Here is a 72,089-nt window from a genome sequence, read left to right on the forward strand (position 1 = left end):
GGGTTTGGGTGATCTAGCGCATCCACTTTAGATCCTAAGAACTGTCATTGAGTTAAGTGGCGTAGGTTCGAGCCCACACTTGTATTTGACAAGGAGAAGGGTGGCATGCTGAAACTCGTGGGTTTTCTCCAGGACCTCTGGTTTCCTCCCACAGCTAAAGACCTGTATGTGCAAGCAAATTATTGAAATAAAATTGACCCTATGTTAGTCCCGAAATGACCTAGTTTGTGTCGACTTTACCAGAAAAGGTTGAAAATTACCTTGATAGAAAGACTATTAGAAGTTTATTCAAGTCACTGGCTCACTAACCTGGAGGTCCGGTGTGGGTCAAAATATTCAGTGGTTGCAAGATGGAGGGCCTGGCAAGGACAGTTTCTAGTCATTCGGACTGTACAAAAAACTGCAGTGCCATGTACACATTGACGTGCACGTAAAAGAACCTTTGACAGTTGGAATTCGAAATAAGAGTAGGCCGTAGTGCCGCTGTCCAGGCAAAATCTCTCATAGCTCACTGTATGACGTATGCCTTTCTTCATTATCCCAGTTGGTGCAGAAAAGTAGGACGTTAAACCCCATCTGATTTTATTTCTGCTACAAACACGATCAGTTTAGTCAGAAAAAAAAAAAAATTAAAATTATTTCTAGACCTGTGTATTTATTTATAGTTGTTGACACCCTGTTGTATATTTTATCATCAATTAATCCATACAAAAATATAAATAAAAACAAAATATATACAATGTATAAATAATATACAAAAACAACAACAAAAACATCATCTTTATAACAACCACTCATCAACATTTCACATCAAATAAACACATCAACATAATATGCAACTCAATTATATAACTAAAGCAACGTTGCGTTGAGATTCGGATGGGATGAAAAACCGAGGTCCTGTGTACACATTGGCATGCACGTAAAAGATCCCTTGACAGTTGGAATTCGATATAAGAGTAGGCAAAATTTCCATCAGAGCACACTGTATGGCGTATGCCCGTCTTCATAGCAAAACAGTAGGATGTTAAACCCCCATTTCATTTCATTTCGTTGAGGGTCCTTTCATTATCAAATAGGAGAGACAGTTTATTGTCCACTGGACACAAAATAGGTAATTTCCGGAACAACCTGGTTCAATTTTCTTTTCAATAATTTGCTTGTACGTAGGGGTCTTTAATTAACAGTGGGAGAAAACCCACAAGGTGAAAAGGCAACCCTATTCGAAACACTCATCAAAATGTTGCCTTAATTAAATTAGTAATTGTGTTACATATTAAGTTGTGGTGTTAATCACGTATATTAATTTATAAATGTCGCTGAAAGAAGTAATTCAGAATAACATTATTAAGTAGTATCGATTCACTTTTGATATAAACAAATTTACTTTAAACAAAATATTCAAACTCGAGTTTTTATAAACAAAATCTGATTTAGAAAAATATTCAAACTCCTAGTTTTTATAAACAAAATCTGATTTAGAACTCTAATTATTTTAAACTTTCCCTGAGACAGTTCATAACATAGCTGCATTTTTCTCTTAAGTTCCAATTAAACAGAATTCTTCATTTCTTAGCAAAGGCAGTGCTGCCCTTTCCAATTGTGTCCAAAAGCCCTTTTACTTGCAAAATAAGTCATTTTTAAAGTAGGGTGTTTGACAGTAACCAGAGATATTTCAGACCAAAGATCTCTATGAATTTGGGCGAATGTTTTAAAGGCCTCCAAAGCATAAATAGTTGATTATGTTTAAGCTTTTTAATGCACTTGATCTGGATCACATTTTCTTGTCAAAACTACTTGTATTCTTTGTTCCAATCAAGCCCAACAGTTTATAATATTCTGGATTTCATTTACATCAATAACACATTTCAACAAACCTTTTATCAATGATTTATATAGTTTGAACAAAATATAAGTTTATAAAAATATTAAATCATGATTTCAGTAGCAATAAGGTTTATGTCAGCTTTTAAACATATTAAATATTGAATATGCAAATAAATTTAAGTTTGAATAATGTTTCAGAATTAAGAGTTCTTAAACATTGTATTTCATAAATTTAAGCCATAATGGATGACCTTAAAATACAGATGTGACGCCATCCTTTGATGTTAGCGTACCATGGTACGAGCAATAAGCCAAGTGTACTTTATTTATACCAGTTGAAATATTGGACCCATGTGACAATGCGTAATACATGTATATGGATATAGCACTTGTGCTAAAGCAATCCTGCAATTTCAATATATTAGGCCTACTTAATGTCTCGCACTCGACCATTAAACTACACTTAGTTTACTTTTCGACTAAACAGGGTTGTTCTTTTATAAATTGATAACAATATTTTTACTTTCACAGTGTCACATATGGTCTGTAGTTATCAACGCTGATTCTGAATTACTGTATAATAAAAAATAACACGCAAACATTCCATTCATCCTCCATAACAAAAATATAAAATCACACGTTACACAATCAGACGTAAATATCTTTAACCACATTAAAGTCGGGTAACTCTGATCGAATATCATCCATCATAATACTATAACTACCAGAAGTAGTGGTATCGTCATTATCTTCCGTAGCGTCACTTCGTATCGATGGATGAGAATGAGAATAATGACTATATATGGGCGAAACACAGTCTTCGCTGGGTATCACAAATTTCACCTGACGCGGTGTGGTACTTAAATTATTCGCTGTTTTGTGTTTTTCTAACGGAGCTGGATTGTAATGATTTCGTACGACGGCTCCAATGCCGAGTCTTATTTTAGTAGGTGTAACGTTACGATCGTGAAGATAATGTGAATCCTCATCACTCCCGTTTCCGCTGTCCCCTGTTGTTACTTCCCCTGAACTTGTACTGTGAAAATCTTCTGCTCTTCGTGAATGATCTTGCCATTCTCTCACCTGAAAGATCGAAATAATGAAAAACTTTAAAGACTTTATTATACAGATGTTTAATATCATAGTGATTTTTTTGTTACATAAAATGAAGTCCTAATTAATTCCCCTCGTCTTTTCCTCAGGGGCCACAATGGATCGGAGAGTGTAGCCTGGCAAACTAACCAGGAAGTTCCAAGATCGATCCGGGTATTGACAGCATCAGTGAGAGGGGGGCCACAATGGATCGGAGAGTATGACCTGGCTAACTATCAAGGAGGTTCCAAGTTCGATTCCGTTATTGGCAAATAAAGTTCTTTAGGATTTTCCAGCATAGTTTCCCCTTGTCAGTAGTACAGGATGGAGGGCCTTGTTGGTAGTGCAGTACCTAGGGCCGGGTACAAGGCAGTGTTTTCGTTGTTTGGATGCTAACAATAGTGAGAGGGAGCCACGGTGGCTCAGTGAGTATGGCTCTGGTGCACTAACCAGAAGTTGAAAAAATTTCTTAGGATTTTCCAGCATGGTTTCCACTTGTCAGTGGTGCAGAAAGAAAATCATCTAGTCCTTCAGATGGAATGAAAAACAAACAAAGTCTTGTGTATTCGCAGTAAGTTAAAGATCCATGAATAGTTGTAAATTGAAATAAGAGAAGAACATAAAACTACTGTCGAGGCAAATATTTTCTCAAAGTAGGCTGGTTGGGGCAGGAATGAAAAGGGGTTTAACGTCCTACTGTTCTGGGGGGGTGGATGGCCGAATGGTTAGCACGTGCGTGCTTTATCATAAGACCTGTGATTGAGTCAACTGGCGTGGTTTCGAATCCCCGGTTGTACGTGACAAGAAGTAGGGTCGCCTGTCCAACCTCGTGAGTTTTCTCCGGGTCCTCCGGGTTTCCTCCCACTGCTAAAGACCCCTACACGCAAGCGAATTATTGAAATAAAATTAAAACCATCTGTTAGTCCCGAAATGACCTAGTTTGTGTTGTGGATGTTAAACCCCATTTCTCTCTCTCTCTCTCTTTCTCTCTCATAGTAGGCTGGTTGGTGCAGTAATGAAAAGGGTTTTAACGTCCTACTGTTCTGCTCTGACTGGGCTAATGAAAACTGGTTGGTGCAGAAAAGTAGGACGTTAAACCAGATTTTTCAAGAAGAACACTTGATAACAATTTTGTTACTCTAGCTTACTTTTTGTATTACACCTCACAATAACAAATATTGCCTCTTATATTTCTGGCATTTGTCAATAGAAATAGGTTTTGCACCATTGGTTATGTGGTCTACATCTAGCACTGTGAACGAAAATCTACCTCTTAACCTCCGTTAATTACAATTTACCTAATCCCAAGCGTTTTCCGTTTTATTTGCAATCCCAACTAATTTTACAGGCCAAAATCTTCAACAAAACTTCTTTTGAAATCAAATCTATTGAAATAGCTTGCGTATCAAATAACAAAGTTCTACTGGTTTCAAAAGGGGATGATTTTCAAATTTAAACGCTGAGGTCGGAAGGCGAAAACTATTGACAACAAAATTCAAATAAAGTCAATACGTCCACAGTAATACTGGTCAAACACAATTAACACAAGCCTCGATTTTCATCATTTTCCTTAATAAGAGAAAAATTGTCCATCAAAGATCCACGTGTTTGAAGAGGGCCTGTTGGGGTAAATTAATGCCCCAGGGTAATATTGACTCTAAAACCAGCTTCCTATTGTTGTAACAGTATCCTATTGTACCCCCCATCTGGACATAGCGTAACACCTGAAATTACCTTTGAACAGTAGCCTTAGTTTCGCGGCAATATTTAACCGGAGGGGATTTAGACTAGAGTTTCTACTTCTATAGAGTTAATACAATTGTTTAGCGTTCATCAAGAACGTGTTGACAAACACAATGTTTTATTACTGGATAATGTGTTATTTTAGTAGTCTCTATCACCGTGAACTCTCAATATCTGACTTAATTGGAATTTTTTATCTCTAGAATATGCAGACCAACTTACTTGATTTGATGTGCGTATATTGTTAGAAATGTCTGTGTATATATTGTGTGTGATGTCCATGGGTTTGTCTTGTGTAATTGTTGATGTGTGGTGCAGTACTCCTGTACTTACTACGACTAATATACGAACAACACACAACAAATTTACATCCCTGATATACACAGGACATACTTCTACGGAATATAATTACTGTATATTACTGTTTGTTATTGTGGAATATAATTACCGTTTATGACTGAGCGCCATTTCTCTTGTCTTCAACATGAAATGAAATGGGTGTTTATCGTCCTACTGTTCTACACCAACTGGGCTAATCAAGATGGGCCAAGCAAATAACAAACAGTAATTATATTCCATGATAACAAACAATACAATAATTACATTCCACAGAATTGTGTTCTGTGCATTTCCAATTCAATTACTAAATGTTGCTGTAAAAATATGAACTGGTTAGACCAACCTTTTACTTATTCCAAAATTTAGCTACTTGTATGCCATACGGTATGTAAAGTTTATATACTTTACCACTATGCCAAGTTTATATACTTTAGCAATTTTTTTGTTAAAAATGGAAACTATTTCTAAATATTCAAAATTCCCTTTTTTTAAAATAAAACTTAGAGATTGGGAATACTGTCAATTATTTTGTCAAAAAATAGAAAAGATATTTAAAATTTTCCTATTGTCAAAAATAAAACCAAGAGATTGGGAATATTAGACTTTTGTATAGAAATGATTTCAAGGGTTTTTTTTTAATTAGAATTTTAACAATAGAGGTACAAGTAATAGTATTTTAACCACCCAGTGTTCCAAAAGCAAACAAGAATGTTACAAGTTACCACAGTAGGAGGTTTTCTCATCAAATTTTCTGCTCAAGTAACTCTTACAAACAGATAACAATAATCAGAGGCCACCACAGGGGCCACTCAATCGTAAAAAGGTGTAGGGGACTGGAATAACGAGCCTCTGAACCTCAGAGACAGACCAAGTAACATTACCCAATGAGTTGCATTAATTAGCTTATCAATTATTTGCCCTCAAAACTTTTCATGGAACCAGATGAAAAGCCTCTTGTGTTCACACTATTCTTGGCCTAATGACTTTAATAAGATTCAATCGCCGTCTGCCTCTATTATCGAAGGGCGGTATTGTCTCCTCAATTCTTTTGTCCGCTACTCAATTTTAAAAAAAAGGGATTTGTTTGTCCCACCCTCGAGTGTTGAGTATGTTACGTACGGTATGTTGTTAAGAATTAAATTAAAACTGACACCCTTTCTCCCCAACCCCAGGGATGGTTAATTTCATGGATTTGTAAGTTTTCCCGATGTCTTGTTACGAGCTCATTATTTTTATCCACCAGTTTCCACCCTGGTAAAATTGTTTTTTTATAGTTAATTTGCCCATTTGAAAGCAAGAAAACACCAGAATTTTTGCCACAGATGTTAAAGCCAGAGAGTTTAAGAGAGATATAAATGTGTATTACCAGTACTTTGACCAAGAATCCTGATGATCATTTTTTTGTTGTTTTTTTTTTAAAATAAACTTTAATGTAAATCTTAATTTCTAAATTTATTTTTTATTCATTTATTTTGGTTTTGTTAAAAGGATAAAAATGTGAAATATTTATTTATAATTAAAAGAAGTAAAAGGTGAAATGTTATTTTATTTATTGTTTAAAATATGAAATGTTTATTTATTTAGGTGAAATAATTATTTATTATTAAAAGTTGAAATATTTTTTTATTATTAAAAGAAGTAATAGGTAAAATATTTATTTAATGTTGAAAAGGTGCAATAATTAGCATATTCTCATTATTTTATTGTCAGGTGAAATAATTATCATATTTTTTATTCATATTGTGAAAAGGTGAAATAATTATCATATTTTTATTCATATTTTTATAAGGTTTTATTCATATCGGTAAAAGGTGAAATAATTATCATATTTTTATTCATAATTTTATAAGGTTTTATTCATATCGGTAAAAGGTGAAATAATTATCATATTTTTATTCATAATTTTATAAGGTTTTATTCATATCGGTAAAAGGTGAAATAATTATCATATTTTTATAAGGTTTTATTCATATCGGTAAAAGGTGAAATAATTATCAAATTTTTATTCATATTTTCATAAGGTGAAATAATTATCATATTCTATTTATATTGTTAAAAGTTGAAATAATTATTATACTTGGATTTATTTATTGTTAAAGGAGTAAAAGTTGAAATATTTGTAATTAAAAGGTGAAATATAGTTGACCACTAAACAGATGAAGATAAGAGTAGGTGTTAATCACATCAGTTTTTATATACAACATATAGGTGTGTGGGGGGTGATTAAACTTAACAGACCATAACCAGTATATATAGACAAGAGTGGGGAGGAGGTGATTAAAACTAACCAACCATGACCAGTAACAAATACCTGTTAATTACTATATCTGATAAAACTAAAACTGACCACTCCATTAAATTATATACTTATAGAATGACCACAACTTTATTAAACTAAGAACATTCAACATGACCACACTATAACATGGAATGCCACGTGGTTTATTATGAGTAGTAAAGGTAATAAAAAAGTCATGGGTCATTCCAGGTGTGAAAATGAAGAGAATGTTGGATCTAACAAGGTAATCTTGGTTTATAGGATCATAATCTTGATATTGTTTTTAGAACAGATATAAATGGCTACCCAATAACTAGCAATGTGCATTAAGACCATAGATTTATTGATATACCGTAACAGTATAATCACACCACAATACCCTCACTCTGAGAGAGAAAAAAGGTATAATGTCAACCCCGACACAAACTAGGTCATTCTGGTGATAACACATGGTTCAATTTTATTTCAATAATTCACTTGTGCGTCTGGGTCTTAATTTAGCAGTGGCAGGAAACCAGAGGACCCAGAGAAAACCCACGAGGCTGGACAGGCGACCCTACTCCTCGTCACGTACAACTGGGGAATCGAAACCACGCCAGTTGACTCAATGACAAGACCTTGTAGTACAGCGCACATGTGCTAAGTATTCGGCCATCTACCCCCTCACCCCCCCCCCCCCTTTCTCTTTAAAACATGTATCTGCATGATTCAACCCAGCCGTGATAGACTGGTAATTATTAAACTAGATGAAGTGTGAAAGTTTATGTAAAAAAGTTTATCAGTCGTGTCAGTATGTCAGAAAGTTGTAATCTGATGCCTGGGAAACCCTGTCTACCTTATCTACTGCTGTCCTCGTTAATTAATCCAGGTAGACATTGATGACCAGGTAATATAAAATAATTAACAAAACATTTATCAGTGCCTTAATGACAGGTGTTTTAATTGATTTCCTAATTAAGGTTCTCTTCTCATGAGCAGAATTTATGAGAAAATGTTGCAAGGTTCCTCAAATGTAACTCAATTCCACACTTAAATACTTTTCCTTAAAATTTGGGGACCACTTTGGACGAGCTGTGGGGCACGGGTCTCTCAAAACAAAATCTTAACATGTGTCCAAGAAGAATTTTCAGGATTTTTTTTAAGCCTGTGGTGTGGGGAGGTGTTTACAGGTCATTTGGATGTATATCCATGTATAGGCCTATATGTAAAAGAATCCTTGGAATTCAGAGCTGCTTAAATCATCTGGCTTTGGACAGGTATCCATTGGAATGAAAACTACATGTACCATATGTTAATTTTCATTCCAATGGATACCTGTCCTTAAATAAATTGTGGAAGTATTTCCAAGACAAAACAATTTTTAAAAGTAATTCAATACCCTGGAGACTTTCTAGGTGAGAACCGTAATACACTTTACAACTTCCGCTTCCACTTACATAGGGTGATATCGCAGACAAGTTAATTCACTTCTGACCCACATCCTCATACTTAGCACTTCCTTACTCTTAAAATTTAATAACAGCAAGGTTTAAACTTTGTACAGATGTCCTTCTATTGACTCAGATCTTAGAAACCAATATATCAATGTCTAGTCTGACATGTTGTTGTAAATTGATTTTGTTGAGTGGTATAATAATTAAAGCTCTTCTTCCTATCATAGTCATACATAATTAATCATAATATAAGTACACATAATGTCACCTAGTTATAACACAACTTGTAATCTTGTCAAATAGCAATTTGTTTTGGAGATTATTAATAATATAATTGATGGACTTGGATTAAGTGTGATGTACCTGGATGAGAAATGAAATGAAATGGGGTTTAACTTTCTACTCTTCTGCTCCAAACGGGGGGTTGGATGGCTGAATGGTTAGCGTGCGCGCGCTGTATCATAAAGTCTATCATTGAGTCGACTGGCGTGGTTTCGAATCCCCGGTTGTACGTGACAAGGAGTAGGGTCGCCTGTCCAACCTCGTGGGTTTTCTCCGGGTCCTCCAGTTTCCTCCCACTGCTAAAGACCCCTACGCGCAAGCGAATTATGTAAATAAAATTAAACCATATGATAGTCCCGAAATGACCTAGTTTGTGTCGAGTGGATGTTAAACCCCATTTCTCTCTCTCTCTCTGCTCCAAACGTAGCTAATGCATACAGGCATACGTCACACAGTGTGCTGTTAAGGAAGTTTTGCCCAGACAGTGGCACTACGGCCTACTCTTATATCGAATTCCAACTGTAAAGGGATGTATGTCAATGTGTTTTTCATATTCTGCTCTGACTGGGCTAATGAGGATGGGCATACACCATACAGTGTGCTATGAGGTAAATTTTGCCCAGGCAGCGGCATTATGGCCTACTCTTATATCGAATGTGTTTTTCATACCCTCCAATGATTAGACACTGACAAGAAAAACCCTGCTGTAAAAAAATATGGGGCAATTTTCTCGATCAACACTAGGATCAAACCCAGGCCTTCCTAGTTTGTGAGTCAGCACCTTAATCACTGAGCCACTGCAGCTCCTGTCTCAGATAAACAACATATTAGCGAACAATGGGACGACCAAGTAAGTGAACCGGATGTCCGAGCTGGTTTTAAGACCTAGTCCGCTACTGTTAACCAGTTCTAGAAAATATCTAAGCATCATGGTTTTCTGGCATCACTGATTGATGCAGCGAGTCATACAACATGGTTGGTTTTATGTGTGTGAAATAGCTTTATTAAACGTCCGCTTCCACCGAAGTGATATCGCAGTCAAGCTGGTTTTAAGACCTAGTCCGCTATATATAGTTCTAAAAATCATCTAAAAATCTTGGTTCTAAATAGTAATCACCATCACCACTCAATCATACATCATGACTACTGAATTCCATGACATTTTAGCACCGACGTCTGGATAGTGAACTCTGTTCATGAACACCAGGTGAAGAATGCTGCTGCACAATGCCTACCAAAATAAACAATCGTAAAATCTCACCTTAGCTTCGTAAGTTAAAGGTTTATGATGTATTGGAGCATGATTTGCATGGAGCTTTAAATCATGCTGGAGACGAATGGAAGCCATCTTGATTAGACGTTGATGAGCGTGGTCGCCAACGGCAACACCACCTGGTATATCAGTAGCTGTTGACGTATCTAAACTTTCGTTCAATTTACTCGTTCCCTGTTAAAAATATAAGTTGAAGAAATATACAAAATGTAAATGACGTAAAAACTATATTCTTAATGAGCTTTAAAGAATACCTGAATGAAATTGAGTTTTATGGCGCATCAGCTCCAACCGTGCTATATTGCGCCAAACGAATAACAGAAACATTTACGCAATTCTATGGAATATACAACTATTGAGTGAAGTTTCGACTTTATTTCCAGTCCAATTAAAGTACTAAATGCCCTTGAAACAATTTAAAAGAAAGATTCGTTTAAAGTCTTGTCAAATTTTATATATTTCCTGAGAATATTTAACAGTAGTTAAAATAGTTATAACTGCTTGGAAAATATGAAATAATATTGGTGACAATGAATATAATTAGAAACAATATTTTAGGCACCAAGTACAAAAAAGGTAGTGATCCTAAAAATGTGACGAATCCTGACTTCATGTTTTATGTTGAATCTGTTTGGTTTTTTAATTTTTTAAGTTTAATTTTCATGTCATGTCTATTTGAAACTTGGGGGGTGGGGATGGCCAAATGGTTAGCATGTGCAAGTCTGTCATTGAGTCAACTGGCATGTTTTCGATTCCCTGGCTGTACGTGACAAGGAATAGGGTCGCCTGTCCAACCTCATGGGTTTTCTGCGGGTCCTCCGGTTTGCTCCCACTACTAAAGGCCCTTTATTGAAATAAAATAGAATCATGTGTTAGTCCCAGAATGACCTGGTGTGTGTTACGTGGACATTAAACCCATTTCTCCCTTTCTCTCTATTAGAAAGTAACATCTGATATGGTAGCGTTGACCAAATATTGTTTTGTTTTTTTCTTGAATTTTTTAAAAAATGAAACCATAATCAACAATTTTTGGGGTTTGAACCCTGGGACTCTCCCTCCACCCCACAAGGTGTTTATATATCTGTAGCAGATTTCTCTTAGTGTCTAGGTAATAATTACCACTATGTCGCAGGGTATATCAGACAGGGTATATCTGGCAGAGTTTATCAGGGTATATCAGGCCTAAGGTGTGAATAACACATTGTATACTAATGACTTAATGGTTGGAGGTAAGTATATAAAAGTTTTATGACAGTTTGTAGAGTTCGTATCTTAACATCATCTAACGCCTTCCAGCACCTTGTCACTGTTTCAACTACCTTCCAGCATCTTGTGACTGTTTCAACAGACACTCACTGGCCATCTTGATTGTTAATCACAGATCAGATTCAATCAGCCGTGACTAGAGAGATATAGATTTTCTTTCATCTTACCAGGTCCTATCTATGATATCAGTTACAGTTTCCCCTCTAGCATGTCTATATGTTGATTATTCTCGACATTTTATCATAATTTGAACCTTAGGTAGGCCTTTTGTTATTGTAGAAAACCCCTAAAGCAAAACCCCGAAATAAAAAAATTACAACTTCTAAAAATTATTGTTATTGTAGACCACCCCAAAGCAAAACCCTGAAATCAAAAAATTACACCTGCTAAAAATTATAGGAAAAGTTTTAAATTTCAGTTCAATAAAATCAATACTCAGGTATTATTGTTGAACACCCCTAACCAAAACCCGAAATCAAAAAATTACATTTCTAAAAATTATAGTAAAAGTTTTAAATTTCAATTCAATAAAATCAATACTTAGCAAAAACCCAAAATCAAAGAATTACATTTCTAAAAATTAGGAAAAGTTATAAATTTCAATTCAATTCTTCACAAAAATCACCAATTTCAATTGTGTACACTTCTTTCAGTAATAGAGAGAGAAATGGTAAAAAGAAAATATTAGAAAACAAGAATTATGGTAGGCTATTTGGTTTTTGCTTTTTCTTCTCAGAAGCTTTTAGTTGAGATTTTGAAGTTTGAATGTCAAGAAGGTATTTTTTTTGTTAAGGCCCTGAAGAAGTAAAACCTTAAAGTGGTTTGTCCGATGGTAAGATGGTGAAATACTTTTAAATGAATCAATAATAAGAAACGAGTCTACCTCATCTCTAACCTTTAACTAACCATCACTATAAAAACTTTCTTTTCATTACAAAACTGTTAAACAAACATTTACAACTTAACTAGATAAGCTGTCTTTTGTTTTCATAATAATTTGTTCAGTTTAAGTCTTTTAAGAGTTTATTTTCTATTGACGACATAGGTGGGTTCCCCCAAGGCTCACTATTAGGGGTGGAGTGTTGTTTTTATTGTTCTAGAGTAAATACATCAGATGGGTGAGAGTCCACAACCCTTTTTAAGATATAATTAGGGTTTGGCTTAAACAGTTTCTATTCCTTTCTATTATAAACCGTGTCAACTCTTTTAAAAGCTATTGTTCAAGGTGATAAGAGGAAATGGCCGCCTCTATTGTTCAGCATCATTGGTTATTTCAATAGTCATCCCTCCCCATTTAACAGTTTCCCCAAACCTTGTTATTTCATCTAATCAAACTTTTACTCCCTGGTTTCAAATTTTGTCAATTTTATTATTTAAGTTGCCCGGTCATTTAATTATTTTCCAGACAGTTGAAAGACATTTCAGCCTGGTTTATGGCACTGTTCAGGTAAATTTTGGCAAGTTAAGAAACTCTTAAAACTGCTTATGAATAGGCCATTAGTTTATAGCCCATGTTTAAGTTGTAATAAAAGTTTTCAAGATCAACTGACGATGGCTAACCTACCATCTTAAATTTCACTTGACTTTATCAAAAGTGTTTTCAGAAATTATCGTAGGATATTGACTTTGACAAAGGATAATTATTTTCTAACTAATAAATTTTTAATGCTTGTAACACCTGCTGGACTTAAAGAAAATCTTGTTAAAAAGACATCAGAACATTTCCTTTGTTAAAATAACAAAATGGACGACAGATCTATCATATCGCTGGGGTACATGTATCTGACGTTGATTAATCTAGGGGTTACATGTATATACCGGTAAATAAAAAGGCTTTACACTTTTCCACATACCTTTTTGATGTTGATAGCTCGACAGAATTTTACCTGATTTTAATACCCTTCATGTTTTCATTGCTAGGTTCATATCATTTGCCTTTTATTAATTTCATAAATTTTCACATTCAGCAAAGTAATTCGATCCCTTTTGAAGTTATTAAAATTTACAGAATAAATTGTGGTATTTTTTATTGGCGAGTCACGATGCCGTGCTATAATTGGTTTATATCTTTGTTGTCCTTTTTGAATTTGTCTTGTTCCAAATCAAATTATATTGCATGCATCTGCAAATCCTTTGGTTTCCACCCTGCGCATTTTGTACCATGTTAGTCCCAAAATGACCCAGTTTATGGACATTAAACCCCATTTCTCTCTATACAAAATTATCATGGACAGGGCCGACCATTAGATTTGAATATCATCTTTTTTTTAATAGGCACAAGACATTCTAATTTGCGTGAAAAACTAATAAATTTAAATGAGATAATTTCAAATGTTTTTCCAGTAGTAATATCAATTTCATGGAACAGGGGTTATTATATAGATATGGAACTTTAATATAGATAAAATAACACTTATCTCCTGACCTTTAACCTTAAATCAAAAAGTAAATAGTGAATAGATTCTTGATACACCAATAAATATGACCCACACGACCATATAAGCTCAAGTGTGTTTGCTTAGAGAAAGTTAGCAAACATTTGGTCTATGGATTTTCCTTTAAGATCGATAGCAAACGTACAAAAATTTTGTGCCGATTATATTTGATATAATATAAACGTTCACAGTTGGCGCGGTTAATACTTACACATGTTCTAGATGTACATACAGACGGGTTAGTTCCGATACCGGTACGCTTTTAATACTAGAACACAGAGGGAAGATTGGGTTTAACTTCCACTAGGTCATTTCGGGACAAACATATATTTCAAATTTATTTCACTAATTCGCTTGTATCTAGGGTTATTTATAGCAGTGGGGGAAAACTGAATACGGTACTAGAATCGACATTAAAATGCGCACACTCTTAGACAAATAATTGAATTCTAAACGACATTTGAATAAAATGAAAAAAAGTTAAACATTAATTAGAATAAAATAATTATTGATGTATTTTTGACATGTTTAATTAGTAAAAAGAGGTCCTGAAAATTTGTAAAAGTGATGACGGAACTACAAAAAATCAGGCCAAGAAATTTTTGGATACAAATCAATTCCGACTATTTGGTGTGTCTGTGAGAAATATGTCAAATGTTTTTCTTGGATGAGATTCTTTCCTGATGTGATGACAAACCCGTCTGGCAAGGAACCACATACGTCAATTCTTGGGAAATGGCCTATATTTAAAATGCTATCTTACGAAATAAAACCTTCAAGCTTTCCCCTTCTGATATTTATCTCTTGTGTAACACAAAAAACATGTCTTTGATTCAAGCCCTTTTTTTGTGTTCATTCAAAACACAGTCTATTTACCATTGGGATTTACGATCAACAGTTGAGTCTAAGAAAAATTTAAAGTCTGATTCGTTGTTGTTAATTCATTGACAACCACACGTAATCACCATCTACCCGTCTGCTTTGAAGATCAATGTGTTTTCTTTATTTTTAAATCGTTAAAAACTTTCTATTTTTGGAAAAATTTTCGATCGATTATGTTTGGTAAATATTTAAATTTTATTGAGAATTTTAACGTTAAAATGTATTTAATTTGTGGAAGCTGCAGTTCACGTTCCTATTCAAAATTTCTAGCTCTTAAATTCATCAAAGTCAGTTAAGTATTAAATATGCATGCTTTATGCTACTTGAGTGATTCATTTCAAAGGCATTTCCGTATCTTGAATGAACATATGCCTACAGATATTTTATTTATGAAGCAAGATTACAAACAATGGCTACGATCTTTGTAAGGTTGTATTTTAAAAATCATCTTTGTTTTAATTAAGACATCAAATAAAAATAACTTTTTAAAAGAAATCATTTTTTACTCATTAAAAAATGATTTTAAACAAACCCATCACCCGCAACATACAAAGAAAAAATTGAAATAAATAGCCAAGATTCTTTAAAGCAGCAAACGTTACCTTTGTGGTTTGAAAAAAAACTATTCTAAACATGTTGTGCTCAAAGCAAAAACATTCTCAAGCATGTATAAGCTGAACTTTTGAAATTCGGATTTCATTAGATGAATTCTGGTTTAACTGTTCTGCCTGAACCGGGCAGATGAAGACAGACATACACTATACAATGTGCTACGCTTTATCAAATTCCAACTGCCAACGGTTCTTTTGAGTGTACACAGGACCCAAGTCTTTCGTCAGATGCGAACAAAAGACACCTTTCATTGGCAGGTCTTTTGCCCTGCACCAATGACAAGGTAGAAATCAAGCAAGCAAAAACGGAGGACTTTTTCCAGCTAATATCGACCAGGATTGAACCCCAGACCTCCGGGTTAGCAAGCCAGCGCCCTTATCCACTGAGCCAATGAATCATTCAACATGCTATGCTCCAAGCAAAAATATTCGACAATGTGTCGTAATTCTGCTCCCGAAGCGAAAATATTAATTATAACTTCACCCGTGGGTTATTTAAGAGGTGTGTTAACTGCTATCTAAGGGTAGACAACTCTCTCTCCCCCGTCACATTTCCATAAAATTATAGAAAATTCTCACCTTAAGACTTGATTCTGATACTTGTTTATAATTATTACCCTGGCCCGAAGATTTATTCATCCTAAAAGCTGGATTATCTTTTCCTTCTATTTCATTCATTCTTCCATTCTTCTCTCTATCCGACTTCACTTGTACATCGCTCTTTCCAACTTCTGTATTAGTAGTGCTTGATTTTTGACTCTCTAAATATTTTGCTCTCCTGTTCCGGTCTCGTCTTTTGATGACAAAAAGCGCTATCAATACTGCCGCAGAAACCAAAATGGTGGCACAGATCAACGCGACGACAATCGAAACATTCTGATTTCCGTCACCACCGAGGGATCCAACATTTACCGGTTCCAACTCAAAAGTTATACTGAATCTACTTTCTAGTTTGTTTGATATTTTTCCTCCGTCTTCAGCACTGACGGTGAAATGATATGTTGCTATGTCAGTCGGGGTAATGTCCCTAGTTACCAAGATGTCGCCTGTGACAGGGTTAATGACAAAAAGTGCGGAGACGTTATCAGATCTCAGGGTATATGTGATTTTTCCGTTCACACCACTGTCATTATCTTCAGCATTAATCTTCACGATGCTTGAGTTTTTCGATATCGGTAGATACACAGTTAAACTATGATTTGCATCATTAGGAAATACAAAAAATGGCGTGTTATCGTTCTCGTCTAAAACGACGACAGTCACCCGCGTTGATCCTGTTAAGGGGGAAACAACTCCCTGGTCAGTAGCGAGAATTGTAAACACATGTTGACTCTGAGACTCAGAATCTAACATCCGTGTTGTTGACAATAAACCGTCTGCCGAGATGGTGAAAGGCAGCTTTGTTGTCAAGTCAGACGTTGCAAGAGCAAACACAAATAATCCACCGGGTCCTAAATCGGGATCAAAGGCTGAGACGTTTCCGACGACGGTGTTAGCATTCCTGTTTTCATACACATAAAAAGTGTAAGAATCTTTCTCAAACTTTGGAGCTTCGTCGTTGATGTCCAGTAGATTTATGATGACTTCTGCTGTGGCCGTATTCTTTGGTATGCCATTATCGATAGCCAGAACGTGAAAAATATGAGACGCCATTTCCTCCCGATCCAAAACGACACGAGCCTTGACTATACCATTGGACGGATTTATATCAAAATAAGGGTAGGCATCGTCCTGTAATCTGTACGATATGCGGCCATTTTCAGTATTTGTATCTGCGTCCGTGGCAACCACTTGTAAAAGAGTATCATTAATAGAATTATTTTCAGGAATACTGACGGCGTAATTGGTTTGAATAAAAACTGGTTTATTGTCATTCGCGTCCAAAACATCTACAGTAAAAAATTCACTGGAATTTAATGGAGGATTTCCGCTATCTTCGCACAGAATCGTCACCAGATAACTGCGAGATTCTTCGTAATCTAAGACTTTAGCTACCACGATTTTATATTCATTTTTATCCAAAGCACGAAGATCGAACGCAGCATTTTGACTGTAGCAATTCACAACACCATTCTGTCCCGAATCTGGGTCAGTCACGGCCATGTGGGCGACGGGGGAACCAATGGAAGCCGTTTCCAAAATCAAGGCGTTGATTAATCCTGACAACATGTTGATCCGTATCTGAGGAGGATTGTTGTCCGTGTCGATAACCATAACCTCGACGATGGCCTGAGAAAACTTTGGCGGCACTCCACGATCACTGGCTTCGACAATTATTCTCATATTTTCTGTGGTCTGATATTCCAGGGATGTTCGGATAGAGATGGCGCCACTAACAGCATTCATGAAGAAATATCGATGGATATCTGCCGACTGTCGGGCACTTAGTCGATAAAATATTTCACCATTTTCACCGATGTCATCATCCACCGCAGAAACAATTTGTATGACAGTTTGTGATGGTGTGTTTTCGCGGACCGTTGCGTTATAAACTGTATCGGAGAATTTAGGAGAATTGTCGTTGTAGTCTGTTATATTAATATCAACAATCATGGTGCCGTTTCTGCTAGGCTGACCGCCATCACGCGCTATAATCGTAACAGTGTAAGAATCCTTTGTTTCGCGATCTAATTGTTTTTCGACTATTATGCTGACTGTTGAACTGCCATCGATATTGATGCTAAAACCGACACCAAACGGTCCATCCTTGGGCAATATTTCGTACTTTTTAAGCGTGTTATTTTCACCCGTATCTTTATCAACAGCTCCAGTTAATGAAAATGAGGCTCCGATGTTGACCGATTCTGAAATATCAATGCTCGCTCTCTGTTTAGCAAAAACAGGCTCGTTGTCGTTGATGTCGTCTACATTGATGTGAATCTTTATACTCTCAAAGAAAACACCTCCACTACCTTGGTTCGATGCCACCACTTCGATATTCAAAACACATGCCACTGTAAACGGACATAGTGATTCTTTATCAATGCGTTTAGCTGCTAAAAGATCACCCGTCACTCCGTCGATAGTAAAAAATGAACTGAAAGCATTTCCTTGGGTTAACAAACTGTACCGTAAATTCGCAAAATCGGCATCCGTCACCATATCGTGTATTTTAGAATCCCGTCCAATATTTCCTACAACTGAGTTTGGCTTCTGCTCTTCTTTAATCGTGTATGTCACATCTTCACACGTTACATAATTCATAATTACCATGACGATCACGCACAGCAGACGCAACACTCTGCTGGCCTCCATTTTGTACAGGTAATGACAGATGATGAGTACTAATTGGTATTAATTGTAATTAATCAGGTATTTGTCACTGCTTGTCAACCATAATTATTTCTAGGTTCCTTTTTGTCAGGACGATGACCACACAGATGTCAAATCTGGGTAGTTTTCACCTTTTTTTTTTGTTATTAGAAATAACCTTTATATATCCTCTTTAATAATTTCTCGACAAGTTGTAATTAGTACATTCCTGAAATAAGAAAATAAATAGATATTACCATATTAATTTTTAATAGGCCCAAAATTTATTACATGTCTCATTTTAAAAATACTTGTTGAATCTGATACACTCATCTTGTGTAACCAAAATGTGTCCAAATATTTCAGAGCAAAATTTCCCTTATAGCACACTGTATATGGCATAATGTAGGTCTTCATTAACCCAGTCGGAGCAGAACAGTAGGACGTTAAACCCCATTACATTTCATTTAAATATTTCTATGTTTGCAAAGACTGTGTGGCAACAACATATTGTTGATGTCCCCAAATTGTCCAATCCTCCTAATATAAATAAATTTGTTTAATTGATACCAAATTATCAAACTCTCTGAATTCATTTTAGGGATTTTGAATTCCATTCAAACAACAATGTTAAAAAAAATAAAATGAAATGGGGTTTAATGTCCTACTCAATGTTAAAAAGTTTGGATCTCTAAATTGAATATTCATCAAAAATTGGTTCAACCCTGTTCAGTATATACAGATATATGATGGCATTCTCTACAGACAATATAAACAATCCAGTGCCACCCCAAATCTTTTGATGGGCCTCTCTGTTCAGTAGTCAGAAAGATATACGATGATTTAAAACCATGGGCCAGACAATATAATCAATCCAGAGCCACCCAAAACTGTTGGTTAAAATCTTTTGATGGGTCTTTTCTTTATATATTTAGTTAAATCCATGCTGGGAGATATTTGGGTCCATTTTCTAAATCAAATGCTGAATAATCAATTTAAGCATGTTTTAGCGTTGTTTAAGCATGTTTTAGCATTGTTTAAGCCATGAAATATTGCATGAAATGGAAATGATCACCAGTAGCCCTAAATACAACATACAAAGATCCAAATACAAAATGACAGTTAAAAGATTTCTATACTGATATCTAATATATACTAATGTCCAAAAGAAAGTATACACACTAAAAATATGACTAAGTTTTGTTTAAATAAAAAAAAATGTGATAAAACTACACTGAACATGTCCCGTGCGTCCAAACTCAATATTTCTAAGCAAATAAATAGCAAAACAAATGGACATTGTACCCAAATACTGCATACAATGGAAAAACAACTTTGTTTGAACCAGGACGAAATGCACAGTGTATACTTTCTTTTGGACATTAGTATATTTTACAACTACATGTTTTCATTAATAAATAATATCAAACATATTGATCATAATAAATATATATATATGAAAGTATGATGACTGTACTATCTAATATATTCTACAAATTTTCATTAATAAATGATTTTGATTGCATTGATCATAAGAAATTGATATGAAATAATGACTGGACCATAAACCTGGACACGGTGGTCATATAAACACCTTACTTACAAATATTAACTAGTGAAAATAGAGAGAGAGAGAGAGAAAAATGGAGTTTAACGTCCACTCGACACAAACTAGGTCATTTCGGGACTAACATATGGTTTAATTTTATTTCAATAATTCGCTTGCGCGTATGGGTCTTTAGCAGTGGGAGGAAACCGGAGGACCCGGAGAAAACCCACGAGGTTGGACAGGCGACCCTACTCCTTGTCACATACAACCGGGAATTCGAAACCACGCCAGTTGACTCAATGACAGACTTTATGATACAGCGTGCGCAAGCTAACCATTCAGCCATCCAACCCCCCTACACTATGAGGAATATAACACCAATGGTCAGAATAGTTGGTGATTGAAACATCTCTCCTACAGCTAACGTTACAAACAAAAATCTAGTTCATAACTTTTGATTTTTGTGACTTTAACATTTCACTGTTGTTCTTCAAACAGGCAACTGTCAAATCAACCGAAGGCAAAAACACCTCAAATATCTTAAATGGGTGACAATCAATATTTAATATATATTCCTGATTCTTAGAGCAAAAGTATTTTTAAACAATCATTATATTAAGAAACAGACTATCCGTTCCATAAAGAAATTGGGCAATTTGGTGCCATACAATTGACCAATGTGCTTTCTATTATAGAAAACTGTTAAATCAACAAAATGGGAATAATCATCAATATTTAATACATATTGCCGATTCCTCATTCAACAGTGTTTAAATAGAATGTCCATTCCATAATGAAATTAGCAGTTTCTTGGTGCCATGCAATCTACCAATGTGCTTTAGTTCATTTCTTGATGCTTCATCAATCACAATAATAAAGAATTAGAAATATCCAAATATAACATTACACAGAAACACACCTTCAAAATATGTTAAGTCCTTGTAAAAAATATTTCATAACATCCACATACACAAATTATTTTCCATATAACACAGCACTTGACACCATGCACACAACTGACTCTCTTACTACATGTTTCTTGATGTACATTACTATTACACATGGACCTGGATGATTGACATTTACAGCTCCACCCACTAGTTAACAACCAGCCAATCAAATACTATCATGACTTTTGTCACGGTTCAATGATAGTTTGATTGACAAGGAGATCTGACTGTCTTGTTAGCATGCTGTGAAGTTATCTTTAACCAGTTGATGGTTTCTAAACAAATTTTATAATATTCCCTACAGGGGGGTAAATACATGACTCTGTAGTATTTATCATTATTTTCATAACCAATTCATCCATTCAAAAAGAAATAGCTGTTTTTTTTACTCTCTTTTTTCAAGTACTAATTACATAGTTCAAAAGTAGCAATATTATTATAAATTCTATAAAAAATAAAAAACAAAACAAACAAATCCAGTCTTTGAATGGAGTTAAAACCTTTTGAATTCTGCAACTCAAACTTGTTTTACTTTCTTTTTTTCAGAACTAATTACTTAGTTAAAGAAGCAGTTATTAATTTATATAGAAACAGCACATCCAGTCGTTATCCTGGAACTTGTTGCTTTAAAATTAAGTTGTAGGAGGCACTTTCAGTTGCATTCAGTTGAAGCCAATTGCTCTCAGTTGTAAGGTCAACATAAGACCCCCTTAAGAGCACAATTTTAGGAAATTTGCACTGACCAAAAGCAAAACAAGGAAACAATAAATTATTCATCTCAGACATAAACCAATAAATAAATTAAATAATGATAATCTTTATATTATATATTGCATGTTTTCTCTTTACTGTCCGTTATTAATTTTATCAAGGAAAAATTTATTATTGGACGTTTTTTTATCCTTATTGTTCTGAAACAGAAATAAGGAAAAATATTGGAACTAATAATTGTTATGTTAAAATCTAGCAGCGACTATGCAACGTAAATGGTAACATTTGAGGGCTCTGTATTGCGATCCAAAATCATATATTGTGATACATCCAAATGAGAGAGAGAAATGGGTTTTAATGTCCACTCGACACAAACTAGGTCATTTTGGAACTAACATATGGTTCATATTTATTTAAATAATTTGCTTGTCGTATGGGTCTTTAGCAGTGGGAGCAAACCGAAGGACCCAATGATAGTCAATTTGAAAATAAAATGAAAATATGGATATAACAAATTTAGTATTGTGATCACTTAGTGAAGAAAACCTGTATAGATATATCAATTATTTTTTGATAGCCATATAACAGTCAGTTTCATCAAATGATCAAACTGCTTAGTTCAGAGGAATTTTATTGTGCCAAATGTTAATCTATAACAAAAATAGGCCCTAACTTTGATAAAATTGATTTATAAAAGAACGTTAAAAAAATACAAAAATAACTGAAAAATTGATAAATAATCAAACGTAAAAAAAATACATAAAAAATAAATTAAAGAGAAAACAAAAAAATCATTGATTAAATTTGTTCATTTTGTTTCAATTAATGACAAATTATTTTTATTTCTTGACAACACTCTTTATGATTAAATCAGTTGGTGTTATCTTAATTCATGGATTAGATTAACAGAGATTAGCCTGTGTGTGACCTTAGAAGACTTAGTTAATCCAGTCAATAGCAACAACACAATCCCAATACATACTGTGAACACAGACAGAGAAATCCAACACCAAACTTAATTCATTTGTCAATCATGCACAAAAAATACTGTTATTACAGTTGATTGACATTTGAAATAGAAAATTAGCTAGTCAATTACATGTTTTATTGTGTTGTATAGGTGTATGTAACACTATAGGTAATGGCATTAGGGATTGATATATATATATATATCTCACATGTTGATATGTTATTTAGTTTTATTAAGGAATGTGTTACCATATCCCATCCTAGGAGAGAGAGAGAGAAATGGGGTTTAACATCCACTCGACACAAACTAGGTCATTTCGGGACTAACATATGGTTTAATTTTATTTCAATCATTGGCTTGCACGCAGGGGTCTTTAGCAGTGGGAGGAAACCGGAGGACCCAGAGAAAACCCACGAGGTTGGATAGGCGACCCTACTCCTTGTCACGTACAACCGGGAAATCGAAACCCCACCAGTTGACTCAATGACAGACCGTATGATACAGCGCGCACATGCTAACCATTCGGCCATCCACCCCACCCCCAATACTAGGAAACTATCGACAAATCTGTTCCTAACATACTTTATAATAGATTTTTTTGGGTATCTCTTCATACAAATTGTTGGTATATCCTTTTCTGGGAAGCCATGGACAGACCTGTTGTCATATTAAAAGGAAAGCTAATTATTTTCAACAAATATGTTATTTTGGCTCGATAACAACCCCTTCCTTTCCTTCCCCCCACCCATCATATCTTCTGATACAATGAGTAGATATCTATAATACCTATGACAAGTTATTCTACTATGAACCATCATTTTGTTGCCTAAATCCATTCCTAATAAAAATCTTATTTAAATTCCTGTTTATCTAAGTAAAAGAGACACAAACTAGATAATTTCGGGACTAATATTTGGTTCAATTTTATTTCAATAATTCGCTTGTCAATTATTTGTCAATTTAAATCAACATTGATTTTGATGTTATGATCTTACTGGGAAAAGATGGGCTTCTGATATCCAATATTTAGGACAAAAATAAACATTTTACCATTGGTACACGAATCGTGTACCAGAATGCATTTCAGCGCCATTTGTAGCAAGGGACATATTCCACATGTGATGTTAAACGGTGACGCTATATTCTTATCTGGAGAGCATACTCAATAAATACTACCAGACCCTAGAGATTGCCATTTCGCCGAACATATTTCTAGGTCTCAAATATTAGCGATTTAGCTCCTTTAAGAACATAGCACCATTTGCCTGCTGTTAATCAAAAAATCAATTAATAATTTTTATACTAATAAATTTCAAATGATCAGGAATAATTAAATCATTCATTTTTAATCCAATCTTCATAAAACCAAAATGCATAATCTGTTTACACTAATCCTTAAATCTAAAATAATTTTACGAATATATCCCCTTAATCTAGTTAAAATAATTTTACGAATATATCCCCTTAATCTAGTTAAAATTATTAAAGTATATAGTCTATTTAATCCAGATCTTCTAAATCTAAGTTTAACATTTTTAGAAAAAACATGTCACTTTCTGTCAATAACAAATCTTCTTAATGAAATATTGAAATTTGAGATTTTTTAAACTTTCTATAACAAAAACTTGGACTGAAATCTGAGATTTTTGAAAACTTTTTGTCTTTTCAAAACATTTCAAGTCAACAATAGCTTTGACTGAAATTTGAGATTTTGGCCAACTTTAATATTATTTGAACTTATTTGTTACAAGTTTTTCTTTCCTTAAATTAATTTCTTATCAAATGGAATCTATGTCAATTTTTTTTAGAAGTGTGTTATCTGAAGTTCAATAAATCTTGCTCGAAAATATATAGCTTGACATCTAAGATTTCTTTCTTTCAAAGTTTTTATGTTTGAAACATTTATTTATAAAATATTCTGGTGTTAAATTGATATGATAATATATTAATGGTATCAGATATTTACCCAGTAATTTATTTGTATATTGACAAGTTGAGGTAATTATTGGTTGTTATTTCAATCTGTACCATATTTAACCTAAAAACAGAGACTTTTTACAAAGTGGTGTAGTCTGCCACATGGGGTTCATGCGCTGATCGAGTTCACTTTTTTCTTGTGGACTGTTCATTTGAAGTCTTATTTCTCAGCTGTTGTCAAAGAGCTGGATGAAATTTGACAGGAATATTATTTGAAAACGTTAATGGAAACAGAATTTTGATTCCAATTCGCCTTTCATGACAGCAACTTCATGAAGTCGCTGGATTTTTAATGAACAGGTCTTCCTGAAAGGCCTTTAAAATTCTTGAATGTGTTTCTCAGTTAAAATTTTACCCCTGCCCAATAATAGATGACTTTTGTCTCAAATTTAATAAAACATTTTTACCATATTGGATACATAGGTAGCAAGCCTGGATATAAGACACAAGTCACTGACAATGTCACACACACATCAAGGCTTTGACTGATACAAATCCACTGATGCCTGTCAATCTGTCAGCGAGAGAAGAGAGATTAACATCCACTCACATAAACTTGGTTATTTCGGGACTAACATGGTTCAATTATTTCCAAAATTTGTTTCTGTATAAGGAGCGGTCCTTAGAGGTGGAGATAAACCACAAGAAAACCCTTAATGTTGGACCGGCGACGGCGCTACAAGCTGGGAATTGAAACCAAGTCATTTGATTCAATAACAGACATGATTATCTAAAAGGCACATGTTAGATTATTGGGTCACCCAATCCCCTAAAGGGAGTGTTATAACCCCATGGAAAGCAATATTAGTTTTCTCAGATATATACGGAATTTTTATGATCATAGAATTTAGAATAAAAAGAAAATTTATTTTTTCAAGTTTTTTTTTTGATAAATACAAAATTTTGTTATTGCAGAATTGAGAGTAAAAGGAGAATTTGTTTATTATAATAAATACAGTATTTTACTTTTATAGAATTTAGAATAAAAAGAAAATTTGTTTTTAATGTTAACCTTTGACACCTGATATTACTGTATAATAAAATGAAAGTTGATACGTGACCCTGTCGTATCTGGTAGATCTTGTTTAAAGGGCAGGTGATCATCTTTTATCTTTATTAAAGTCATAAATCACCATCTTATTATACCTATATATACCTACTCATCATATACCTGTATCTATATATACCTACCTGTATCTATTCTATATGACACCTCACATATCATTGTCAGGTGTAGTAGTAGTATCTCTACCTGAACGAGTACGTAGGTAAATAGGTAAAAATGTTGAAATAAATCTAATGGATTGTTTTTAGCTACAATTTGATCTTGTTTAATTTTACCTTGCAGACTCATTTTGTTTATTAATACCTGTAACGTCTTTAAAAGAAGAGAGAGAGAAATGGGGTTTAATGTCCAATCAACACAAACTAGGTCATTTTGGGACTAACATAAGGTCGCTTGTTCAACCTATAGTGGGTTTTTTCCGGGTCCTACGGTTTCCTCCCACAGCTATAGACCCCTACATGCGAATTATTAAAATAAAATTAAACCATATGTTAGTCCCGAAATGACCTAGTGTTTGTGTCGAGTGGACGTAAAACCCCATTTCACTCTCTCTCCCTCAATTAAATGTCTAAATATTCCTGTGGTCACCAACTAAAGGTACATAAAATGACATCATTACAACAGATTTTTTTTATTCAATTCTGGTATTTTCATTGTTTGTTGGCAATATTATCTAGGAATAAATGTTTCTAATTGTCCTATCATTTGTTTTGTCTGCATCCTATAGAGCAGTTTTCCTGCATGATCTGCTAGATATGATATTGGGTAAATTGTAGAGCAGTTTTCCTGCATGGTCTACTTAACATAAAACTGTGAAACTGCCAGTGGTATCTTAGTGGATGTTTCTATGGTTGAGATCTATCCCCAGAATATTCGTTTGAACATAAGTATTGAAATTTTGTAACAGTCTCTAAAAGTATCTTATATTTGTTTGAACATAAGTAAAAAATCTGTAAATAGGCGAACAGCCCTTCCAGATTTCTCTCAGCTACTCTTCAGGCTTAAATGGGGATGTGCGGTGGCCCTCTATATATAGTGTCGGTGGGCACCGGAGCACATGTGACATCACAGATGGACCAGAATTGATCTTTGGCACTGGAGTCGATTATTCCGAAAAGTGTGCAAAGATATTCGGCTAAGAAATTTGCCGTCATGATTATGCTAATTAACATTGACTCAAGGCTCCTAACCCTTTTGAACTTTAAGTTTAAAGTTTTCTAAACTAACGAGGGCTTAAAAATAACTCTGTTGAGTTAAGGGCGTGTATGCACTCATTTTTTATTAGATATCGCCGTGGGGGTACCACAGCTAAATTAATTGGGAACTCGTCCCTGTTTTTCATATTCTGCCTTGTGTTAGGCTGAGAATTAGGCTACTATTTCGCATACTTTGAAAAGTATTGAACATAAGTATTTAAAGTTTGGAACAGTCTCTAAAAGTATCTAATATTTCTATCATTTGTTTTGTCTACAACATGACGAGCAGTTCTCCTGTCTGGTCTACTAGATATAAAATTGACCGTATATCGTGGTAAAATATTTTGGTCTATGTCTTGTTGAGCAGTTTTCCTCCTTTGTCTACTAGATATGACATTGTGTAAGTGTCTGTAGAACTTATTGACATGCGTTGGTCTACCTTTCCCTTTACACGATATTAATCCTAGCAACTTTTATCTGATATCATAGTTATTGTTCCACCTGTCTGCTAGGCTCTATCGATATAATATCTCACTAGTCTTTAAACTCCCATTTTCCTCTTAACTTTAAGTATTTAATGCTTCAATAATCACTGTGTGTTATCTGGACGACAGAGTAAGAAGACTGGTCGTTGGATATCAATAGAGAGAGGAGTTATACATGCCACGGTTGTTGGTCTGTGGGTGTAGATAGGGGTGATAGTAGGCTATAATATCATTTCGTAAGATACTATCAACCAACATGTTAGGGCTAGAGCAATAGAAATTTCAGTCCTCCGGGGTGTCTTGATGAATTAATAGCCACTTAATTCCTGTGTAAAATGTTTTGTTTAAAATTTCATAAAAATTTTATTTTTTGAAATGTAAATTATTTTTTTTTCCTGTAAAATATAGGAAGCAATATATATAAATAGGTGTTGCTGAAAAATCCAATCTGATTAAAATACAGATCTATATTTCGTTTCATTTTTTATACTTTCGATGGCCTACACTATATGAATTAGATCTGACCGGTTATAGTGGAAGGTCGCGACAGAGGTCATACAAGCGATCTTTTGACCGTATGATGTCAGACCCTATGATGTTGATGTTTCAAGTGGATTACCCACAGTTCTGTGCACCTCACGCCAAAAACTCGCCGTAACAGACCGTTTCATTGGCTAATCCCTCACATCATCCAGAACAGGGGTCATATAACAACTCTGCCAGATCGTAGTGTAGTAAAGACAAGTAAAACGAAATTTTGAACTTTAAAATACGAAACGAAATAGGATCTGTGTTTTAATTAGATTGGGATTTTTACGCCTACTTGTCAGTGATCATGTATTATGTCGACACTCTGTACATCCGTCTATAAACAATTAACTTGTGAATGGGATAAAGGCTTCAGTTTTTTTTGGGTTTGAAGTAATATAAATTTATTCATGCAAGTAAAATAAAATCAAGAGAGAGAGAGAGAAATGGGGTTTAACATCCACTCGACACAAACTAGGTCATTTCGGGACTAACATGGTTTAATTTTATTTACACAATTCGCTTGCGCGTAGGGGTCTTTAGCAGTGGGGGGAAACCGGAGGACCCGGAGAAAACCCACAAGGTTGGACAGGCGACCCTACTCCTTGCCACGTACAACCGAAAATAAAATCAAGTTAGTGGTCGTAAGGATCAATTTTTCAGAGCAACCAAAATGACTAAAATAAGATCATGGTGGTACTTCAACAACTGTCATTAAAATTGAAAACCAAAATTATTCATTTTAAAATTTTGAACTTTAAAAAACGAAAGGAAATAGGATCTGAGTTTAAATCAGATTGTGAGAAGTCCAATTAGTGGGTGGTGTAGAGGCCGTTATATCTCATGCTGGGATATAAAACTTATTAAATAACTCACGCTAGGATACGACTTGTAAACTTATTAAATATCCATAATACACTTGACACATGCTTATCATGTTATTAAACATCGTAAATTATTTTATTAAATTCATTCCTTAATCTCTATCACTTTAATAAATTTGATTTATGGTAGGTTGATCATTTAAAGGGAATACTGCCCTTGGGGTACTGAAATTTGGCTGTGTACATTCAACTTTTCCAATGAAGTTGGAATTTATAGAAATGTTATTTTTCTACTCTCACAAAATTTCCTCATAGAAACAGAACATCCCTCTTAATTTTCTCATAGAAACAGAACATTCTTCAAAAGTTGGTATCTATAATACATCTACAATTATATATTTGATTTAGTTCCCAGAGTTTCAAAAATTCGCTTGAGTGTAGGGGTCTTTAGCAATGTGAGGAAACCGGAGGACCCGGAGAAAACCCATAAGTTGGACAGGTAACCAGATTCCTTGTCACGTGCAACCAGGGAATTGAAACCATGCCACTTAACTCAATAACAGACCTTATGATCCATTCGGCCACAAAATATAATGAAGAGTAGAACGCAACACATTTCATTTGTTATATCATGCATACATTTTAATGTAACCCACAGACTATCCACAAGAAATACAATCTTAAAATATTGAAATATTATAATTGACAAAACTAACCTCATAATATTACGATAATTTAGTCCAGTGACAAATATTAGACAATAATCAACCAAGACATCCCATCACTATACCACTATCACATGTTGTTTAGTCCACATCCACAAAAAATATAAACATAAATCAACTGGTCCTACTACATCGTTTGTACCTTCATGTCTCTAACCTTTAATCTCTTTAAAAACATCAGAGATGTCAAACGACCCGAACATTCGTACTCTCCAGTCGCCAGGACTCGATACAGATCTTATTTCTTATTGACAATGGATAAAAAATGGAGGCAACGAAATAAGTCAAGATTTGTATTTTATTTACTGGCCCAATATTTATTTCGGAGTTGTTTAATCTTTTGATCCCATTTATATTTATTTTCACTCGATATTGTATAAACGTATCGAGAACATTTTTTTTTACGAGACCCCAGTACAAAGAAATTCATGACATAGATCGTTTTTATCTGGATGCCGTGATAATCTATCGAGATCAGATATAAAATTTATTTCGTAAACATGACTCTTCAGGAAATATCCATCACAAAGACATAATTTGCTGCGGAGACATTTTTTGCTTCATCTCAGGCCAAAATATTGAATTCCGAGTCCCGTGACGTATATGAATCATTTATACGATTTCTTTGCGTATTGATTTCATCAATTCAACCAGAAATATGAATTAAACGTGAAATTCTTGACGATGGGAATCTGAAAACATTATCTCCGCCAAGCTGAAAGATCTCATAAATATAAAATTCTTGATAATAGGAATCTGAAAAGATCAAACTTTCCCCAAGTTGATAGATTTCATAAATGTGAAATACTTGACGATGAGAAAACTGAAAATTAAACTCCCTCCATTTTCAAAGATTTCATAAAGGTAAAATTCTTGATGCTGAGAATACAAAAACATTAACTCCAACATACACTAGGGACTGGGTATCATTATTATTATTATTGTTCGATTTATATAGCGCTTCATTACACGTGAAGTGTTTCTAAGCGCATATCACAAACATATACTTCAAACACACAGAAACAATCAAAATCAGGAGAACATAATTAAAAACAATTAAATCATTCAGATTTGATGAAAAAAGGAAAGAAACTGAGCTTACCATCTATAATCTAATACACATATTCAGTTAATAGATTGCCATGCAGAAAGTATTAAATACCATCAAGATTCATCAAATAATGCCCAGTTTGTGCTACCGTTCCTAGTGATATAATTGAACATACATATGAATTTAAAGTTATTTTAAGGGATTTTAAATTGTCTGCTAATTAGAAATTTGTAGAAATTGAAACAGTTAAAATATCAGTCCAAAAATAGATCAATTCCTTTCAGATCAATAGGATGATCTCGATGATATAAATGGGAAACGATCAAAATTCTTTTGATGGGCCTCTTTTGATCAGAATAAATCCTAGCTTGGAGATTTTCTACTGGAGATATTTTCATTTTCATGTTTTCTTAATTAAATGTGGATTAAGCCGTGAAAAATTTGAAAATTTCCCCAAAATGCACCCTGACAAGGAGTAGGGTCGCCTGTCTCATCTCCTGGGTTTTCTCTGGGTCTTCCTGCTTCCTCCTACTGCTAAAAACCCCTTAATGCAAGCAAATTATTGAAATAAAATTGAAACATATGTTAGTCCCAAAATGACCTAGTTTGTGTCGAGTGTTAAACAAACTCTCTCTCTCTCTCTCTCTCTCTCTCTCTCTCTCTTCTCTCTCTCCCCCCAAAATACACTTATCCAATATGGCCAACAGTTAAAATTAGAAAGTGGAAGCACTTTCTTTTACTTTATCCCCAGCTTCAACAGATTTTTAAACACAAAAGCAAAGGTTGTTGAAATCTATTTCCAGCGTTATTTTACAACAAAGATTAAAAATTTCAGTTGTAAATTACTCGCTAACAAGATGAACACTTTAAACAAATATTGACGTAACTGCTTTTAATTTAAGCTTGTTGTTTATTTTACATTTTCTGGAGTTTTGTAAATAAAAGACAATTAAAACAAGATGAAGATCAAAGAGGGCGATGTTGCTGGCGGACAACTAATGGCATAGGGTATTACGTATTATGATGTAATACCCTAATGAATGAACAGATCAACCGCAAACAGCACAAGCCAAAACTTGACAACCAAAATATTGACCATCTTTTAAGCATGTCTTCTTTCTTTACTTTGAAGACCAACTTAGAAGTCATTGTTCATTCGTGGAAAATAAAGGCTTTTAAAAACTTTTTGGTAATTTCTGTGTTTCCTTGTTATAAAAACTCTAGCTGCAATCTGTACTTTTACCTCATAGGAAGCATTATTCAACAAGAAATTAAAGGTTATAAATTATACAGGATTTCATTTTAACAAACAACATCACAAAAAGTGCTGTAACTGGCTATTCATTATTTCATACACCATGCATCCTTTAGTTGTTTTTCCGTGCTGGGGATATGGTATTAAGTATAGAAATTGAAATGAAAATGAAATGGGGTTTAACGTCCTACTGTTCTGCTCTGTTCTGGGTTAATGAAGATGGGCATACGCCAAACAGTGTGCTATGAGGGAAATTTTGCCTGGACAGCGGGGTGACAGCCTACTCTTATATCGAATTCCAACTGCCAAGGGTTCTTTAATGTGCACGTTTTTCATCCAATCCAAATGACTAGACAGCTGTCTTTGTCAGCTGTTTACAAATAATTTACTAAAAATGTTATTTCTTTTGTTAAAATTAAAAGTTTAACTTTAAAAGTTGATAGCAATTAATGTCTTGAAAAAAAAAAAGATGATAAAATTGAAACCTTCACACCATTACTCCAAGTTTTATATTGTTGTATTCAAGTTTTAACACCTGTAATTGACCTGGAGAGATTAATCAACAATAGGTGTTTATTTATATCATCGTGTCTTAAACTCAGTGTTAAAGTGATTAATTAAACATTGAAGGTAAGTAACAAAACAGGTAAATAATTTTACAAGTTATCAATTAACCCTAATCAGGTTTAATTTGTTGTTTTAAAATCCCCAGGGTGCCACCAAGTCTGACCATAGACTTAAAATAATATTTTGGACATCCTTGTCATGAAGGGTTTTAAGTGTATTACTATTGTAGAGAACCTGTCAAGATTTTTTACCTGTATACCTGTAAATATTTAGATATATCTTTTTAATATGATTATTGTCAATTGTTAATCTATAATTAGACATATCGTCTTGAGGATCTAAACAATTCCATAATTCAAACCTGATTAAGTTTTAATATTTTCTGAGGATATAGAAATTTACACAATTTTTAATAGTTTCTGAAGTTTTAGATTTTCTGAGGTTATAGAAATGTGCAATAATTTTAATATTTTCTGAGGTTATAGAAATGTACAAATAATTTTCATATTTTCTGAGGTTATAGAAATGTACAATAATTTTCATATTTTCTGAGGTTATATAAATGTACAAATAATTTTAATATTTTCTGAAATTGTAGAAATGTTTAATAAATATAAAGTTTCTGAGGTTTTAGAAACTATCTGGGAAATTGTTGTGACAAATAAAGTTTTATTTATTTTTGTTTTAACCAATAATATATTCTGGTTGAGATACAGGTTTATTTCATAATTCACTAAAACATCAGATTTTACAATTTCAACCCCAAACAGGCAAAAATCTCTCTATAAAACTGCCATTCATTTATTGTGGGGGAGGAAAATAACAGGTCCAAAATCATTCATTAACTTCATACTCTGGACATTTTGACTCTATTTTTTATAGGTCAACATGAATAAGGAGAAGTTGTTGCCTATTTAGCGATATTGCCACCTATTTCATTTTGTCCCATTCAAATCACTAGATAGCCTTTTCAGTACCACAATCCCAAATACCGAACTTCAAACGTCAATCTATTACCTCCTCCTGTTTCATCTATAGATTAATGAATATATATAATTATAGATATAACAGTTTTATTTCGGATCAATATCCCCCACCCCACCCTAATGACGAAATCTACCACCTCTTTCTGTTCATCTATAGAATAATAAATAGATCTAATTTTAGATAGAACAGTTTTATTTAAAATAGCCTGAGTCTCTAAATCAATAGCGGGGGTTGGATGGCCGAATGGTTAGCACATGCGCGCTGTATCATAAGGCCTGTCATTGAGTCAACTGGCATGGTTTCGAATCCCCGGTTGTACGTGACAAGGAGAAGGGTCGCCTGTACAACCTCATGGGTTTTCTCCGGGTCCTACGGTTTCCTCCCACTGTTAAAGAACCCTACGCGCAAATTATTAAAATAAAATTAAACCATGTGTTATTATTGACATAAAATTAAACCATATATTAGTCCCGAAATGACCTAGTTTGTGTCGAGTGGACGTTAAACCCCATTTCTCTCTCTCTCTCTCTCTCTCTCTCTCTCTCTCTCTAACTCAATATCATATAACTAACCACAACAATCTTTTAGTTAGAAATATTCGTAGGATTGTTAGTGTGCTTTAGTTTAAAATAGCTAAGTCTCTAACTCAATATCATCCAAAGTCTTCGATATTGAAAACACGATTTATTTGTCAATTTAAATCAACATTGATGTTGTGATCTTACCGGAAAAATATGGACTTCTGATATCCAATATTTAAGACAAAATAAACATTTTACAATTGGTACACGAATCGTGTACCATAATGCATTTCAGCGCCATTTGTAACAAGGGGCTCGAAGAACGAGGCTAGACATATTCCACAAGTCATGTCAAGTCAATGGCGAGCATGTGCAATAAATACTATCGGTGTAGACTGGAATAACCAGATAGAGATTGCCATTCAATTGAGACCTCTGTCATATTTCGTCGAATATAACTGATTTGAAATTAGAGTAAATACAGAAACGATTGAATGTAAATCAGTTTGTATACATTCATATTACATTATTATATGCGTTGCTACCCATTTGTGTCAATATCTAGCTAGGTGCCAGCGATTTAGCTACTTTAACAATCAATATATGTGCATTATAAAGAGTTATTGTACTATATTCTTACCTCAATATCCGTGCATTATAAACATATTCTACATCAATCCAAACATATTGATTCCTGATCATTGTAAAATATACCTTCCATACTTATCTAATAGATCTAACCCTTCTATACTCATCTGATGCATCAAGTGATAATATTATAATTAAAGTGAGAAGACTTCATTTATAGCCCATAATTACATCTCAATGCATTTTCTATATCAAGAAATGCTGACATTTCTTTAATTTGATTTTTTTTTTTTTTTGAATTGATCAAAAATATAAAGTATCATCCATTGACACATCTTTTGGGATTTGGAGACTTACCTGAATATCGTCAAGCTCACACATTGTGTAAATCATTTTTAATTTTAAAAGGACACAACGCATTGTGTAGAGAAATGTTATTTTGGGAGTAAGACAGGAATACACCATGCTTGTGTTATAAGATAAATTTTGCCCGCCAGCAGCGTTTTAGCCCATTCTTCATCATGTACACTGGGTCTTGTTTTTTTTGGTCCCATCTGATTGACTAGACATTGTTCCTTGACAAGGCCTCATTCCTACATCATTGATCAGAGGAAAACTGGCTATAAAATCCACGATCATCAACGCGATTGAAACAACACAGGGATGGGATCGTCTGGTTGTCTAGAGTGTCTCACTTCTCGCTCTAGCTGACCGGTCACCTCTGACTTGCGGCCGTGGTTTCCATCCCTGGTGTGAGCGTATGTGGCTAGGAGATAGAGGTATCTTCTTAACCTCGCAGGTTTACTCTGGGTACTCCGGTTTCCTCCCACAGAAAGATCCCTATGCATAAAACAGAATAAAACAACTTGTCTGCGATATCACCCTACGTTAATCACTAACAGAAAAAGAAGGGATTGAACTTCGGACATCATGGTTGTTGAGCCAGCCCCTTACTCACTGAAACTCTGTGGCTCTAAGCGTGCAAGGCGTGGGGGAGTGGAGTTATTGTAGTAATTGTACTCACTTTAAACTAGAATAATTATCTATCACATTCCGTACTATAATTGCATGTTATATAAATGTTTATCATTCTCTTTAATATCTAATTGACGGTTTATTTTAACTGTAGTTTATGTATTAAATCGATGAGTTGTAATACAGTCTACATCTAACGCCAATAAATCAATGATTCTACAGGTAATATTCTATAACTGATCAATGAATGTAATAGAAACAGGCATGCACCTACATATATATCAAAATAACGTTAAAAATAAGAAATGTGTGAAGGATTGCCGCCGATTTAGCCTCACTTCATGCTAATCCTGTATATGTATTAGCCTAAATGAGCAGAAATCTTGACTTTATAGACTGCTCTGGTAATCCCCCAGACTAAACGCCAAACTTGACACAGTGTTCGCCCCGGACTCCCCCCCCCCCCCCTGCTCAAATTTCTGAACATTCCCTGGTTTCTTCATGGACAAGACAATGTCTCTCATCCCACAAGTTAACAATACTATGTGTAAAATGTACATGAGATTAAAGCCAATATCCAGAATCAGGAGGTATCTTACTAAAGATTCATGTGCTAGAGTTGTATTAGCACTGGTCATATCTCGGTTGGACTTCTGGCTGGCATTCCAGATTTCTCCCTCAACCGTCTTCAAGTTGTACAAAATAACTCTGCTTGACTAGTTGCCAAGTCATCTTCTAGAGATTATGTAACAGAAACTCTTAAAAGTCTTCATTGGCTGCCTGTGAAAGCCCGGATCGACTCTAAAGTGCTATCAAATGTGTTTAAAGCTTTGTTTTCGGATGCTGCTCCCTCCTACATGAAACAATTATTCACATTCTACAAACAGGAAAGACCAAATCTTTGTTCGTCCACAGATACTACTTTACTATCTGTGCCTGCATACAAGAGACTCAGAGGAAAATTATATTTTCCTATAAATGGTGCCCATGTGTGGAATAAGCTACCAAGATCAATTAGAGCAAGTTCAACTTTTGTTAAATTTAAATCGGAGTTAAAAACACATTTGTTTAAATATTATTACAAACTTTGATGTGACATTTGTAAAGCGCTCAGAAATATCACCGGATATAATGAAGCGCTATAGAAGATGAATAATAATAATAATAATGATAATAATATGAAACTGATGAGAACAAGAATAAACGAATGGACAAAAAATAAATGTTTCAAATTTAAAATATTCACCCTGTCATATAATAGGTAATTTTACAACATATATATATATTTTAATCAACCTATTGATCGGATCTCCAGGAAATTATGAATAAAACATAGATTGTTTTATATATACAGTAGTGATACAGTCGTATACCATCTATAGTAAAACGATACCTATCTTCCTTTAGATGTAGGTGGTCAGTAGATCACCTTACTAATGATAGTATATTTCTTTACCTTACAATTTAATGTTACAGTTTATAATTTTATTTTATTGTCCATTGTCACACTGCGTCGTCCATTGCTACAGTATGTAATTTTATTTTGTCGTCCATTGTTACACTATGTAATTTATTTTATCGTCCATTGATAACATATTATTACTGTGTTATTAGCAGAATAATAACATTATTCATGATTGTAGGCGTGTAGCCATGTTTTTGATGTCGTGAGATTTCTACAGCCTCTTTTGAAAGAGACTTGTCCTAATAAAAACTTTCCAAATAGGGTAAATTTCACCAGTTTTCCCTTTACAGAGAGACAGAGAGAGAGAAATGGGGGTTTAAAGTCCACTCGACACAGTCATTTCGGGACTAACATATGGCTCAATTTCATTTTAATAATTCGCTTGAGCGTAGGGGTCTTTAGCAGTTGGAGGGCCCGAAGAAAATCCACGCAATTGGAAAAGTGACCCTACTCCTTGTCACGTACAACCGGGGAATCAAAACCACGCCAGTTGATTCAATGGCAGAACTTATGATGCAACAGGCACGTGCTAACCATTCGGCCATCTTCCCACCACCCCCTTTACAAAGAAGTTAATATCTTGATTTATAGTTGGTCGGGGAAAACCATACTGATTTCTTTAAGCTTGTTACTTACTTGCCATGGATGTCATCTAGCTGTGAGACTGACAAGGAAAGTGTTCCTAGTTTTTCGGAAGGGCTACAAACACCCCTACCCCCCACAACATGGACATTTATGTACACATATAAGAAGCCTTGCCAGTTGGAACTGTCTGGAAAAAAACAACTATTTTTTTAAGTGACATATTTACTCTAATTTAATTCCAGACAGTTTCAATAACCTACCGACTCACAAACATAACTACTATCAAACAGAAATTGGACACACGGACGAGCAATGACATAATACGTCCACATGAAAATGTATGTGGATAAAAAGTAGTCATTTCTGGTTATTTGTCTGGGAAACTTAGGACCCTACAAAATGTTCCCAATTCATCCTTTCATCTCCTAAGTCACTTTCAATAAACCACCCACTCAGAATGTAACAACGAGAAAACTAGACTGAATACAGCTACCACGGGAAAATGATAATATTACGACGGCAGGACTGTGTTAATGCTGTAGATAAATAAACCGTTTTGTATATGTGAGGCTGGTTAAAAATCATTCACGACATCTAAACGTTTCACTTAAAACATTCACAAGGGAAGAACTCAACAAAAGTTACAGAAAAAAAATATAGATAGATAAATTGAATTATTTGCTTTTCTCATCGAGTAGAATGGGACGACCGTTTGTTCGATTTTTTTGTTGATTGTCCATGGTTTGTAATCATTGAATAGAAGGTTGGACTGAACTCGGTCGATCTTCCTTGTAGATTTAAACAATTAAAACATAAATAGATTAATAGGTATTCTGTCTCACATTTTATATAAAATCTCCGTTGAACAAGACCTTATACATCAATACAGTCAAATCAATTGTTATTTTTACCACTGTATAATTTTTTATTCAATGACTGGGATTTATTTAATTGATCATTATTATTGAATGGTTGAGAAATAATCTCTTCAAAGAGAGAGGGAGAGAGAGAGAGAGAGAGAGAGAGAGAGAGAGAGAGAGATATGGGGTTTGACTTCCACTTGACACAAACTAGGTCATTTCGGGACTAATATATGGTTCAATTTTATTTCAATAATTCGCTTGCGCCTAGGGGTTTTTAGCAGTTGGATGAAACTGGAGGACCCGGAGATAACCCACGAGGTTGGACAGGCGACGCTGCTCCTTGTTATATCCCAATTCATGCAATTTTAATAAATGGAAAATTTAGTTTACAAGTTATATAGTCAATACAAAAAATCAGAATTTTCAAATTAACTGTAGACGTAAAATCAATTTTTCCTCGGAATACGTGTTAAATGAAATGGTGAGTGTTTAACCTGTTGATAGATGTTTAAACAAGAAACATTATAAAACTCACAAGACGTGTAAATGTCATGTTGTTACGAACAAAATCTCCATTTTAAAATGTATTAACGTATAAATAAGCTTGGATTTATAAACATCAAACAGTTACATGAAAGTCGGCAAGTTTTAAACTTGATAAAAAAAACCATGTACAATCTGTCTTTTAAAGTAAAAAAAAAGTATAGTTTGGACTTGATTCAATTTGAAATTCGTGATATTTTTTGTGAAGTCGTGAGATTTGGTTAAATTAAATTGTTTGTAGTTGTTATACAGGTGAATTGTGACTAACAGGAGAATTTTGAATTGAAATAAAATGGGGTTTCACTTCCTACTCTTCATCAAATTGTCAATGGTTCTTTAACATGCACCGTCTTCCTTAGCCCAGTAGGAGCAGAACAGTAGGATGTTAAATCCTATTTCATTTCATTTCTTTTACATGCACACCAACGAGTAGGCCTACAGGTAATCCAAGCGTGGACCTTGGGTTTTTCAGGCCCTCTATCTATCTATCTAGGCCCTTATCTAGGCCTTCTGACAAGCGTAAACCAGATTGGAAAATCATAAGAATATTACTTGCGGAACATCAGGATTGAACCCAGTACCTTCAGGTCAGGGAACAAGCACCATACTCGCTGGGTAACCATGGCGACCTTGTTTTATATGCCTTTTAGGAATATCTGATGGCACTTCAAATGTTTGTGTGTTCCTTTGTTTCATATATAGTTTTTTAAGAGTGGGCCACAGTGCCACAAACTTTCCCCCATAGCACACAGCATGATGTATGCCCGTCTTCATTAACCCAGGGGATCACGGTGGCTAAGTGGGTAAGACGCTGGCTCGCTAGCCTTGAGGTCGGGTGTTCGATCCCTGCATTGGCCGAGAAAGTTCATCCGGATTTTCCGGCGTGGTTTCTCCTTGTCAGTGATGCAGGACGGAGTGCCTGATAAGGACAGCTGTCTAGTCCTTCGGATGGTACGAAAAACCGAGGTCCCGTGTACACATTGGCGTGCACGTAAAAGATCCCTTGGCAGTAAGAATTCGATATAAGAGTTTCCCTCATAGCACACTGTATGGCGTATGCCTGTCTTCATTAGCCCAGGTCAGGAGCAGAACAGTAGGACGTTAAACCCCATTTCATTTCATTAACCCAGTTCATGCAATACTGAATCCCTTTACATTTCATTTCTTATATATCATTCAATTTCAATTCTAATTTATCTACATTACAGGGATAAATAAAAATATCTGCAGAAAATTTGTCTTTTTCAACATCCCTCACATAAATCAAAAAGATGGCCAAAGTTTCTTTTTCTGAACAGAGTACAAGTTTAATGAGTTGAACCGAAAACGAGAAAATTAGTTATAAAAAAAAAAACTGTTTGATGTTGAGGTTATGTCAGGGAACAAATACATGAGTTTAAAGATGTAATCCTACGTGTGCTCGGGGCTATTTATCGTCTGATTGTTTACTTACATCTCTCTTCTGACAACACATCAGTTGTGTCGACTGGATAAAAGAGAGAAAAGGAATTATGACAATAACGCCCAGTAACGAGTAAACGCTCACGTAGCCTTTATGTGATGTAATCAATGTTTGGTGAAGATGTGTCAATATTGTTTTTAAGTTGTTCAGGTAATTCGTTCGTTTCACACTCAACAATTAACCAGCCTCACAGCTTCATATTGTACATAAATCTAATTAACGGAGGAATCAGAGAGAAACAGGGTTTAACATCCAATCAACAGAGCTTTGAGTGTAGGGAAACCAGAGAGAGAGAAAGAGAGAGAGAGAGAGAGAGAGAGAGAGATGGGGTTTAACATCCACTCAACAGAAACTAGTCATTTCAGGATTAACATATGGTTCAATTTTATATCAATAATTTACATTGAGTGTAGGGGATTTTAGCTGTGGGAGGAAACTGGGGGACCTGGAGAAAATCCCAGAGGGTAGAAAGACAACCCCTTACTCTTGGGCACGTAGAAGAATGGAATCGAAACCATGCCAAGTAACTGAGGAATCAAAAGAGAAAGAAATGGGATTTAAATTCCACTCAACACCACCGCCTTTAATATAAAGTGTTTTTTTAGAAATCCTGTCCAGTCAATTGAATCAATATTACAATATGGTATATATTGTCGCTCCAGGAAGAGAATGAGAGAGAGGGATATGGAGTTTAACACCCACTCAACAGAAACAAGTCATTTCGAGACTAACACAGGAAAAAAGAATTATTTTAATAAATCACTTGAGTGTAGGGTTCCTTAGCTGTGGGAGGAAACAAAACCAGAGGATCCAGAGAAAATCCATGAGGTTAGGCAGGTGACCACCTACTTCAGGTCACGTAGTAAAATGGAGAGAGAGAGAGAAATGGGGTTTAACATCCACTCGACACAAACTAGGTCCTTTTGGGACTAACATATGGTTCAATTTTATTTCAATAATTTGCTTTGAGTGTAGGGGTCTTTAGAGAACCCAGAGAAAACCCATGAGGTTAGGCAGGCGACCACCTACTCCTGATCATGTAGAAGAATGGAATCAAATCCTTGCCACTTTACTGAATGACAGACGGTATGATCTAAAACACATACTTTACGAACAACTAAACAACCGAACGACCCAACTCACAGTACCTAGGAATCATTCTCAAGATTTACATTTTAAACAAGAAATGTAATTTAGATGGGCACATGTCAAGCTGCGAAGTTTAAACGCCTTTGGGTTATTAAATAAATCAACCTTTTTTTTTAAAACAAAACATCTGCATCATGTAGCGTTTTAACATCAAGATTGAATTTTAGTGTGCTATGAGGGTAATTTTAGTGTGCTATGAGGGTAATTTTAGTGTACTATGCTATGAGGGTAATTTTAGTGTGCTATGCTATGAGGGTAATTTTAGTGTGCTATGCTATGAGGGTAATTTTAGTGTGCTATGCTATGAGGGTAATTTTAGTGTGCTATGCTATGAGGGTAATTTTAGTGTGCTATGAGGTTAATTTTAGTGTGCTATGCTATGAGGGTAATTTTAGTGTGCTATGCTATGAGGGTAATTTTAGTGTGCTATGCTATGAGGGTAATTTTAGTGTGCTATGCTATGAGGGTAATTTTAGTGTGCTATGAGGGTAATTTTAGTGTGCTATGCTATGAGGGTAATTTTAGTGTGCTAGGAGGGTAATTTTAGTGTGCTATGCTATGAGGGTAATTTTAGTGTGCTATGCTATGAGGGTAATTTTAGTGTGCTATGCTATGAGGGTAATTTTGCCCGGACAGCGGCAGTACGGCGCATTCTTATATCAAAATCCAACAGCCAATGGATCTTTTACGTGCATGCACAGGATCTCAGTTTTTCGTCCATCCAAATGACTAGACAGCTGTTCTTGAAAGACCCTCCATCTTGCACCTCTGACAAGGGGGAAACCACACTGGAAAACACTGGGAGTGAATCCGGGACCTCTAGAGATGGGTCAAAGTTTATTTTGAAAATAATAACATTTAATCTCAACTCTATTCATTATCTTGGTGAGAGTGCCTCTTTAACATTCATGTACTCTAATCGAGTAAACGGTCGATCTCGAACTCACAAACCTCAAAATCTTTAGTTTCCTAATTCAACGTTAAAATCCTGCACTCTTGGACAGAAACCAAATCACAGGATCACAATTAAACCAAACATGTAGCGAATAAACTTACCTTTGGCGTGCGTCTATCACAAACATGGAAAACATCTTTTACTAAAAGTTAACCATCAAATTGTATCATCGTCTGCCATCTCATTGATTTCTTTTAAACTTGGCTACAAATATTTTACCAACCAACCTGAACAAAAAAAAAAAATCAAAAATTCACATTTAACTTGGCTGCAAATACTTTACAAACTAACATGAACAAAAAAAAATCAAAAATTCAAATTAAACTCGGTTACAAACATTTTACAAATGAACCTAAACACAAAGCAAAAGGAATTCACATCATTTTGTTAAGTAGTGACATTGTCATTCATGTTATGGTCCAGGTGTGTAATTTCCAAAAACTTTTAAAGTTTACAGGTCATACTGAGATAACGTAAACTGCAAATTCTACTGATAAAACTTTTAAAGAGAATTTCTGTAACCATTTTAGTACAGATCAAGAAGAGAAGTACCAGATGATGAAGAGAAGTACCAGATGATGAAGAGAAGTACCAGATGAAGAAGAGAAGTACCAGATGAAGAAGAGAAGTACCAGATGAAGAAGAGAAGTACCAGATGATGAAGAGAAGTACCAGATGATGAAGAGAAGTACCAGATGATGAAGAGAAGTACCAGATGAAGAAGAGAAGTACCAGATGAAGAAGAGAAGTACCAGATGAAGAAGAGAAGTACCAGATGATGAAGAGAAGTACCAGATGAAGAAGAGAAGTACCAGATGAAGAAGAGAAGTACCAGATGAAGAAGAGAAGTACCAGATGATGAAGAGAAGTACCAGATGAAGAAGAGAAGTACCAGATGAGAGAGAAAGAGAGAAATGTGGTATGTCCACTTTACACAAACTAGGTCATTTCGGGACTAGCATATGCTTCTATTTTATTTCAATAATTTGCTTGCGCGTAGGGGACTCTAGCACTGGGAGGAAACCGGAGGACTCAGAGAAAACCCACAAGGTTTGACATGCAACTCTACTCCTTGTCATGTACAACCGGGGGAATCGAAACCATGCCAGTTGACTCAATGACAGACCTTATGATGCAATGCGCACATGCGCTTACCATTCGGCCATCCAACACTCCTATTTGTAATGAAATAAGACACGTAACCCTAGCCAGGAAATACGACACCTGTCACAGACAATGTCAGGCACAAATTCAATCCTAATTCTGGTGGTTGACATTTTGTCGGGCAAGATTTGTCTTTTGTCTGTGTTCTTTTGCGTTTTTTTTTTTTGGGGGGGGGGGGGAGGCTTTATGGCCAAATGATTAGAACGTGTGTGCTGTATCATAAGGTCTGTAATTGAGATAAATGGCGTGGTATCAATTCCCTGGTTGTACGTGATAAGGAGTAGGGTCGCCTGTCCAACCTTGTGGGTTTTCTCTGGGTCCTCGTGTTTTCCTCCCACTGCTAAAGACCCATACGTGCAAGCGAATTATTAAAATAAGGTTGAACCATATGTGATGAGTTGTTGTCTGGTGCCAAGTTATAAATGTTGGCTATTAGTGAAGTGGTGTCAGACATGTTGTTCGTTACAACAATTATTTTATGGCCAGTATTGTCAAATAGGGCTGTGATCCACCTGAATTGTGCCGTATTAACCTCTTTAACCCTTTCACTGCGTATACCCGGTAGTACCGGGTATTATAAAATGTCGGTAAAATGCCCGTACCCGGTATTACCGTGTACTCAGTAAAGCCCTCGCTAAAATTAGTACCGTAACTGCAAGTGCCATCTATTGTATTTTCTATACACTAGAACATATTTCCACGTGTTTCAAAGCAGCAAACCGTAAAATGGCGGAGTGCATTGTGACAACGTAGACGATGCACTCTCGACGAAGTCGTGAATGACGTCTTGCTGACCAACATGTAGACAATTTCGAGGCGGGTGATACACATAATTCGTTTCCAGTTACTTGATAATGATAGTAGTCAGGACAGTGATTGGTATTATGAAGTGTGTGATTTGTTGCGCGACGTTCCGCCCATGGCTAGCTATGTCTCCCGTGCATGATGAACAAGCCCAATGTGAACACGATAGCCCTGTGTCTGCAGTAGATTCTGACAATAATTCTGATGTTGATAATAATGCTGGCCTGCTGGATCGTAAAATACGTAGGTAATTCCTGATTCCCGAACGTGTAGATCTATTGACTGACTATATTGATAATGATATGGGACTTGGGGATGAAAGTGAAAGTGAAAGTAAAAACAAGGTATTGCAATCCGCACGTGGTCATGGCAGCGGGAGACGTGATGCGCGTGTTCGCGGCGGCATTGCTCATGGCTGCTATTGATATTTTTGTTCATTTTATATATCTTTATCAAAATCCAGTAAAAAAAACAATATCTTTTAAGTATTTCATGGAGAAAAATTCGTTTTCGTGTTAGCTTTAGTGTGAAATGAGAAATCCAAAATGGCCGCCATGACGTCACGTGACTACATTATTATGCAAATTTCCAAAATTCTATTTTTTCCTCTTAGCCCAACCTCATGCCCATCCCAACAGACAAAAAGCTTTTTCATAAAAGCTTCCATAAGTACTGCTTGGCATTCAGTTCCAACCTCCCTTTTTTCCTCAAAAAAGGGTCTAGCACAGGCAGTGGATTTACGTCTAGCATTGAAAGGGTTAAGGGAATGATCAGCTGAAATGAAATGTGACTATTTGGTTCACTGCCCACTGGTGGATCATCGAGTATGGTGGTTGGCTTATTAACCTGGGTGTAATATAGCAGTTTCTATCTGATCAGATCTACAAACCACCCTTGCTGTCAGACAATTTGAGAGCTCAGTACCCAGTCCGCTTCACTCATATCATGGCCCCATGTCAAATTATTTATTAGGATCACAGAGAACTAAAAATCAATTTAGTTTGGCCTTAATTAATAAATATTTTGATAAATTTAACTTATTTTGTGAAATCTAGTATAAAATCTGTGATGTTTGAATGAAAATCGTGGATGGAAATTATTTTTTTTTTCTGCCATTTCTCACCAAACTAATGATTTTGAAAACAAACAATCCATATGGCTATGTTTTGAAAAGTCACAGGGAACTTGCATTTTTCACGAAATTTGAAGTCGCTTAGAAATTCTTCTAGGTTGGAGATGGGAATGTATGGATTGTCTTCACCTGCCCAAATAACATCGTTAACATAGAATAAATAAATTACACGTCAAAATTTACACCATGGAGTGATGGAAGATCAATATTGTGTTTTAACATGTCGTGATTGCTGTAGAAAGATGTCTGGCACAATCATATTGATGATCAACTAATAAAACATTCCCTCCTCCTCTTCCTCCCCCCACCCTCTTCTTCCTCCCCTCCTCCCCCATATATTCTATATTCAGTCATCTCAATTCATCGCCCTTCCCCACCTACTTCTTGTATATTCAAATTCAGAAAATCCATTAGTTCTTCTATTAGTCTCAAAAGGAGTTATCACACATCCCCTCCCCCCCACCCACATTCAATTTTTACATCACCCCACCCCACCTAATCTTCCCCCCCCCCCCCGACCCAACCCAACTTTTATATCACTTCACCCCACCCAATATTTTCACACACACACACACCCCACCCAATCTTTTACACCATTGCCACCCCACCTAATCTTTCACACATCCCCATCGACTCCTATAAACCTAAAGATAGGTTGCCAGGCAACGAAACATTCGCCCACAGCAGCTAAATCGTCCGGGCAGTCAACAAGAGTTGTCACATATTTTTACTTTTTTCGGTAATGAAACATTATACACTAAAATCTGATTAAGAGCAACAACTCAGAAAACCATTAGAATTTGTTTGGTTTTTATAAAGTTCTGCCCCATGCTAACGTTTTGTATACAAAACTTTTAATACTGTATCATGGATTTAGCTGTTCCAAGTCATAAAAATTCATTGAAAATCAATATACTTGTTCGTCTCAAGATCATAAACTCTGTGTATCAATCTGAAGTCAATCGGATATAAACTTTGGCCTCTAGAGCGTCCACAAGATTTTTCAAAGTGATCAAGGGCCATGTCTTTGGCAGTAATTATCAGAAATCTTTGAAAATCAATAGGATTCTTTGCCTCGTGACCTCAAACACTGTTTATAAATTTAAAGTCAATCAGATATTAACTTTAGCCTTTAGAGCATCCACAAGGTTTTTTGAAGCGATCAAGGGCTATAACTCTGGCAGTAATTATCGAAAATCACTGAAAATGAATAGACTTCTTCGTCTCATGACCTTAAACACTGTGTATAAATTTAAAGTCAATCGTATTAGACTCTAGAGCGTCCACAAGATTTTTCAAAGTGATCAAGGGTCATAACTCTGGCAGTAATTATAGTAAATTGCTGAAAATCAATAGGATTCTTCATCTCATGACCTTAAGCACTGTGTATAAATTTAAAGTCAATAGGATATTAACTTTGGCCTCTAGAGAGTCCACAAGATTTTTTTGAAGTGATCAAGAGCCATAACTCTGGCAGTAATCATCAGAAATCGCTGAAAATCAATAGACTTCTTTGTCTCATGACCTTAAACACTGTGTATAAATTTAAAGTCAATCGAATATTAACTTTGGCCTCTCGAGTGTCCAAAAGATTTTTTTAAGTGATCAAGGGCCATAACTCTGGCAGTAATTATCGGAAATCGCTGAAAATCAATAGGCTTCTTTGTCTCATGACCTTAAACACTGTGTATAAATTTAAAGTCAATCGGATATTAACTTTGGCCTCTAGAGCGTCCACAAGATTTTTTGAAGTGATCAAGGGCCATAACTCTGGCAGTAATTATCGGAAATTGCTAAAATTCAATAGGCTTCTTCGTCTCATGACCTTAAACACTGTGTATAAATTTAAAGTAAATCGGATATTAACTTTGGCCTCTAGAGCGTCCACAAGATTTTTTGGAGTGATCAATGGCCATAACTCTGGCAGTAATTATCGGAAATCGCTGAAAATCAATAGGCTCTTTCGTCTCATGACCTTAAACACTGTGTATAAATTTAAAGTCAATCAGATATTCACTTTGGCCTCTAGAGCGTCCACAATTTTTTTTTGAAGTGATCAAGGGTCATAACTCTGGCAGTAATTATCGGAAATCGCTGAAAATCAATAGGCTTCTTCATCTCATGGCCTTAAACACTGTATATAAATTTAAAGTCAATCGGATATTAACTTTAGCCTCTAGAGCGTCCACAAGCAATTGTGGATGCCGGACCGACGGACGGACGGGGGCGACGACAATATACGACCACATTTCAATGTGGGCGTATAAAAATTAGAATTGAAATGAAATGGGATTCTGCACCAACCAGGCGATTGAAGACTCAGTGAGTAAGACGTTGGTTCGATTGTCCAAGAAAGTTCATTAGGATTTTCATGTGTGGTTGACCCTCGTCAGTGGTGCAGCGCAGAGGGCCTGGTTAGTGGCAATGTACTATAGTCGTACTGAATCACACTTCTTTAACACACAAAAACCTCTCCCTAGAAACATAAATTACTGCCAACCGTAGTTCGACATGAATAAATACAGTCTTTAAATCCACACAACCTATCGTTATAATTAATAATTCTAAAGCTCCATTTGAGGGTCTTTCAGACAATTGGTTCAAACTGGAGTCAAGTACACTCAAAATTACTTACAGACTCCGAAAAAAACATACTTCTCGGCAAATCCTCGCCAAATACTACGAGCCGTTTAGTTCTTTTCACGGACGATGAATCCAGTTTTATTTTATTTACCTTTATTGTGACACATTGTGACACTAGTTTCATATAGTTATCTTCCCAGCATGAGCAAACACTCACTTATTCTAAGTTTTTCGCCATTGTGCTCGGACAACGGGCAAACACTAACAAAAAAGACAGCCGTTTACTTACAGATTCAATGGACTCTGAAGTTTCTATCTGAAGCAAATCCATTTAGTTTGTCCAAAACCAATTAGCCTCCATTGAATTTCTATTGTCCTCCGTTTTGCAGCAAGTTTTTCGATGAATCAAAAATAGTCATCAACGAGTGACATCTTCTGAATAATTTCCGATACATCGATAAAATTTTTCCGGCTTATAATTGTTGCTACGTCGTGGGATGTAAAATTAACAGCCTCTGCGTAACAAAAACAGAACATGTCTGCAAAAAAGATTTTTTTTTGAAGGAACAATCGATACGTATGTACAAGCATGGAAACTGGTTTTTATTGTTAGTGATGGGTTTAGGTTACCTAAACACAAGAAACGGCACTTTCTGCATGACTGCTCTCGGCTCTACACGCTTTCTGACTCTTTTCATACAGCATATTCCCCGACAAGTGTGGTTTCAAATATTGATCATTATTACTTCATCTAGATTGTCGGCCAATAACAGACAAAAGGAAATTACTGATTGGTTACGTCTGTTTAACGCCATAATGCACGTTTAAAAATTAATAAAAAGATAGACAATGCTTAACTTGTAATTTGTTTTTTTATCATTAGGATATTTACGATAAATTAGTAGCTTTAAAAATTTTACACTTTAATGCACATAATTTTCTCTGTATATGGCGTAAATTGATGAGTACACAAATAGGACAGGGTTGATATTATTATATAACATGTTATCAGTGACATATTGGGAAGGGGATGGAAGGGGTAGGGGAGCACTGTACCATTGTCCACACACTCCTGACCATTTGATTCATCCCCCCAAAAAAGGGATCTTAAAATATATTGCTCGGCGTGACGTCTCCACTCCGACCCCTGGATCCATTCCCTTGATTTGTTATCTATTTCTTGCAATGTCTGTGTAGTTTATCTTGTCCACGGGTTTGTCTTGTTGGTTGTGTTTACAAGATAGTGTGGTCATCCTAACTATACTAATATTTAATTTACATTTAGGTGGCTTTTGGAAATCCTGACCAGTCAAATGAATAGTATAAGATAGAGAGAGAGAGAGAGAGAGAGAGAGAGAGTTTAATGTCCACTCAACACAAACTAGGTCATTTCGGGATTAACATATGGTTCAATTTTATTTCAATAATTCGCTTGTGCATAGGGGTCTTTAGCAGTGGCAGGAAACGGGAGGACCAGCAGAAAACCTACAAGGTTGGACAGGCGATCCTAATCCTTGTCACGTACAACCGGGGAATCAAAACCACACCAGTTGACTCAATGACAGACCTTATGATACAACGCGCACATGCTAACCATTCGACCATCCAAACCCCCTATAAGATAATAAAAAGACTATTTATTATCTGCTAAAGGTATATAATTATCTAGATAAAATTTTTACAAATCATTAAATATTCATAGGAATCATTTCACACCCAATACCCATAATTTTAAATCTGTATCACACTAATTGCTTGGTGGATATATATTTTAAATCAGTAAAGCACTAATTGGTTGGCGGATTTATATCTGATTGTTTATCGTTATCCTTCTGACAAAATAAGAATCACACCAATTTATAATTGTGTCCTTAATTTGGGAACGCGTATTAAAAATGTTCCTTCCTTTTTCTTCAAGAAAAAAACTAATTTATAAAAAGTAAAGGACATTTTGTTTCAAATTTATATATTTTAAACAAAACATCATTCATGAGAGGGACTATTTATTTATTTATCAAAATCACAAGGAATGAAAATTAAGTGGTTTGAAAATTAAGTGGATCTTCCCTACTTAAAAATTCTAACACATATGCACAGTTTGCATGACATAATAGTCATGGTTACGTTTTTCTCTAATCTGTAACTAACCTTTGTTTTTTCCTCTTCATGCATTGTCAATGCTATAAAATTTAAAACACTTTAATGCAACAAATTTAAATTTGTGCTCATTTAAATAACAGGATTCACATCAAAAAATTTAATGAAATGGAATAAAAGTCCTATTTTCATGCACCAGCCAGAAAAGTGAAGACAGGTACACAAGGGTGGATCCCAATGTGGATCCTGGGGGCACACTTTAGAATCAGATTCTTGTCTAAGATCAACGGAAATGACTTTTCTGGGCTTCCAGTTTTTGACATCTTCCAGGAGAGTCCACTTGACCCCCGTTGTGCACCCCTTATTCATTTTCTCTGGATCCACCATTGGTATATGCCATGCCATGTGTATGAGGAAAATTTTGCCTGGACAGCATAGTTTCCACCTACTGTTTCTTGTCAGGTCCTCAGGCAGTCCTGCACCACTGACAAGGGAAAACAACGCTGAAAAATCTCAAGGTACTTTCTCGGCAAATAACGAGACTGATATTCTGATTTTGTTTTCTTGATTAAATGATAAATAATCAATTTGAGTAAATACATTTTAGCGTGGATAATGTCGTGAAAATAAGATATTGTCCGTACACTGCAAACGACGCTCAGCAACATTAACAAAGGCTTTACAATAATTCTAGATAAATACAGAAAAACATGGACAATTCCACTAATCTTTATAGGGGGGTTGGACGGCCGAATGGTTAGCATGTGCGCGCTGTATCATAAGGCCTGGCGTGGTTTTGAATCGTCGGTTGTATGTGACAAGGAGTAGGGTCGTCCGTCCAACCTCGTGGGTTTTCTCCCACTGCTAAAGACCCCTACGCGCAAGTGAATTATTGAAATAAAATTAAACCATATGTTAGTCCCAAAATGACATTAAACCCTCCCTCCCTCCCTCTCTCTCTCTCTCTCTCTCTCTCTCACTAATCTTTACATTCAACATCTCGACATCCAAATCAATTATTTAAAATTCTGTTTTGGTGGCCACCCAACTCCACCTGTCATCGGGAAGTAGGTGAACTAACAGGAACAGACCACTGAATAAATGAATAATATCTCCCACATGGCCATTAACGATACAAAAACCAACTAAAACTACTAGCAAACAGGGATCTTTTAAACAAATTAAACAAAGTCGTTAAACTCATTATTGGCATACTACAAGGTTGTCCATCTAGACCCTTGTCATTCCATTTATTCATCAATATATTTACCAAGCCACTTGTACCATAAATCAACATTAATAAATTACCACGATTTTACGATACATTCACTGATTTGTAAATCGTCCAATTAAAACACAGTGTCAACCATCGTCGTCGTGTCTGATAAAACCCCACGCCTGAATCAACAAAATTAACGAGACAGAAAGCGTGTGTGGCAAAAGTTTACGACAAACAAAAAAATACGAGAAAAAGATATTTCTTTATGGACGTTTCATTTCTCTTATTTACTTAAATTATTTGCACCGTTTTCCAAGTGCTGGCAGATTTTTGTTAAATAGTCATTGTCCAATGTTCAGATGGTCGGGTAGAAAAACAAAAATTGCCAGACACTGGCTGGACATCGTGACATTTTGTTCTCTTTTGTGACATTTTGTTCCCTTTTGTTTCGCTATTGTAACGTAAATACCAAACCAAAACAAAACAGACAATTTCTAGTCTGGAGTCAAATATCAAAGTTTACTGAAAGGTGAAAGACATGTAACAAATTCTTACATCTTCTGTACAAATAACTTACCTTAAAGAATCGAGATGAAGAAGAGGAAAATGACAGATGAATGAAAGAAGAAAGAATGAATAGACAGAATGAATGATTAACCATTGCAATTGTATTGGAATTATAAAGAAATTTCACTAAAAATGGTATTTGAAATATTAAATATATTTCACTTAATTACAATGGAACTATAAATCGTATTTGAAATGTTAAATATATTTCACTGATATTGGAACTAAAAATGGGTATTTGAAATATTAAATATATTTCACATAAAATGAAACTATTTCACTAATAAAGAACTAAACTAATCTTAATAAACTGTATAAGCAATCTGGTTTTATAGAATTTATCATAGATATATTTTACAAAATACAGGTATTATAGATATATTTTATAGAAGTTATCATAGATATATTTTATAGAAGTTATTATAGATATATTTTATAGAAGTTATTATAGATATATTTTATAGAAGTTATTGTAGATATATTTTACAGTAGTTATCATAGATATATTTTACAGTAGTTATCATAGATATATTTTATAGAAGTTATTATAGATTATTAGAGAATTTATCATAGATATATTTTACAGTTATCATAGATATATTTTACAGAATTTACCAGAGAGATATATTATATTGGTTATCATAGATATATTACACAAGGTACATAGATATATTACACAAGGTACATAGATATATTACAGAAGTTATCTTAGATATATTTTAATAAATTAAAACTAGTTGATACAGTGTCAGAATGTCAATGGTTGGAGGACAGGCGGGGGTGAGGTTAAATACCCTAAAACAGCATTATCTGTCCCATCTGAATAACTAAACACTTTCCTTGCTAGTTGGTGATTGAAAGATGACATTGACTTGATAATAAAACTGGTTAAATCTGTTATAAAGCCAGTCAACAACCTCTACCAGTTACTGACTTCATTAAAATTTTGATTAAAATAACAAATTAGATGTAGCGTAGCGTTCCATTTTATCTTGACGTTAATGTTGCGATTCAATTCTACCCGTGTGTTTATCACGTATACAACAAGTTCATGTAAATACTACCCATGTGGTTAGTAGTTTTAACACGAATCATACTGCAGCGTAAACCAATGGGAATTCCACAAGAGTCGTTAATTATTCAAGCGGTCAGTTCAGATGAGGGATGGTCTTTGACTGCTCTTTTTGGTTAATTTAACCCCAGTGTTGATTCCTTAATCCCTGTAACCTCTGACATGGATGTCAATGGGTAGTCAACAGTAGCCATATAATCCCATATCAAACAAACAAAGCCAGCTACACATTATCCCCATATGTCGTAGGGTATTAAAGTCACATAAGTTACAAGCGTTTCAGATAGATGGTCTAGACACGCATCATGATATATTCATTTATAACCTATTACAAATCGTTATATCTCAACACGCACGTCGGACTAGATACCGTTATTAACTAACAGCAATAGGTTTCCTCTTGACAGTTGGGGAATGTTCGTTGGGTTGAAAAACTTTAAATCCAGGGGGGGATTAGCCGTCTATCTTTTTAGTATAAACACTGGCACATTAATTAGACAAGAGAGATATAGTAAAGTTTACGACAGGCAGTTGCTACTGAATCATATTATTTATGATACCAACACTTTATCAAATATTGTTGACACCTTGAAATCAACTGAAATGGGGTTTAACATCCTACTTTTCTGCATCAAATGGGCTAATGAGGACAGTAAAGGTCTGGGAAAGTGTGGTTTTAGTTGTATCTGACAAGATGTCGCCTTCGACCAACTATAGTACCTGATATTTTGAACTATTCTATATCAATAGGAAAAGACAAATCAGTGCAGGACAAAATGAAAGGTACCCGCAGTGCCATATGTACAGTCAGTGATAATATTGTACAATGGCTGAAACACAGAAAATTTATCCTAAAATAGCAATTTATTATAAACAAAATTGTTAAAGACAGAAGACAGATATCAATCAGTAAGGGACACCCTACAGCATGCTCCCCAAAAAACTAATTTTTAAGGTTAGGATGGTCGAGGTCCACCACCCGAAAATTTATCTAAAAAATAATTGATTACACTAAGTAATTATATTTTGTGTGTTGCTAAGAAATAGAGGATTAAGTTTTATTTCAATTCTATTACATTCATAATTCCAAATTCCTTTCCAACTTTTAAAATGAATAATTTGGTCTTCAATTTTAATGACAGTTCTTGAAGCACCACCATGATCTTATTTTATTAATTTTGGTTGCTCTGAAAAATTGATCCTTAAAACCACCAACTTGATTTGATTTTATTTGCATGAATAAATTTATATTACTTCAAACCCAAAAAACTGCAGCCTCTATCCCATTCACAAGTTAATTATTTATGGACGGACATACAGAGTGTTGTCATAATACACCCTCACAGACAAGTGGGCGTAAAAATCCAAGTTACTACAACAAGATTAAGATACATTTTTTCTAGTCATAAATAATTATAGAAATCTTGGCACACTGCCGTCAAATCCATGATTTAACACCACCCCTACTTATTGTTCGTTCATACACAAATTATTGGCACTTTCTTCATAACTTCATATAATATGCTTCTATCCTTTAATCCAATAATGGTCTTAATCAATTTATTACGCTTCAAGGAATCTGTTATGTGTAAGTACATTATATATATTTCGATATATTTCACAATCCATTGATGTGCCAGTGTGAGTCGTAACAACAGAATTCTTTTTGATTTTTACTAATGTAAGAAAAATAATTATGTATATGTGTCATTGAATTATAGATTGATTGGGCATGACCATGGCATAAACCTAAAAGAAATTCTATGATATTAAGAATTATATTTAATAATTTAATAAAATGTAATTTTATTGTATTTTGTATTTTATTGTAAAATTGTATTTAAAGAAGGGAAAAAGCTAATTTCATGCATCTTCTCAAAGTTTCTCCACTGCTAAAGGAAGCCAAGGTGGATCATTGGTTATGGCATTGGAGAGATAGAGACAGACAGATGGAGGTTTAACGTCCACTAAACACAGGCTAGGTCATTTTGGGACTAACATATGGTTCAATTTTATTTTTTTTAAAATAAGGGCCTTTTATTAGCTGTGGGAGGGAACCAGAGGACCTGGAGAAACCCACAATATTGGACAAGCTGGGAATCGAAACCACACCTCTTGACTCAATGACAGACGTTATGATGCAATGTGCATCCATCCAAACCCCTGTTATGGCATTGGCTTCCTAAAAAGACAGTACTGAGTACAGATGGAGGGCCTAGTAACGGAAGCTTCGAAAAAATGAGGTCCTGTTTATCATTAGGAATTCCTACAGCTGGAATTTACCCATATTCATTAAATCAATCGGTGCAGTGCAGACAAGTTGGACATTAAACACCTTTCATTTCAGCGAGGATTGATGGCCGAATGTTTAGCGTGTGTGCGTTGTATTATAAGGTCTATCATTGAGTCAAATGGCGTGGTTTCGATTCCCTGGTTGTACGTGACAAGGAGTAGGGTCTCCACTGCTAAAAGACTCCTACGCGCAAGCCAATTATTGAAATAAAATTGAACCATGTTAGTCCCAAAATGACCTAGTTTGTGTTGAGTGGTAGTTAATCTCTCTCTCTCTCTCTCTCTCTCTCTCTCTCTCTCTCTCTCTCTCTCTCTTCTTTCATTTCATCATTTCATTTTCCAAAATATTGCTAGTTTAGAAATGTTCAAGTGGTGTAGTGTAGAACATACACTCTATTTGGTTTTTTTTCTGTTAATTTGTCAAGTTATTTAAAATGACCTAATATATTATCAGTGTCAATATCCAATCCACTTTAACCCTATACAAGTACCATTATAGATATACACTTGATATACTGTGATGTCATGTTAGTCAACTAATATACCTTTAATTACCTTTATCATATAGACCACACCTCTCTCTACCTTCTCATACAGGTGATAATATGTTTATCTAATGTACAATAATACTTATATAAGTTATATAAACACTTAGTTTACCTGAGTATGGTGTTAGTCGTGCTACCTGTGGAGATATAACAGTAGGATATCAACCAATAAATACTCTATATCTATATGACACTACCTGGAAAGTATGGAAGGAAATGTGGTTTTATGGCACGTCAGCTCAAACTGGGCTATATTGCACCAAACATATGGTGATTTTTTCGAGAAAGGCTAAATTATGTCACAGAAAAAATTATATGCTTAAATAAAAACCTGGAGAGTAGCATCATTGGTATTATTAATGGATTCCATAATTGATATGCAATGTTGGATTTAGACATAGGCTTATTGCTTTAAAGATACATTATGGGAGATTTGATAACAAATTGGCAGTTCTCACTATAATAGTTAAAAACTAGATAATGTAAAGGGAATTTGCTGAAAATTTCATTCAAATTGATCCACTATGAACCGAGAATTAATCGATTGAAATTTCCGCCTAGCCTTGATCATCATTACTAAAGTCAGTACGATAAACAGCATAGTCTCGATTATCCATTTAATCGTTAAATCGTGAAGGAAAGTTTTGCAGTAAAATCGGCTTATAATCCACTAAAGATCGCAGGTTAGCGATGCCATCTAGAGTTGATTATGGTCTGGATAGGTTAATTAATGTCTAATTTAGCTCTTGCATAATGTATGTTTAATGTATCAGAATCTATATATCAGGGTGTCCCAAAAACCCTACAAAACCCTACAAAACTTAAACGTCAGTCTGTGTACAATCATTCCCCAAAGTTTCAGATATTTTGGTCTATTTGCATAAAAGTCATGTTCTTTCCAAAATATACTCCAAATGGTCTCCGCAGCAAACTTGCAAACGTCGCGCAAAATTCTTTTATCAAATGCTACAAATGTCCAGCAAATTTATTGAAATTTACTGGACTTAAACTTCAGTCTGTGTACAGTCATTCCCCAAAGTTTCAGTTATCTTGGTGGCTTTGCATAAAGGTCACATTCTTTCCAAAATATGCTCCAAATGACCTCTACAGCGATAGAGGAAAATTTGCATATTCACATGATTCCAGCAGTGTGAGGGTCTGAAAGGGGAGCAGTGTCGGAGGTGACAGAGAGTTAAAATTATCTAAAAATGATCTATCAACATGTGACATAATAATATTACAGATACCAAAATGTCACCATCAAGTTGGAGCAAAGGTTTGAAAATTATCACAAAAGAAAAAGCAAACAGCGTATCAGTGACAAAGGGAGTGAATTAGGGGTTCATTACAGATTTAAACCTGCTAAAATCACATCATACCAAGGTGACTTTATCTTAATCAGGAGTGAATATCTTTCTACCCTTCGGTTCTCATATCCCTCGAGTCTTTACCACCAAGATCCTATCTCGGACAACATGACACTTGTAACAAATATAAACAATTCTCGCACCCCCTCGGGGCTCAAATCATGTTGTCTGGTTTTAACACACTGCTTATTGTGGTCGAGTTTTCTTTAGTAAAGAATTAGGGTGCATGGTTAGGTTTAAATGAAAACGGAGCCACTCATTAAATCATAATGATCTGTGCTACAACTGTACCTGGTGTGGTCAAACAATGATGTCAGTAGTGATGTATCTTTTTAATTTACTGATCCTCATAGAATTTAAAACTAATTTGAGAAAATTGGCCTGTCAGGAAGGAAAAGTAATTATTTCTAATTAATTGAGAAACTGATATTTTAATACCTTGAGAAAATGTTTGTAGATATAAAGATGGGTTAAAATTTCAGACAATTTATATGGTAATTTCTTTTTAAATGCCTAAAATTTGTAAACTTTTATAAATATAATAATAAGCTCTAAAATAATTTCTTTGTTTAAAAAAAACAACAAAAATACAGATACATATACTCATATTCAAAAATTCATATACTCATACTCATGTACATATACATATACTTATACTTATACTCATATTCAAAATTTGTTTAAATGTTTAAAAATCTGCGAATAAACCTTTAAAACAGACTTTTTATTTAGATAATTTCCGAATGGGACTTGGAGAATAGTTGCTAAAAAAGGATTTATCAATAAAGCCCCTCAAAAAGGATTAACAGTTGCTAAAAAGGAGTCTATTAATAAAGCTCCTCAAAAAGGAATTAACATTAATAGAGAGATCAATGGGGTTTTAATGTCCACTCAATCTAGGTCATTTCGGGACTAACATATCACGTTATTTTTATTTCAGTTATTTACCTGCAACCATACTTCGTTTTGAAAACAAACCAGGACTCAAAACTAAAATCAGTGAAGAAAAGTAGGCAAAATTCACTCATGGCACCCTGCATGGTGTATGTCTGCCTTCATTAACCCAGTCGGTGTATAGAAAAGAAGGAATTTTAACCCCATTTATTTTCAATCATCCAACTCTTCTAAATTAAAAGGTGTTTCAGCACTGAAGGAGATAAATTCTTTACTATTATTCCTAGAAATTCTCTAAAATATATTAATCTTCAGAAGATAATCAACCTTAAAAAGATAATTGACCTTAAAAAATAAGAAAAGGAATATTTATGACATTTATCTACCTTTAATAAAAAAAAGGGGACATATTCACCAAAGGGGAAAATTATTCCTTTTACAAAATTTACATGCTTCATTTATTTATGAAAGAAAAATGGTGAATATAGAAAGTCCAAACAGTTCATTTATCATAAGAGGTGATATGGTAATATTTAATACTAAATCATAACTACGATATTATACTATTTATCTCCCTGGAGTTGGGGCGAATAAAAGGTTTATCATTAATCTTGGATTAAGTCAAGTATGTCGAGAGGGTGGTCTCTGGTTATCTATCTCTCTTTATTAGATTTATATCACAGGCTATCATAACATGTGTTATTTTATTTGACATTTTTTTTTTATTGCTTGCAAAGTCTATGTAGTTTTGAGGGTAAAAGTGAAATGAAATGAAATGGGGGTTAACGTCCTACTGTTCTGCTCCTATATACTGGGCTAATGAAGACGGGCATATGCCATACAGTAATGATTTTACTGACTTGCACATCCCATTCTAAGTTTATGACATTATCCAATGATTTTACTGACTTCTATTTTATAATGATATCTGTGTTCTAGGAGATGGGATATTCTGATAACAAGAACTATGATAATAGAGACAATATCAACCACCAGCCTGAAGACAATGTTACACTTCTAGTAGTTTATCTTCGAGTGTCATGCCTCTCTTTCAACACGTCTTCGAGTTATAGGATCGTTATCTGATTATGATTATGTTACTCGCTCTCTGTGTATTACAGCACTATATAGTATTGTAAAGTTACTGGGTAAATCGCACCCCCCCCTCCCCCGATTATCACAAATGATAAAATTATGGGGATCTGTGGGATTCGTGCTGTAAGAGAACTCTGGGATCTATTGTCACTTATAGAATTATGTAGTCAACTGTCAACAGTGACGCCTGTGAGTCTGATAAGGAAAGGGCGCTTAGTTGTTTGAATGGGACGTAAAAGAAACGTTGATAGTTGGAAATCATAAAACAGTAGGTGGCAATGCCACTGTCATCAAATTCAAATTTCCAAAGAATTGAAAACTTAAAACACAATATATAAAGTTAAAACCCATAGTTTTGCTGGGTAAAACCACTTTAAATTTTATTTATAAACTGGAACAATGCTAAAAATTGTCAACATTAATTCTTTTAGATACTACCCACTTCTATATGCTAAACAATAGATGAATAATCCTTTGTGACACATGTTCAATGTCAATTTCTAATATCTGAAGATTTATTAAATAACCTCATTCCTACCTGTATTGATATTAAAGACAAACAATAATCGTTGAGATAAATTTAAAACGATTTTAAATCTATTTTGATATATTTAATATCCCCTTCTTTTATCATCGAACAGCTGTAAACTAGTTTTAATATTTTATTATTGATCTCAAAATGGTGGGGGGGGATATAATCTTAAATATAATATCTATAAGGTTTATTGATGTTATTGATCGTCAGTGGATATAAGGCCAGAACAAAAATATAATATTGATAATAATATATGTTGATATCATTTATGTATCTTGCTTTTGGGAAGCCAGGGGGTTGGATGGCCGAATGGTTAGCCTGTGCGCGTGGTATCATAAGTAGGGCTGCTGGTCCCACCTCGTGGGTTTTCTCCGGGTCCTCTGGTTTCCTCCCACTGCTAAAGACCGCAACGTGCAAGCAAATTGTTAAAATTATGTTAATCCCGAAATGACCTGGTTTGAGTCAAGTAAGTGGTGTGGTTTTGATTCACCACTTTTCCATTGCAATTAATAGGGTAGCCTCCTGCTGCTAAAGACCCCTACTCGCAAGCGAATTATTGAAATAAAACTGAATCGAAATGACCTAGTTTGTGTTGAGAGGACATTAAGCCCCATTTCTCCCTCTCAAGGTAGTTTCAGAACACTTCTTACGACCACGGCACACAGGTGTCAATTATTGAAATTAATATAGATAATATGCTGATCAAGAAATTAGTATTGAGTGGACATTAAATCCTATGTCTATTTTTATTGTTCAGGAGATGGGAATGAACACAACTCATGTGGGGTTTTATTGTCATAAATAAACAGAAATTAGTTTTTTCATGATCAGAAATTTGTGAATCTTTTTAATATCAGAAATGAACAGACATTAGATTTTGCAAAATAAAAGTCCAAAGTAATAAATCTATTATCTGCAATCAAAATAATTATAAACAATTCGTATACAAATGATTGCTATTCCTAAGATTCAGGTGCAGAGAGAGAGAGAGAGAGAGAGAGAGGGAGAGAGATTGAGATGGGGTTTGACTAGGTCATTTTAGGACTAACATATGGTTCAATTTTATTTCAATAATTCGCTAGCATGCAGGGTTCTTTAGCAGTGGGAGGAAACCGGAGAACCCGGAGAAAACACATGAGGTTGGACAGGCGACCCTACTCCCTAATGATACAAAACACACGCACTAACCATTCGTCCAGGGGATTACGTGGCTAAGTGGGTAAGACGCTGACTCGCTAGCCTGGAGGTCAGGTGTTCGATCCCTGCATTGGCCGAGAAAGTTCATCCAGATTTTCCGGCGTGGTTCCCCCTTGTCAGTGATGCAGGACGGAGGGCCTGAAAAGGACAGCTGTCTAGTCCTTCGGATGAGACGAAAAAAATGAGGTCCCGTGTATACATTGGAATGCACATAAAAGATCCCTTGGCAGTTGGAATTCGATATAAGAGTAGGCGATAGTGCCCCTGCCCGGACAAAATTTCCCTCATATAGCACACTGTATGGCGTATGCCCGTCTTCATTAGCTCAGTATAGGAGCAGAACAGTAGGATGTTAAACCCCATTTCATTTTCAACCATTCGTCCATGCAACGCCCCATATTCAGGTGTAAAGTATTTGCTATAGTGAATATATTCTTTGATGTGGCCTAAGTTATTGAACTAAAATTTCATAAATGCTTGATAAAATTTTACAAAAATAATATCCACCAAGTTATTGGTGTAGAAAATGTGTAAAAGATTAAGATAATATGATGAATGGAGGATAAATATTCCCCTCATATGTTTTACACAATATATAATCCCTGATTTTATTTTACCTCATATGGTCTTAACAATACAAAGAAAAATTATTTTATTTAACCCCATACGGAGCAGACAATGGCCCCATTGAAAAAGGTTTAAGAGTATACAGCTTGTGGCCTAGCTGTCCTGTGAATATTTTTTTAATACTACGGAGATTGAATAGATCTAAGGATTTAGGGTCATTGTAAAAGGAGTTAATCCCCTCAATTAACATATGTTTAAGAGATAATATACTTATAAAGATGATCTCTCTCTTTCTGTTGTGTCGAGGTAAAGGTATGATTATAGTCTATTAAATAGTATTTTAACATGAAATAGATTTTACACCAGGATTTAATGCACCAGTTGTTCATATGATTAATATCGGGCTATAGAAATATTATTAAGAAAAAGAGGTGTTGCAGGACAGAGGGCCTGACATAGTCCTTCGGATGGGATAATAAAACCGAGATCTGATGTATACATTATCGTGTATGTAAAAGAACTCTTAAAAGTCGGAATTCGTAATAAGAGTATTCCCTCATAGCACACTGTATGGCGTATGCCTGTCTTCATTAGCCCAGTCGGAGCAGAACAGTAGGATGTTAAACCCCATTTCATTTTATTTATATTCAACTGTAACAAAAGTTATTCTTAAAGAATTTCATCAGATCGTCTTTTGCATTTTTCGGAAAATCTTTATTTTTTCAAGTCTCAATCCACACTTATGATTTAATATTTAATTAAGAAAACAAAAACAACACATCAAGAGTAGAGATACTCTCTCGGCTTAAATCCACTCAAACTGCAAATATTTGAGTCTATACTCACAAACATCATCTAATAAACTTAATGCAAAATCCCAGACTTGAATTATCACTTATATCACTAATATAACAGGCCCGTTGCCAGGTGAAGAGTCTATGATGCCTGGACTACTTGCCCTCTCAAATATGGTGCTCTCTAAAGAGAGAGAGAGGGGGGAATGGGGTTTAACATCCACTCGACACAGACTAGGTCATTTCGGGACTAACATATGTTTTTTTTAAAAATTTTATTTTAATAATTCGCTTGCGCATAGGGGTCTTTAGCAGTGGGAGGAAACCAGAGGACCCGGAGAAAACCCATGAGGTTGGACAGGCAACCCTACTCCTTGTCAAGTGCAACCAGGGATTCGAAATCACGCCAGTTGACTCAATGACAGGACTCATGATACAGCACGTACATGCTAACCATTCGGTCATCCATCCCACTGCTCTCTTAAAAAGAGTTTACCCTCTGAAAAACACAATGTATTATGCATCAAGTTGTGCTCTCATTGCTGTTATTCTATTCAGGTACAGGAATTGACACCATGATTTTTCTCTACACTTCCAACCCATGAGACTCCCCCACCTCCACACTCAAAGAATTCCTGGCATGCCATTTATAAAGAGATGGCCCACAGATTTCATTGACTTGTAGTGATGTATGTCAATCCGACATCATTAGCTTTTAGTGAAAATAAATATTATATCAGCTAAAACAAAAGACAGAAATGAAAATAAATATTATATATCAGGCCTTTACAAGAACAAAAGACAGAAATGAAATGTACTCAACTGAACCGTGGTGGTTAAGTGAGTAAGGCATAGGTTCACTAAACAGGAGCACCCTGGTTCCATCCAACTGGGTGAAGGGGGGTCTAGGTGGCCGAACAATTTAAAGCATGCGCGTTAGATTAGATCTGTCGTTGTGTCTAGTGGCGTGGTTTTGATTTCCCGCCTTTCCATCCTCGTGGGTTTTTCTGCGTTTCTCCCCTCTGCTAAAGACCCCTACGCTCAAGCGAATTATTGCAATAAATGTGAACCATATATTAGTCCTGAAATAGACTAGTTTGTGTCGAGTGGACGTTAATCCCCATTTCTCTCTCTGAGATAGTAACTCTGCATATTTCAGCATGGTTTCCCTTGTCAATGATACAGGATCTCTCTCTCTCTCTCTCTCTCTCTCTCTCTCAGGGAGCCGCAGTGGTTCAGTGGGTAGGGAGTATGCTAACCAACCAGTTCCCCAGAATTCTCCAGCATTGTTTCCCCTTGTCAGAGGTGTAGGACGAAGGGCCTGGCAAGGAACAGTGTTTAGTCCTTTGGACAAGATGAAAAATACGAGGACCTGTGTACACCTTTGCATGCACATAAAAGACGCCCTCCCCTTCTTCATTAGCAGGATTGGTGTAGGGGGTTTACGTACACACTAATTTGCACACAGTACCTCAGTTTCTCATATCACCTAAACGTCTAGACACCGTGCTTATCAGGCCTTCCGTCATGTACCACTAGCCATGCTGGAAAACCTAGAATAATTATCTCGGCCAACACTGAAAGTGAACCTGAGACTGCCTTACTCGCTGCCATCACCATGGTTCACTCTAATCAGAATACTATGATATCCTCTGTGTCAGGCCCTCCGTCACGCACCACTGATCATGCTCGAAAATCAAGAGTAATTATCTAGGCCATCACTGAAAGTGAACCCGTGGTACCCTCCTAATCAGAACACTATGATATCCTTTTAACAAATTGGTTTTAATTTACCGTATTTTAGTTTTAATATCAACCAGTCATGCCTACAAACAGATATCTCTGAGCTCTTGAATCACAACACACATGCTAAACACAAAACAAAATAACTCAACAAATTTAACACCAATGCTTGTCCGAGTTTAAATTTCACCTGAATAACAAGATAGCATCAAAGTATTATTGACACAATGACTGAGCCAAGTACGCAATCAAAATTCATGGCGTTCGAATTTCCGTGTCTGACGATATAATTCAATAAATATTGACAAGTTAACGTCGATGAAAAGTGTGAGATATGAATACCGGATAAATCCACGATTATTTGGTTTTATTCTCAAATTACAATCAATATTGGTTTAAAAAAGGTTTACGATCTTCAAGACAGGTGAGTCATGGACAAACTTTTCCTGTTTAAATAAAATGAAATGGGGTTTAACGTCCTACTTTTCTGCTCGGACTGGGCTAATGAAAATGAAATGGGGTTGAACATCCTACTTTTCTGCTCCGACTAGGCTAATGAAATGAAATGAAATGGGGTTTAATGTCTTACTGTTCTGCTCGACTGGGCAAATGAAATGAAATAAATGGGGTTTAACGTCCACTCGACACAAACTAGGTAATTTTGGGACTAACATATGGTTTAATCTTATTTACATAATTTACTTGCGCGTAGGGGTCTTTAGCAGTGGGAGGAAACCGGAGGACCCGGAGAAAACCCACGAGGTTGGACTGGGCTAATGAAGACGGGTTCCTCTTTAATACTTAACATTGGAATATTTGCATGATGTCTATTAACTTAGGGTATAATTTGGGAGAGAGAGAGAAATGTATACAAATGTTCGACAGAGAAATGGGATTTAACATCTACTCGACACAAACTAGGTCATTTTGGGACTAACATATGGTTCAATTTTATTACAATAATTCTCTTTAGCAGTAGGAAGAAACCAGAGAACCCGGAGAAAACCCACAAGGCTGGACGGATGGTCCTACTCTTTGTCACGTACAAGCGGGGAATCGAAACCACGCCAGTTGACTCAATGATCAATAACATACCTCATTATCTAAAGCGTGCACATTAGACGATTCGCTCCCACCCCACCCCAACACTTTGGAGCTGCTCTGACAGAAAACCATCTTATAAATACAAAGAAATATGTTCTCAAAATATTCATAGTATGATTAATGTAAAATGAATTCTACAAATAAACCTGTATACGTATAAAATTTCTCCGATAAGTGGACAGTTTTATCTGAGTAGCGTACAAATACTGAATTGTTTGTGGCCCCTTGGTGTGAAACGTCTTGTCCCGAGAAGATTTCAAGTGGCCCTTAACTGATCAGATAAGTAGTTGAGCTCTATGACAAAGGTAATCGACACTAAGTCATGTCCCGGGACTTTTGTTGACTTTTATATGAAATCTGAGAATTATTAACATCAAATAGTCAGTGAGAGTTTGTTTATTCTACTTTTACTGGCCATATAGCTATAGCAACAGATGATACATAAACATGGTCAATTCCGATTTATACTTGGGTCACACTTTGAGCTCTAGTTGACCATGGTTTTAATCCATGATGTGGTTGTATGTGGCTTAGAGGGTTACCTTCTCAACCTCTTGGGTTTAATCATGTCACCTCTGGCTTGCGACCATGGTTTCAATCCCTGGTTTGGACGGGTACCTTCTCAACCTCATGGGTTTAATCTGGGTAATACCACAGGAAGGAAATGAAATGGGGTTTAACGTCCTACTGTTCTACTCCAACTGGACTAATGAAGACTGGCATACATTGTGCCATGAGGGAAATTTTGCCCAGACAGTATCACTAAGGCCTACTCTTATATCGAATTCCAACAGCCACAGGAACTTTTACGCGCACGCCAATGTGTACATTGGATCTCGTTTTTTTTTGTCCCATCTGAATGACTAGACAGCTGTCCATGTTAGGCCCTCCATCCTGCACCACTGACAATGGGGGAAACCACACCAGAAAATCTCAAACTTTCTCAGCCAACACCTGAAGCGAACCGGCGAGCTCCAAACTAGCGAGCCAGCGTCTTACCCACAGTGACTCCCCCCATCCACAGGAAAGTCTCCATTACCAGTACTGAATATACATGCAATGAGACTACTTGTCCGTGATATCACCCTCAGTGGACGTTAAATTCAAAAGGGTGGGAGTTGGATGGCCGAATGATTAGCGTGTGTGTGCGTCGTATCATAAGGTCTGTCATTGAGTCAACTGGCGTGGTTTCGATTCCCCAGTTGTACGTGACAAGGAGTAGGGTTGACTGTCCAGCATCATGAGTTTTCTCTAGGGCCTTCGGTTTTCTCTCACTGCTTAAGATCCCTACACGCAAGCAATTTATTGAAATAAAATTGAACCATATGTTAGTCTCGAAATGACCTAAAAAATATCTTTTTGAATTAAAAATTTAGAAATTCAATGAATTGAATAAAGTGTTTATTGTATGATAAAAGTTTTATAGATTACAATGTCCATACAACTGATATAAACATCCATATATTGATTGCTACATTACAATATGAGTCTACAACAATACAATAAAGAGAAGGATTATATAGGTCTTGCCTGTTTCCCAGTTCTAAATAAAATATTGTTTATAAAAAAAAAACAATATGATAAAGAATTTGGGTTACCTGTATAGATATTTTTGCTTTATTTTTAAATATACATTTTGCTATTTTTTCTGTATCAAAATACACAGAGCCAGGACAAATGTTATGAATCTTGTCAAAACATACTTTTCTCTAATTTAATTTTATTAAAACACAAAAACTATAATACAGTGGACTCTGTCACATCCGACATCGTACGGGATCGTTACAATAATTCAGATCACATAGCGTGTCGGAATACCAAGCTTTCTCCAAAACCGGAAATACTGTAACTTCGAAACCGGAAGTATTTTTATATTGTAGCTTCGAATCACCAGAATGCTATTCCCTTTATAAATGATAAACTTTTCTGTACTTTCAAAATTTTATTACATTATATAATTAACAATAACAATGCATACGTACAATAAATTCATAAAATCATTTACATGTAATATCAATGCATGCGTACAATATATTTATAAATATCAATGCATGTAATCGTTTTAAGTAGTTTGCTTAAGATTAACAATAACAATGCATGCGTACAATATATTCATAAAATCATTTACATGTAATATCAATGCATGCGTACAATATATTTATAAATATCAATGCATGTAATCGTTTAAAGTAGTTTGCTTAAGATTAACGGCTAAATCCTTCTGCGCAGGTCGTGGAACTTTCTCGAAATCTGCTATAAGTTGCCGCTTTACATCTAATGTCAAATCTGTTCGGGCACGCTTTGCAGGACGTTCAGACATTTTGAATACAATAATGTATAATGATTCTTCAATCGCGGCAATTTTTATATAATGTCGTGGTATTTGACATGAGTAACTAAAATCAAATACCAAGCGCACTCTTACAAGAGATTATAAATTGTAAAATAATGAAGAAAGAATTTATAACATTATCAAAGTAATCAACACAGACCGGCGCTTGCGAGTTTTAATCTCACCGATAATTGATTGGTGATTGCTTGTTAATCTTTTCTGGCTTCACACCCATTGAGTTTTAATCTCACCGATAATTGGATGCTTCACACCCACCATTTGAAGTACGGATTATACGGTGTCGTTTCAATGGAAATTATGTGACGGGACGGCTGATTGATGTCGGAATCCGGAACATACAGAATTCGGATTTACCAGCGATTGTTTGGCTGAAGTAATAAGGAAATAAATCGGGACATGAAAATCATGTCGGATGTCACAGCAATCCGGAGTGATCAGAGATTGGATGTGACAGAGTCCACTGTACAAACATTTTTCAAATCGTTATGGTCTTAGTGCTTTCTACTGATTACACAAATTTATCATAAAAATTCTGATTTTTCCTTTAATATTCAGAAATCGGATTAGTATCAGGGAAAAGAAGGCCCATATGTAGCAATTGGGGGGGGGGGGCTCAGGGATTCGTACACAGTCCTTTTTGGACTCAGTTTAGTAAGAGGGCCCACAATAGCATCTACAGACTTTCATTTTTCCAAATTGATTGAGGTAGGGCCCTGGCCTCTTATCATGTGTTTTTCTCACAAATTCCCCCAGTAGTGAAACTGAGATCAGGATTTATATATTTTATCTGTGCTGATTAGGCAGCTTTCTTGACCAATCAGAAGATCTTAGTTATAAAATACCCTTTGATGTCGAATACAAAGCTTTGGTCGGGCAAATCTTAAAGATCAAACTGTATAATAATTGTCGACCAGATAAAGTAGACATGTTTTACAAGTCACAACAGCTTCTCAACATGACAGGAATCGTTTCATGATCTGAAAACTCTTGAGTCTAAGACAAGAACAGAATATGAAGCTTTGGTCAGAGAAATCCCAAAAAGCATAATTGTTGTACAGATAAAGCAGACACCTTTTACAAGTCACAACTGAAACTTCACAACTGAAACTTTATGAGACTGACATCTAGACATGACAGGGAATCATTTCATAATCTGCAAACCACAAGTCTAAGCCAAAAACAGAATACAAAGTTGTGGTCAGAGAAATCCCAAAGCAAAATTGTCCAACAGATAAAGCAGACATTCTTTACAATTCAAAACAAAAAGAAAACAATCAGACTGAAATCTACATATAACAGAGAGAGAGAGAGAGAGAGAGAGAGATGGGGTTTAACGTCCACTCGACACAAACTAGGTCATTTTGGGACTAACATATGGTTTAATTTTATTTACATATTTCGCTTGCTCGTAGGGGTCTTTAGCAGTGGGAGGAAACCGGAGGACCCGGAGAAAACCCACGAGGTTGGACAGGCGACCCTACTCCTTGTCACGTACAACCAGGGATTTACACATAACAGGAAATAGTTTCTTGATCAGCAATTGACGAGCCGATAAGGCAAGAGCAGAATATGAGCTATAAGGGAAATTTTGCTGGGCAGCGGCATTTCCATATTGAATTTCAAGGATTTGTTTTACATGCATATCAACATAAACGCGAGACTAGTATTTTGGTCCAATCCGAATGACTAGATATTGTTTCATGACCAGTCTATCTTTCATACAAACTTTCAGAAGTGAAAACATCCAGCCAAACATGGCCACTCTGATTTAAGAGTGGATATGGCAAGTGTCTGTGGTCTTATCACAGTCATCATAACTTACAAGATGGTATTGATAATATCTTATTGAAATAGATACGGCCATTTTCTACTTCACCTCAACCCATCAACTTTCCTTGAATCAACAAATACAGATAGAATACAGATGACTGGGAAGATTAGCATGTTTAATGTTTGATCCCTGCATTGGTCGAGAAAGTCCATCCAGATTTTCCAGTGTGGTTCCCCCTTATCAGTGATGCAGGACGGAGGGCCTGAGAAGGACAGCTGTCTAGTCGTTTGGATGGGACAAAAAAAACTGAGGTCCCGTGTACACATTGGCATGCACGTAAAAGAACCCTTGACAGTTGGAATTCGATATAAGAGAAGGCTGTGGGCAAAATTCCCCTCATAGCACACTGTATGGCGTATGCCCGTCTTCATTAGCCCAGTTCGGAGCAGAACAATAGGACGTTATACCCTATTTCCTTTCAGCATGTTTAATAAATTTATAACATAAATAAGTGGTATCAGCTCTTCTCCCAGAAACAACCTATAGAATTTAATTTGTGTTGTATTTAATTTATATGATGTTGTGTTAAATATAATTTTCATTTAATTCAAATTTAATTCTATTTTGTTTAATCTAAATTAAATTGTGTTGTATTTAAATTGAAATTTTGTTGTATTTAAATTGTGTTGTGTTTAATTTTAAATTGTGTTGCATTTAAATTAAATTGTGTTGTATTTAAATCGTGTTGTATTTAAATTGTGTTGTATTTAAATTAAATTATGTTGTATTTAAATCGTGTTGTGTTTAATTTAAATTGTGTTGTATTTAAATTAAATTATGTTGTATTTAAATTAAATTATGTTGTATTTAAATCGTGTTGTGTTTAAATTGTGCTGTGTTTGATTTAAATTGTGCTGTGTTTGATTTAAATTGTGTTGTATTTAGATTGTGTTGTATTTAGATTGTGTTGTATTTAAATTGTGTTTAATTTAAAGGAGCTAAATCGCTAAAATTTGTGACCTAGAAATTAACAAAAGTGGGTTGCAATGCATATAATACTGTAGTATGAATGTATATAAAATGATTTACATTCAATGGTTTTCGTTTTTACTCCAATTTCAAATCAATTATGTTCGGCGAAATAAGCCAGCAGTCTCAAACGAGTGCAAATTTCTAGCGTCTGGTTATTCCAGTCTACATATGCCGTTTGATTTGGTGCAATGTGTCTAGCCTCGTCCCTCGAGTCTCTTGATACAACTGGGTCTGAAGCGCATTATGGTACACAATTCGTGTACCAATGGTAAAATGTTTATTTTGTCTTAAATATTGGATATCAAAAGCCCATCTTTTTCCGGTAAGATCACAACATGAATGTTTATTTAATTTGACAAATAAATCGTGTTTTCAATGTTGAAGATTTTGGATGTTGTGTCATATTCAAATCAAGTTGTGTTTAATTTAAATCTTTAATTTCAATTAAGTTGTATTTATATTGTGTTGTATTTATATTGTGTTTTGTGTTTTTGTTGCATTGTAATTCTACTTTTAAGAAACATACATCACAGAAATGAGAGATATATGATTTATTGTACAAAAATTAATAAAAAAAAATCATGTACTTCATATTTTATATTTCCTCAATGTAGATGAAGCTTCATAACAAATCTTTACAGTGTGTTGTAACATGGACGGGAAATCTTCCTTTGTTCTTTTCGTTGAATAAGCAGATTGTTTTCTCTCTCGTAGATTGGGTGGAGCTTAACCGTGCAATAACTAGACATGTTCAATGTTATTGCACACTTTTGCTGGTTTACGCTAGTTTTAGTAGAAATCATATAGAGAAGTGGGGTGGATTTTCTATGCAATAACAACAAGCATGTTGAGCAGGTGTCAATGTTACAAGTCATTTATAGCATGCTTCATTCGTTAACAGGTTTAACATCTCGACCTACGGTCTCGTTGTTTAAACCTGTTAACCCATGAAAGCTGTGCTATAACTATAATTTTTTTGGATTATGTTTTATTATCGGAACTCAGAGACCCGCTACCTACTGAGAAAGTACTGATAGTTATCATTTAGTTTTTGAGTGATAGTTTTGTATTTGGTCTGAACAAATTAACTGGTAAGAACAGCAATCTGAACATTTATTATTCATCACGCTCTCCTAAAGTATCATCTAGTGCATGAAATTGTTAAAGTGCCATGCCGTACACATATTGTTCAAAACAAAGGTATGTTTTTCAAGGCCCGATTTTAATGAATTATTGCTAATCATTATCTGATAGGATTATTACCTACATTCCATGTAACAATTGTTTTTTATCACTGTTGGGTAGGGTTATTATCTGCATTCCATATAACAATTGTTTTCTATCACTGTTGGGAATTATTTCATATTGTATGTAATTTCCTTTGTTCCGCACCTCAACTAGCACAACAAGTTATTTTATTGATTTAAACTTTTTAACATTCTTCACATTTTCTTTTCATTAAAGTTGCCGATCGCAATAGTACATTTTTCAGACTACAT

General features: G+C 35.2%; 1 protein-coding gene across 3 annotated transcripts; it reads right to left on the reverse strand.

Moving 5' to 3' along the window:
- Positions 1 to 622: 622 nt before the first annotated feature.
- On the reverse strand, positions 623 to 42,877 carry LOC126829672 (protocadherin-11 X-linked). Of its 3 annotated transcripts, none has more exons than XM_050559697.2 (4): positions 42,762 to 42,877; positions 16,041 to 18,942; positions 10,256 to 10,441; positions 623 to 2,910 (listed from the first exon to the last, which is right to left on the reverse strand). In XM_050559697.2, exons 2-4 carry the CDS (start codon positions 18,714 to 18,716, stop codon positions 2,476 to 2,478), a joined length of 3,297 nt encoding a protein of 1,098 aa, XP_050415654.1. In that variant the 5' UTR covers positions 18,717 to 18,942; positions 42,762 to 42,877; the 3' UTR covers positions 623 to 2,475. The 3 variants fall into 3 exon arrangements, with proteins under 3 accessions (XP_050415654.1, XP_050415653.1, XP_050415652.1); XM_050559696.2 differs by lacking the exon at positions 42,762 to 42,877 and adding an exon at positions 29,686 to 29,790; XM_050559695.2 differs by lacking the exon at positions 42,762 to 42,877 and adding an exon at positions 21,182 to 21,273.
- Between the last annotated feature and the right edge of the window lie 29,212 nt (positions 42,878 to 72,089).

This window comes from Patella vulgata, chromosome 8 (genome assembly GCF_932274485.2).
Source record: "Patella vulgata chromosome 8, xgPatVulg1.2, whole genome shotgun sequence".
Classification (NCBI taxonomy): domain Eukaryota; kingdom Metazoa; phylum Mollusca; class Gastropoda; family Patellidae; genus Patella; species Patella vulgata.

What these genes read in the sequence shown, in the direction of transcription:
- LOC126829672 (XM_050559697.2), bottom strand. Translation starts at nt 18,716, where the DNA reads ATGGAGGCCAGCAGAGTGTTGCGTCTGCTGTGCGTGATCGTCATGGTA. An exon ending in TATCAGAATCAAGTCTTAAG is followed by an intron (nt 10,442 to 16,040) that starts GTGAGAATTTTC and finishes TATTTTTAACAG; the next exon opens with GGAACGAGTAAATTGAACGA. An exon ending in CTTTAACTTACGAAGCTAAG is followed by an intron (nt 2,911 to 10,255) that starts GTGAGATTTTAC and finishes TCGATCTTTCAG; the next exon opens with GTGAGAGAATGGCAAGATCA.